This window comes from Indicator indicator, chromosome 14 (assembly GCF_027791375.1).
Source record: "Indicator indicator isolate 239-I01 chromosome 14, UM_Iind_1.1, whole genome shotgun sequence".
Taxonomy (NCBI): Eukaryota; Metazoa; Chordata; class Aves; order Piciformes; family Indicatoridae; genus Indicator; species Indicator indicator.
Window position 1 is genome coordinate 8942363 of NC_072023.1, and position 69400 is coordinate 9011762.

Consider the following 69400-nt stretch of genomic DNA (forward strand, 5'->3'; position numbering starts at 1 on the left):
TCCAGCACCTCCTGCCAGACAGTGAAGAGCGGGCATCACATCTGGCCGTCATCCTGGGCTTTTACAAGCCAGGGCTGGCACAGAGCTCAAGCCATGGACCAGGACCCTGGGGGTTGGGATCTGCCTCTCGAGCCAAATGCCTTCAAGCAAGGCTTAGATCTTCTTCCTGCTTCCTTCTGAAGGTTTCAGGCCTGCTCCCCATGGTGACCCATGAGAGATGTGCAGAGGGGCAGGGAATGTCTGTTTGAACTTGGTTGTCCTGAGAGGGGCCAGAGAGGAAGAGGTAACATCCTCCTAGGAACTAATCCCAGCGTTTTCATTTTAGGATGGGCTTAGCTTGCTGAGAGTTAGCAGCACTGGGCTCTGCAAGGGTGACTGAGAGAGCTGGAGGAGCTGCACCCATCTCCTGCAGGCACCAGCTCCAGTTCCCAACCTGGCATGGTTGCCTTTGGTTTTAGGAGGGAATGCCACAAAGCTTTGAAAAATAAGTGCCAGGAGATAAAGAGGGTTTTGAGTGCTGGCTGGAGGGCCAGGGCAGGATCGTGGTCCCTGCCCTGTCATTTCAGCTGGAGGCTCCCAGTCCCAGTGACTCTCCCACCTCTCCGAGGGCAACTCTGGCATCTTTGCCTTCTCAGACCTCGGGCTGCTGGCAAAGGACCACCACGACCTTTCCTCCCCGTCCCAGGCAGGCCTTCAGAGGCCCCTTTACACGCAGCCCGAGCGTCTGGAAGAAGGGGCCTCGTCTCCCTCCTCGGCTGCCACAGGAAATGCGGAGCCTGGAGGTCAGGGGCCAGCCGGCAGCTCCTCCCGTGGGGGCCAAGCAGCCCAGCGCTGCTGGGGTCTGTACTGAGCGGCGCCCGCTGGAGGGGAGGGGAGGGATGCAGAACTGTGGAAGGGGGAGGAGAGGGCCAGGCTTTTCCTGTTTATGTGACTACCAGACCCCCGAGAAAGGGAAAGGGCTTGGACAGCTCGTTGTTCTTGGGCAGGCTCCAGCTAGCATCTGTCTGTGGCTCTCTGCCTGGAGATTGCATCCCTGGGGCAGGGCATGACTTCTTCCCAGGGGAGATGGGCATCCAGCTCCTGGGGGGCTGGGATGATGTTTCTGGGGCTTGTGAAGGTCTGGTTTTGGCTTCCTAGGAAGTGAGGCATGGCTCCTGCTGCACCCCAGGCAAGGATTCCTCCCACGGTTGCCTCTGGCTTTGGCTGATGTTGATCTCTGCAGGACAGTCTGAAGGACGAACAGCTGCTTGGGCCAAGATGAGGATGTAGCTGGGTATATTGGCTTTGGGGACACGTGAATGGGGACCTCTGGGAATGCCAGGCATGGAGGAGTGCTTAGGGGAGGTTACAAATCACACAATGGCTCCAGCACAGATCCCATGCAGCAGGCAGAAGGGCTGCAAGACCTCCCACATATTATCTAGGGTCACATCCTGCAGGGCAGTTGGTATGGCCATGGTGGTATGCACAGAAGGAGATGAGGGCCAAGATGTTGTGCTCTTGCCTTCACCTCTGGCATGTAAGAGCTCTGGCTTAGGCCATATCTGTACTAAATTCAGCTCTGGTTTGTAGTCCTTGGCCCAAGCTGAATATGGGTTGAGGGGTGCTCTGTGCAGACCTACCTCTGATAGATGCCCTGAAGCACATCCATTAGATGGCATTTAATGGGAGCAGAGGAGAGTTATGGCCCTTTTGCTGGCCTGCAGGTCCACCTGTGCCTGGTTCAGTGCAGCAGTAGTCTCCCATCAGCTGGAGGATGAGAATAGCTGAGCCTAGCACAGGTCAGGGCAGTGGTGGAAGGAAATGGGCACATGTTGGTGGAGTCTAGCATCTTTGGAGTAGAAAGGCTTGGGAAGGCCTCAGCAGTCAGAAACAAGAAGTCCTGGCAGATCTGGGTGGAAGCAATATGCACAGCCCTTGGCTCCCCATATCCTTCCCTTTGTAAGGGCTCCAGCAAACCTTTTGGTCTTTGCCCAGTCACCTCCTGGTGGGTGTGTTGGGTGGTGGCGTGGTGCCACCCTATGGCACTATGGCAGTGTTACAAGTCTCAGTGGCACTTGGCTGTTCTTTGCTCTCTCCAGAGAGATTTTACCCAATTAGCATGAGCTCAGCTCTTTTCCCTGTCTAAGTCTTGGACAGATTTGCTGTCTGCTCACGGGGAAAATGTCTTGGCCTGGTCCTGGCCGACTAAAACCCCAGCAAAGTCTTTTCATGCCTCCCTCTCTTGCAGTTGCACTGCACTCCCTAGAGCAGTCGGGAATTCCTGCAGCTAGAAACCCAGCAGGCTGAGTTTTGTTGGCCAAACCTTAAACTTGGTGCACAGATGAAGCAAGATCTGTCCTCTGGGAGTTGCTGTTGGAGCTTTGATGGGTCACAGGCTGCAAAGCCCATGTGCCTTCCCAAGTATATCACCAGTCCTTGCCCTAAAAGCTCCAACTGTTGTAGCAGAAGGGATTTTGGGGAGTCTCAATTGATGTTATCTGTTGCTTTATGAAGTAAATTTGCTGGTAGGTCTAAAAGAGCAGCATCATCCTCCCTCAACACACAAACCCTGTCCCTTTCCCTGATATGACATGTTTAGTACCATGGATGTCATGGGACAGTATCACCCCCTTCTGCCTCTCCTCCATCAACATCTGGCCAGTCTCAGCCTGACAGTGACTAAGAGTTTTTGAGCCTCTGGCTGCCAAAGATCCTGAGGCATGCTTGTGTACCAGCTCAGGAGAGGAGCCACAAGGGACTTCGATCATCTCCCTGAGGAGAAAGGGAAGTTGGAAGTGGTATTCTCCTTCTATGCATTTCCTTTTCCTCCTGTTGAAGCTGCCCTGCAAATATCAGGCAGGGTTTGCCTTCTGGTTTGTCTTTGCTTGATTCTAAGCTAGTGCTTAGAGATGGTAGAAACATGCTTGGTCTGGGCAGCTGGGTAGCTTTGAGCAGAGGCTGCTGACTAACCTGTAGTCCAGTGGAATCTTCTTGGAGAAGACGTCTCTTGTCTAGGGAAACCTGGCATCCCACAAGGCTGGAGATGAGGAGGGAGCTCTGCTGGAGGGGGAATAGGAATGCTTTGTTTGTTTTGACTAGGTAAGTGTCCACAGAGATGCTAAAAGGGTTGGGAGACTAGGATGGGAAGGGCTTCTCGGTGACTGAGGAAGTCTAGGGGAGAACACAGGTGAGGTGGAGAGGAGAATGTACACCTGGGAGTGCAGAGGAACAGTTGTCTGTTACAAAGCCATCTAGACATATTGATTTCTGTTCTGCACAGTCCTGTTTTCTTTGTCTGACTTCTAACCCAGATTGATGACCCTGCTCATTTAACTCATTTATTTTCTTCTATTTGCAGGTCAGCCACTTGTTTTATTCAGCCAGTTTGGATCTGTGGCAGACCTCATGCCCTAAGGATCAGAAGTGAAACTTGGAGGAGGATAAATAGCCCATTTCCACTTGCTCCTAACACAGAAGATCTAGGACTGGTGAGAACAAAAGTGACAATGGAACCACGAGCATGGGATGTGACTGGAGCACTCGAGGATCCTGTAGGCTGGTAGGCAAGTAACAAGGTCTCAATTGAGTGTTTGCAGGATGCTCCTGGGGAGCATTGTTATTCTCTAGCCCTCTTTTCCAGAACGAAAAAAGGTTACAGTGTGGTCATAGTCTGATTAATGTTTCAAGTGTTGCTCTACATGCAAATCTACCCTAAAGTTATGTCCTGAGAGGTGGAAAACTACCTACTTCATATTTCTGATTGTTGTCTCAGTTTCAAAGGGGCTCTGTGCTGCTTGAGGTTGATGTGGTCACATTGACCTCTGGTGGCTGCAGCCTTAGCATGCAAGGAAAGCACTAAGGAGGAGTGGGTGGTTTTGGTAACTGGTTGCCTGCTACAATTAAAATGCAGTTGCGTTTGTTCCTCCTCTCATTGCCTCCCCCTCGTTGCCTTGCTTCTTGGAGAGTTACTTCGTTTCTGCCTGAAGCAGGTGTGGTCTCCGCCTTCTCTGGATGTACATCTTCAGTCCATGTGGTTCTCCTCCCTTAGAATCACATTGTTTGCTCACACACCAGTAATAAACAAAGGTGCATCTTCTGTTGGAGAGCTGAATTCACTCCCAGTTTCACACTTGGGGAGAGCAGATACTCTTCCCCTGAATTCACTGTAACCTCTGGACAGTGGGCAGTGTTTGGACCCGTCTTATGCCCTTATGCAGCGAAGGGCAGAATTTAATAGTCCCCTAGCAAAGCCTGAAGCAGAAGCAGACAGACAGATTGGATTCACACTGAGCATTGAGATGCACTCTTGTCAGGCATGTTTTCTGGAGAGGGAGTTAAAAAAGAAAGCTGGGACAAATCCCACAGGGTAATGCTTTAAGAATAAGGCAACTGCAAGCAAGGCTGAGGTGTGAGCCAAGCATGAGGTTTCCAGGCTCAGCCCTGCTGATGTTAAGTCCTTTTGCCAAGGGCAGTTGGGCAGCTTTGGAGCAAGGAATTCTATCTCAGTGACTTGAATTGTGTCAGCCTATTCAAATTCAGGTCTTCCTTGCCACCCTGCACACCTCCACACCCCAACAAGGACTGAGATGTGTTGCCAATACCTTACCAAAAGGCTTCCACACACTTTTGCCTCCTGTAGCTCCAGGCAATGGGTGTGTGCATGAGGGGGAGGAATGCTGAAGGAAATATTTGCTTGTTTTGCTATCTCTACACACACACACACACAAGCATTTCCTTCCTGCCACGAAGGCCACTTGTCCCTTTTTTTGGGGGGGTGGGGGCAGGGAGGGCTTGTTCCTCCTCTCTTTCTGCAGTCCTGACCACCATGAAGGGAGCAAACCACTGCCAGCATGCTGGGGCAGTGAATAGCATCAGAGAGATGAGCAGGTAGTCAAAGTCCTTGCAAAGGCTGTTAATATAAACACTGAGTATGATGAATGTCATAAGGACAAGAAAAGTTTTGGTTTGGTTTGTTTTGGTTTTTTTATTTTTTTTTTTTTCCCTGTGTGTGTGTTAAATAATCTGGTGTGAACCAGTGTGTGAGCTGACTCGATTAGCCTGGAGTTGGTAATTCTGTTTCACAGCCTCTTCGGTGTTGGCAGTATTTGTTTTTGTTCCACACAGGAACAAAAACTGCAGAGAGGGTGTTTTTTTGCAACACCAAATTGTGTTGGGACAGCTATTGCAGGGTGGAAGTTATTTGTAGGGGGGGTTAATTTCAAACTCTCTTCCTTGACCTGACTAGGGAGACCACCTTGGACCTTAGCAAACCTCCCTCCTAAAACTTCCTTGGAATCTGCAGATCTTTGCAAATGACTGGGCTGCCAGAAGAATGACATGTCTGGGAAAAAAGGACCAAGGAAGAAACACCTTGCTGAAGATGTTCTGACCAGCTCACATGATGAACACTGTGTAGGTAGGAGGTTTCAGGGCAGGTTTATAAGGCTTCCCAAAACACAGGGAAGGACTTCACAAAGAATCTAAGCTCACCATCTGTAACCACAGCGTGAGCTTTATGCTGGCAGCATTTTGGCCACATGATCAGGAATATAATTAGTTCCTTCCCCACCTCAGACCCTCCCAAAGCACTTTCTAGGAGGGGGCAAGTGGTGCAGTGCTGTGGTATTCCTGGCCCTGCTGCCTGCAGCAGCCCAGGCTTGTTTGCCTCTGAGGGATCCTGCTGACCTTTTGGTGCCTGTTGGTCAGACCCAACGCTGCAGGGTCCTGCAGAAGACTCAGCTGCCTGTGGACCATGAGTGCTAAGCCCTTTCACTGGGTGGTGGAAACAGCATGTGGTTCACTATTGCTGGCTTGTCATAGATTTCCTGTGTGAGTCGCTGGTGAGGATTGGAAAGTTTTACCAGTGTCACTATTTTGGTTAGGATCGAAAAAAAAACAACAAAAAAACCCAAAAACCAAAAAAACCCCAACAAAACCACCAAGCCCAACAAACAACCCAACACAAAAAACTCCACCTGAGCAACTCAGTGTCATTCCTGGTGTGAACTCAAGTGTGGCAGCACAAAACCAGCTGCTACTGGTAAAGCTGTTTTGGAAATGTAATACCTGGCTGTGAGCATGTGCGGTCTGGTGGGACCATGCATCTCAGATGAACTGAAGTTGTTTTGTGCAACCATAGCTTCCCTTTGAAAGGGTGAGCTCTTAATCTCTATACCTCCAAACCCTGGCCAAAACCCAGGGCTGGAACATATTCTTCCTCTCAGAAGCTGTTTGTCTGAACTGTTGGTATTGGCCACCCAGTCCAGAGCCTTCAGGGGTGGTCTGCTTTCTCCTGGGGTACCTGATTAAGCACAGAGACTCTCCATGGAGAGCAGGTGATGGTGCTTGACGTGGGATCTGCTCTGTCTGATGTCTACATGCTCTGAGTCACAAAACACCACAGGTCAGGGCGGGTAGAGGAAGAGGTTTCCTTGATATCAGCCTTGAGTTCGTCCTCTCTGGATGAATGAGAGAAACCAGGCTTTGTTTTGGAGCTTTTATTGTGACTTGTGAAGATCTTATCCTCTATCAAGCAGGAAATCTTTTCACTACAGAGAGAGAACTGGGTTGTTTGTGAGAGAGTAACTAGGAGGCAGAGATTGACATGGCCTGAGTCAGAACAGGTTCCCTGCAGGCAGCCTTGCTTGTACTTGCTTTTGATCACTCAACTGGACGTTTCTGGCTGGAGGTAAGGGCTGGAGACTGGAGCTGTGCCCTGCTGCTGCTGGTCCTGAGCCAGCATAAACCCATTGCAAGGCAGCTGTTCAGTGCTGGGCTTGTGAGGGAGGGCAAGGTGGCAGTTTGGACCCTTCACAGTGAGGTTGAGTCAGCAGCAAATTCATATACTTGGGGTATCAGCCATTGCCTGCTGGGACAGATGCCATGTGAGAGGAGGTGGTGTTTGCTGAAAGCTCTGCATGTGTGCCTGGTGTTTGCTCAATACCTGTGTGGATTTTTGTGACAAAAAGGCTATGGATGTGTGCTGCTCTTGGCATCACACCGACAGTCTCAATTCCCAGATAGTGGTTGTGCTTGATATTGAAAAGAGCATAGCAGCATGAGGAAAGGGTCTTGCTAAAGCCTCCCTTCCCTTAAACCACCTTGCTGAAGCCAGTGCAGGAGCCCTGTGGTGACCAGAGGAGATGCATCTGTCATTGTCCCTGGGGGAGAAACAAATGATGCTCATCTTGGGTGCAGCAGGAATCCTTTAGTGCAAGGTTCACTTATCTGAGGGAGGAGAGAAAGGTTTCTATGAAGAGGTCTAAAAGCCGCAGTGGTGGGATGCTGAGAACATCTGCCTTTGGGGAATGTGTTGCCAGGGGCAGAAAAAAGGTAGAGATCCTTCATGTTATGCCCTGTTGGGATGCACAATGCTCTGGGCTACCCTGTGGGATGACCCTGAGGCTGGGAGGAATCAGGTGAGCTGGCATTTCTTATGAGCTTGTTATCACCTTGGTAATCTCCTGTTCAGAGCCCACACTGTCTGTCCTGGCCGCTGAGGTCTGAGGTTTGACACAGTTGAGAGTGATGAAATGAGATGGAAATGGGGTTGCTAGAGAAAATGAAAAACACTTTAGTCTTGGAGGGGGCGGCATGTGATGTTAGGACTCAACCATGGTGTCCAAGTTCATCTCTCCAAGACCCACTGGGGTAGTCCCATTGGTATGCACAGGTCTGGGCAACTGAATACAGGGCAGGGTTGGAAGTTACCCTATATGGGCTCTTTTGGAATGCTGTGTGGACAGACAGATCCACTGCTGGGATTGCTGTGGCTACTTGGACCAGGGGAGGAGGAAGGCTGCTTGGTATCTGCCCCTGGCTTGGGAGACTCAGTGCTTGGTCAGACTGCCTGATGCAAGCCTCTGCATGCCCTGGGCTTCAGCTCAGTCACGCTGTGCTGGGATGCCTCCATGCCCAGCTCCACCCACAGACACTACTGAGGGCTAGGGGCCAAAATGAAACCTGTGATATCTTTTTGGCCTGAATCGGACTTCTTTCAACCATCCCCATTTTCTACGCTTTCTTGACACCCCCCCCCCCACCTCCTTCCCCCCTCCAGAACCAGCCCTTACACCTGAGGTAGCCAAGCTACCATTTCAGGAACTCTTCGACCAATAATGCTCCTGCCCACCCACCTCTTCTCTGCAGGGAGGGTTGGGGAGGCTGTGCCCTGCCGGGAGAGACGTCAGAGCCCCGCTGGTGGGCCAAGCCTGGCTCCTACTTCCCCCGCCGGCCGTGCAGAGGTGAAGCCGGGTGCGTTTCGGAAGGGAAGTCACTGGCGAGCCACATCCTTCCGGAGAGCAGCTCCAGCCTGGGGCTGGGGAGACAGGGGAGAAAGACGGGACACACGGAGAAAAACCCTTCCCCAACTTGCTCGGGTGAGAAGCAGCCGGAGGGTCTTCATAAACCGGGAGAGGCCGGGGTGAGGGGGTGGGGAGCCCATCCCCGTCCCGCTGCTGAGTGCCCCCGCGACCCTGGGGGCGGGCAGGGCAGGGCAGGGCTGGGCTCGGCTCGGCTCTGCATTGCCCAGGGGTTGCCGGTTCCCTCCCAGCCGGCTGGAGGAGGGAGGAAGGGAGGGAAGAGAGGGAGGGAAGGTGCAGTGGGGTGTGGAGAGCGCTTCAGACACACCTGCCGGGCGGCGAGACGGGCGGCGGCCGTGGTGCGGAGAGGGACGCAGCCCGCCTGCAGCGGGGATGGCCGGTAAGAAAGAACCGAGCCCCTGGCGGGGAGCTGGGAACGGGTGCTTCTTTCCGGCCCCTGAGGAGCCCATGGGAATGGCGCTGCCCCGCTGTGTCCCTTCTCCTGCTGCCGCCGCGCCTCTCGGCATCGGGGCGGTGGGCATGGGATGCGCACGGGCTTGGGAGGGGGAGATGATGGAGGGTGTTCTCTTCTTTCCCTCTTTGCCAGCCAGCTCCTCAGGGCTGACTCCCGGCTCGCCATTTGTCGAAGAGCGCCGCTGGGCTGGCCGAAAACTGGGGGAAGCGCTGCACCAGCCCTACCTGGAGGGGCCACGGCGGGCAGGAGGAGGGGTCCTGGTTACCAGACCCCTGCGCCCTCTTTCTGGCGAGCCTGCCTGCCGTCGCAACTTGCACTGCCGGCTTGGCCTTCTTGGAGAAGCACTTGGATTTAAAGGCATAAATCTGCCGCCGAGGAGCGGAGCTCAAAACAGTGCAACTTGCATGACCTGCTGTTGTTTCGTCCCTGCCCACTTGTGTCCCTGTGACAAGCGAGCCCGTCCCAAAGGAGAAAGAGCAGTTTCTACAAGAAACGCTGTTTGCTTTCTTTATTCAGCCTAGGACAATCCTGATCCGTATCGGTATTTAGGCTCCTAAGCCCTTTGGTGCTGGAAATCAGACACTGGAGTATCTTTTGTGGATTCAACAACGCTCTGTTATCAACTTCATCCAGCAGTCTCTGAGCCTCCCATATTTGTACTTGGAGGATTAACTTCTACACAGCTCTCTCAGCCATCCTCCTTGCTGTGCTAGTTGGCTGGCTGAAATTTCATGATATCATTCTCACCACAAAGAAAGAAAAAAAAAACCCAAAATCCAAAGAAAAGAAAAAAGAGTGGAAGATTTATTTCCCTCTGTCTTCATGCAACATGAACCTCTACCCCTGCCCCAGGTGATGTTTGGGTGGCTGGGGGAGGAAAGCCAGACTTGATGCCAGCCACCAGAGCAGCAGGCAATGGTACACACTGGGAAGGATGGATGCTTTCTGGGGCTCCGAAGATCTTTGCTGGGCTTTGCCTTGCCAGTGAGAAGGATACCTGCTGGCCTGTGAAGCAGATTTTTATTTCTCAAGTGAAAATGGATAACGGTGGTTGAGATGATGAACAGCTGGGAAGAGTTCCTTGCACATACCTGCTCCATCACAGCTTGTGGGACTTAATGGAGCGGGTTCACTGCTGCTCTAAGGGGTTTTGGTCCATTGACTTCAAGGGGTCCCTCTTGCTTTATTTGACTGACAGAGGGATTGCCTTCTTGCTATGTATTTGCAGGACTCCACATGTATGTGTGGAAGATAGATGGAAAATATGCTTCTATGACTTCCCTTTGGCTCCAGTACCTGTAGCCAAGGTGTTCCATGGGATGGTGCCTTTGAGAACTTCAGTTTGGTCACCAACACTTGGGGCATGCACAGGGCAAATGGATCCCCAGGGAAACCTACCCCATCCAACTGCACCATGAGAAACCATGTCCCAGGATGTGAAAACTCCTGGTTCTGGAAGTTTCCCATTCTCAGGGAAGGGGAAAAGAGAAGATGTGTGATGGTCAGAGGGGTTAAAGAGTGCTTTAGGGATGAAGATGACATCTTCCCTAGTCTTCCTACTTTATGCACCACTGCCTTCTGCCTCCTGCATATCTAAGGCCCTGGGTGGACACTCAAGGTCCTGCTGGACTGATTTGTATGTGAAATGGCTTCTGAAGCGTCTGAGTTCCATTTGTAAGACTACTGAATCATTTGCAGGATCAGACCTTGACTCACATTCTCCCATGCCCGTTCATGCCTTTTACCCTGTGCTTTTCCATCATTCCTCAGGCTTTCTCTTTTCTTGTATCCTCCTAGCCCTGGAGAATGCCTCTCTCCAATCCTGCAGCGCCTCGGAGCAGGAGGAGGAAGAAGACAGCGTCTGGGAGAAGATTGAGAGCGCACGGCACCAGCTGACCCGCTCCCTGAACCCAGCCAAGCTCACCCCATACCTGCGCCAGTGCCGCGTGATAGATGAGCAGGACGAGGAGGAGGTGCTGAATTCGTGCCGCTTCCCTTGCAAGAGCAACCAGACAGGTGGGAGAAAGGACAAGCCTGCACTTAGATGGGCCTGGTTGGTGTAGGACAGCCTGAATGCAGCGTGTGGTGGTGTGGCCTCCTCCCGCTGCAGTGCTAATCAGGCTTTGCTGTCCTCTGAGATGCTCTGATGTTCTCTGCAGCCAGACCTCCCTCTTCTCCTCTGTGAGCCTCCCGCTGGGTGCACACAGACAAGGGCAGCGCTCCCACTCCGTTCCTTCCTCCAGCCATTTCCATTCCTGCGGATGGAAGCAGAACTGGTGGAGATGCCATTTCATATCACAAAGCTGGGCTATGCTGTTTGCTTTCTGGTTTGCAGGTGATTCATCCTTGCTCTTTACCCCTTCTTCCAGGTTACCTGATGGACATCCTCCGGCGCCGTGGGAAGCGAGGCTATGAAGCCTTCCTGGAGTCCTTAGAGTTTTACTACCCAGAGCACTACACACGGTTGACAGGAAGGGAGCCAGCCCAGCGCTGCTCTATGATCCTGGGTAGGGGCAGGTGCTCTGTCCTCCCTTCAGCTGCTGCTTGAATGGCAAGGGCCAGAAATGATCTGTGTGCATGCATAAAACCTTGGGTTGTGTCACCTGTGTGCAAGGAGCTGTGTGTCAGTTTTGTGCTCGGGGCCTGACAGAGAGGGGTCCATATCTATCTGTGATGGGACCATGGTGTTGTAAGCCTGGGATGACGGGCTTCAAACCTGCAGGAGTGTTTGTCACCCCTTGATTGAAAACAGAGTGTTGGGTTGGTTTTTTTGCATGTTACTCCTGTCTTTGCAGCCAGGACCTGATTCTTCTTTGTGTGTCCCCAGATGAAGAAGGCCCTGAGGGACTAACTCAGTTCCTAATGATGGAAGTGAAGAAGGTGAGGGCTCAGCGGAAAGAGCACCTGCTGAAGGAACACCAGCTGCAGGTGAAAAACCAGGCGTTAGAGCAAGAGCAGGCCCGGCTGGAGCAGCGGCTGCAGGAGCTCCTGAAGGTGCAGGAGCGATGCCAGCGGCTGAGAGAGGAGTGGGACTCCAACAGCCTGGAGCTGCTGAGGCTGAAGGATGAGAACTACATGATGGCCATGCGCTATGCACAGCTCTGTGAGGAGAAGAACATGGCTGTTCTGCGGAGCAGGGACCTGCAGCTGGTGGTATGGCCCCAAGTAGAATGGGGGTGGGCAGTTCCCAACGGGGAACTGGGTGTTGGAGGTCTGAGGACTCAAATTGATGCAACCAGAAGTTGTTGATGGCAGGTGGGATGTGTGTCTCTGCTGTTGAGTGGGAGCATGCCCTGTGCAGAATAGTGCATCCAGGTCATAGCATCATAGAATGACTTGAGCTGGAAGGGACCTTAAAGGTCATCTAGTTCCAAGCCTCCTGCAATAGGCAGGGACACCTCCCACTAGATTAGGTTGCTTAAAGCCTCATCCAGCCTGGGCATGGGCATGACATGGGAGATAGATCTCCAGTTCCTACCACAGCTGGAGATACATCACTTAGAGGAGCCACAGTCAGTTCCTCAGAGTAGCTGTCAGGGTGATGCCTTCCCTGCACCTCTCAGCTTAGCCATTGGTATCATGAGATGCCCTGTCTGCTCCTGGACATGCTTGCTGCCCTGTGCTACCTGCTCTGCTGATGGGCAGCCGTGCTGTGTGCTGTGTCTGGGCACAGGTACATGCATCCCGCTCTGTCAAAGAGTGTGTTTGTGTTTGCTTCTTCCCAGGGCAAGGGCTTGCATTTCCCTTCTAATAAAGATGGTGGCTGTGCAGCCACCCACACACGGGGTGTTGGGTGCCTGTGTGTTGCCTGGAGCTGCCCAGCTCACCTTGACACTCATAGGGGTGTTTTGGCCCAGACTACATGCCCACCCAATCCCACACCTCTTTGTGTCTCTTGTGATGTTTGGGAGACTCATGCCCTGCATACCTGAAGGAATTTGTGACACTGCACTCCAGCTGCCAAGCTCTCACCTCCAGCAAACACATGACTATTTCCTGCCTGGGCAAGGATAGCCCTACCTTGAACTTATTAATAACTCAGTTTTCTCAGTGCTCTGCTGCCTCCTGGCATTCCCCCTCCAGTCTGGGCCTGGACCTCTCACTCAGCTCTGCAGTTAACTTCCATCCCTCATTCTGCTCTGCCAGTGCTGGGGTCTTTTCCTACATTTTATCCATTCCTGCCAATGCCAGCTCCCCTGGGCCTCATCTAAGCAGGGAGGTGAGTCACTTGTGGGTGACTGTGGGGTGAAGTAATCTCTCTGGAAGCAGGGTGGGCTACCAGGTCCCAGCCTGCCTTCCCCTCCTGACTCTAGGGTCCAGAAGTGACTTGTCCCAAAAATGCCATTCTAGGTCTTTTGGGCAGATCTGCAGTGCAAGTCCCTCCTTGGTAAGTTTGGCAGTGCAGCTTAGGGGTCAGTGGCTTTGAGAGGTTTGTCCTGCCTCATTTGCTCTCAAAGCCTTACCTGGCTGTGAAACTCTGGATCTCAGATCAAGCTCATCAGTCATTACAGGTCTGTGAAGACCTCTTTTACTCCTAAAAGTAACTGACCTCCCCTGTTTCTAGGGACATACTAGTGGAGGAGTGTGAGAGCAGGCCAGGGTATGATGATGCACCTGTGGTACCCTGCAGCCTCAATCATCTTGATTTTCAAACACTTTCCAGGTCAGAGGTGGCCTCCCTGCACTGAATAGTCTCCAGTGGATTTTTTCTGTTGCAAATTTGCTCCTCACCTGTGCTAGGAGCTTGGAAGCCTTTGAGATACTCACAGCTGCTTGCCCTGGCAGCACACCAGAGGTCCCTGGTCCGCTTGTGGTCAAGCCAGCTGCACTAGGGATGCCCCAAGATAGCAAGAAAGTTGTTGCACTGAGAGAGGATCCTGAGACTCAATGCACTTACGTAAGAGCATCTTCTTCCTTTGCCCTGCAGGGAACAGCTTATGTGCACAGCTGTGCTAACCCTGGCCTAATGGTAGGATACTCCTTTGCTGGTTGCTCATCCTTTGCTCTTCTCACCTTCACACCCTTTCTGTGCCCAGCATCCTCTCTGCTTCACTCTCCCACTAAGGCAGAACTGCAGGGCTGTGTGTGTCAGACTTTGTTTCTCCCCTGGGCTGCAGGTGGACCAGCTGAAATGCAAAGTGACCAGCCTAGAGGAGGAGTGCAGCCTGCTGCGGAAGCAGGCGTCTGTGCCGCCCCAGCGAGAGCCTGAGGAGAGAGGACACCCTGACACCGTGTCCGAGCTGTGGGCTGAGAACCAGCGGCTCACGGCGTCGCTGCAGGAGCTGCAGGGAAGGTTGCAGGTACCTGGTGAGATAGGGCAGGCTCCAGGTCACTTCCTTTCCTGGGACACCCTCAGTGCTGATGACATGGGCACTGGAAAGACAGGGAAGTCGCTGTCCCAGGCTGGCCTGTCCCTTCTGCTGAGCATGTTGCTTGACTGTGGTGGCTACCAGTGCTTCTGGGTCTGAGCAGTGATGGGTCCTTGTTTCCAGCTCTGTGACTCTTACCTGTCCTCACAAGCATGCCTTTGTGCTTGGGAGCGCTCAGTAGAGTAATGCAGGAGTGATAATGGTAGTCATGCCAGCCTGCCTGCTGCTGCCCTGGCCCAAGGCTCCCTCAGTGCTTGTGGTGCACTGATGGTACCCTCTTGCCTCCTAGAAGCCTGGTGAGGACGCAGTGCCAGGCTCTGAGCAGATCCTGCTGGACATCCTGGAGCACGACTGGAAGGAAGCCCAAGACGACCGACAGGATCTCTGCCAGAAACTCAACGACCTGCAAAATGAGCTGCAGTGGGCTGAAGAGCTGAGGGATAAGGTAGTATCCATTGCTGTCTCTCTCCCTGCACACCAAGCAGGGTCTGGAAGACAGGGGAGGGGGCTGGGAAGCCATAGCAGTCACTTCCAGTAGGGCTAATGCTTGCTTCTTGCTGTTGCCAGTACCTCCAGGAGGTGGAAGACCTGCAGCTGAAGTACCGGACGCTGCAGAAGGACTGTGATCTCTACAAGCATCGTATGAGCACAGTGCTGCTGCAGCTGGAGGAAATTGAAAAAGAGAGAGATCAGGTAAATTGCTTTCCTCCCTGACTCTCCACCTCCCAGCAGCAACATGGCTTTTGTCTCTGCTCTGGATACCCCCCTTCTTCCCTAGTGGCTCTTCATCCACACCAGGATGGGAGGTGGGGATTAGTAGTGCAGTTTTCTGCCTTTCTTCACGCTTAGCCTGGCTCCTTGCAGGCAATCCAGAGCCGTGATGGGGTGCAGCTCCAATACTCCCAGAGCCTGCTGGAGAAGGACCAGTACCGCAAACGCGTGCGGGCCTTGGAGGAGGAGAGGGATGAGCTGCTGAGCAAGCTGAGCCAGGCAGAAGGGCAGAACAGCTCACTGGAGGCACAGCTGCAGCGGTGCCAGGGCAGCCGCAGCCTCAGCAAGGTGAAGGTGGTTAGAAAGAAGGGGGAATGGAGAAGGCAAAGGTGTCAGGACTGATTTCTAGGGCATGCAACGGGATGATGAAGTCTCTTCTCTCCCAGATGTGCAGCTCTTCCCACTCTCTCTGCTCCAACCTCAGCAGCACCTGGAGCCTCATAGACAACCCTACCAGCTTCACAACTGGACTTGTGGACGTGCTCGGAGGTTCGGTTATCCCCTTCCCAGGGGATTCGGCCATTCAGAGCATGGTGAGCCTGTGACCATGAGAGGCTGACCCTCAGTGAAGGGCAGTGGGGACCCACACTACTCAGGAAGGGCACAGAGGCATTGGAGTGGATTCATGATGGGGCTATGACTTGGTGGAAGACTAGGCATGGGAATGTGGTGTTAGGTGGGAGCAGATCCCAGGCACAAAGCTTTGTGCTCTCAGCCTCTGACAAAGTGGTCAGTGCTCCACCAACCTGTGCATCACTCAGCTGAGTGGGAAAGAGAGGGAAGTGGAACTCCTTTCATCCCCTATGACACCCTAAAAAATCAGCAGCCTTGTGTAAGATGTTCTCCTCCCCAGAAGCTGTTTACCCCTGCTGAAGGAGAAATCTTAGCTCTCTCGAGTCCTGTAGCAGCACTGTATTGTTTCAAAGGGAGTCAGGCTCTTTCCTTTGACCCTTTGAACTCTCACCTTAGAGCACCCTAAAACGTGTGCAGTGCCATAGGTTACTCACACCTCTGGGTGTGCAGAGGCTGAAAGTGAGGTGTGAGGTAAAGGCTGGATGCTCCCTTCATCTGCTGCTACCCTCACAGCTTGTACATTGCAAAAAGATGCAGTGTCATCCATCTGTGTCCAGGCTCCCTGCTTGGGAAAACAAGGTCCCTCTGTGTGGATGGCTCCTGAAGAGGCATGTGTTGAGCTGTTTGCAACCTGGCAGAAGGGAGGGGAGAGGTGGTGCTGGGTGTTGGTGCTAGCAGGCATCTCTCGTTCACTCTGCCCAAGGAGGCGACTCGGGAAAGTGAGAAGGATATCAATCGCCTTTCCACCTTCCCCTTCCCCCCTTGCATCGGCTCCATCCTCCGCCGGCAGCGGGAAGAGAAGTGCATGCCCTACAAAAGGTGATTGCTGGCGTCTGCTTCAGTCTGGCTCTCCTCTGTGGGGGTTGTGGGGGCCAAGGAGAGCAGGCTGGCAGGGGATGAGAGGACCTGGAGCGGGGATTTGAAAGTAGGAAGGGTGGCCAGGAGCTGCGTGCTGATTGGGACGTTACTTCTGGGGGGTGGGAGAAGGCTGTGGTGATGGAATTGAGAATGGGATGTAAACAGGCTTTGGAAAAGATGCTCCCCCACAGCTTCTCTTTGTGTCTCCTTTGTAGCTTGTCCTGCGGCTCCTTCAGCAGCATTGAAGATGCAACAGGTACCAGTGTGGGGGCTTTTCTCAAAGGACTTAACTGAAAAGAGGAGGTGATTCTAGGAAAAAGGGTTGGACAGCTGATTCTCCCTCAGACCTTTGGTTTGTGCAGCTCCCTTTAGGGCTGTGTACTCACACATCCCCCCTGTGCCTTGCCAGTCACAGCAGTTGGGAAAGCTTGCATTTCCTCTGCAGGGCAGCTAGCTATTCACACCAGCTCTGTTTAATTCATGGAGAACTTGTGTTGGGGGAGTAGGTAACAGAAGGGAGAAATGCCTTTGCCCTGGGGTGTTACTGGATACTCCCTTCATCTGCTGCTATCTGGGTAATGGGTTGTAAATGTCCTGGAGTGGTGCTCCTGGTGCTGACAGGTCCTGTGGTGTGTGCTGGTGGCTGATTTCTAGGCATATCTGTGTGACCCTGGCTGCTGCTGCCTTCTGACCGAAATGATGATGTAGGAAGCAAAAATTTGCTTGTTCCCAGGAGACCTAGGAAAGCTTTCCAGGATGGTGACAATTCAGTCACCTCCCTGCAGCCTTAATTTCCTAGTCAGATGCTAGAAAATGCTTAGGAGGGTGTGACACAGACCCTTGGCCACCTTGAGAACATGAGCTCCCTGCAGTGCTCAGAGAAGTGATGTGCCCTCTCTCCCTCTTGCTCTCTTTCCTAGGCAGTGGCTTTGCTGGTGCCTCGCTTGGGGCCTTCTCCTCTTCTTCCAGCAGCACCTATGCCAGGGTGAAGTCAGAGATCTGCTTGTCTACTCTTGCCAGCCGTGAGGAGGTTACCAGGAGGTGACTGATACTCTCCCACCTAGGCACTCTGAGCTGACTGCTTGGGGGAATGTTTTGTGGTGCTGGGGGGCTACATGTGGGGAACTCTTCTGCCTCCCCCTCTTGCAGGCTTTTTCTTGCTAGTGTGAGAGGAGGGAAGATGCTGTAGTCCTAGAAGGACTCCAGTGTTTTGTGCTGTCCCATTTGTTATGGCAAGGGTGGGGATGTTACCCTGGGCAGGTCACACATCTGTCAGGATGAGGACAGGACTGTGGGAGCACAGCTTGGCTTTGGTGTTGGGGGTTGTAGGATATAAGGGGCTGTGAGGGTTCATGAGTATGTCCTGGTGATGGCTGTGAATCAGGAGCTCTGCACTGCAGAGCTCAGTACAATAAACATCCTGTAGTTGGACACAAAGAACTGGGGACTGATTCTTAGAAAAGGCAGCAGACTTCAGTTGCTGGACTTGGTATTTCTCCTTGACAGGTCACTGGTGGTACAGCTTACTAGCATGGGTCATCCCAGCAATGCCTCATCCCAGGAGAAGAGGCTTGGAGCAGACATATCCATCCTTGGAGGGAACAGGACAGGGATTTATGTCCAGTGGGTCAAGCCAGGCTCACAGGTTGAGGATGCAGGACTCAGGGAAGGGTGTCGACTCATTGAGGTGAGTCTGGGAACAGGTTCACTTTGTGGGTTTGTAAGGAGTGTGAAGTGACTCTTGGTGCAAGCTGACCTCTACCTATCTTGACATCCACCTCCATTTCTCATTTCCCAATACTGCTCCCTGCCTAGAGCTTTTTGTGCACAAACACCCATCCAGATCTCATGACACTCAAGTGTACCTGTGCATGTAAAAACACTGAAACCTTCTGAAGCACTTCCTTCGGCTGTGGGAGGGGAGAAACAACAGGAGTTGCACAATTAAGATGGCAGCATGGCTGTATGTCCCTGGACTTGTCTGTCACCTTGTAGTAATTCAGAGCAAACTGAATCCTGCATCCCACACATGCCCGCTGCAAAGCAATCAATTCTTGGAACAAGATTTCTCAGCCCTTTGTGACCCTCCTGAGATACAGAGAATATTTGCTCTGAAGAAAGCTCCTGGAAGCAGGGAAGGGCATTTGTTTTGGCAAGAATGACAGCCCTTGAAATACAGCTACACTACTTGAATAAATATTCCACCTGTACCTGAAGACAAACCAGCTCTCCTGCCCCTGCTCCCACACACCTTCATGCACACACACACACACACACACACACACACATGGTTGTGTTCACAGCAGGCCTGGCATCTGGGTGGTGGCTGGAAGCAGATATTTCAGAGGAAAAGGGAGGGGACCAAAGGCAGACTGAGGACGCCTTGTCCTCAGAGCTTTCCCTGGGCCTCTGAGATTTATGATTTCCCTTGCTCTCTAATGTTTATTGTGTAATCCTGATGGGTGAGGGAGCTGGGGGTGGATCCTGCTCTTGGTCTAATGCCATGGGGTCCTTGCTAGCTGAGGGTGCCATCGCTGAAAGAAGAGGTGCTGTCCCTGGAGAACTGCACACGGGAGGTCGCCTACCTGAGCCTGCTGCATTGGCATGAGCCTTCTAGTCTCGTCTTTCAGCTGGACTTGGAAGGTAGGACACTGGCAGATAGGTCTCCTCTGAGCCTGAGCTCCCTGCTTCTGTCTCCAGCACCTCCATCCGGCTCTGGAAGTAAATCTTGGTTATTCTCTTTCCTCTCCTCTTTGGTCCTAGGCCACCATGTCTGACACAGGGGTTGGCTGTAGCTCCAGTAGCTTTCCCTGTCTGGTGTGACTTGTGCATCCTCTGAGTTACAGGATGGAGGTACAGACCTTCTGTCTGTTTGCCTCCTCTGCACCCCTCCACCTCAATCCGTAGCATCACAGCTGTGCTGGGGACTTGACTATCTCATCAGTGACAGTTGTCTGTCTCCTTTGTCCCCACCGGTGACGATCTGTATCTCCTGCTCCAGGATACCAGCCTCTGCGGGAAGCCTTGGAAGAGGGGAAGAAGCTTTCTGGGGACTCGTTCTACGTGCGCACCAACCTGTCCCTCCTGGAGCCGTCGGACCCTTACGCGCTGTGTGTCAAGTGCAGGGAGATCCTCCACGTCACCGACACCATGCACAAGGGCCGGCTGGAGTGGTACTGCTCCCGTGTTGATCCCCTCACCATGAGGGACCTGGACAAGGGGACAGTACCCAACTACAGCAGGTAACCAGGGTGAGGAGGAAGGCAGGGGATGTCTGGGGTACCTGCCCCATTTATGTGTGGTGAGCATTCCCTAGGAGTCCCGAGGGGCCTTGACCAGCCTCTTGATAGTATGGGTTCACAGTATCACAGTACATTAGAGCTTGGAAGAGACCTTAAGAGGTCATCGAGTCCAAGCCCCTGCCAGAGCAGGATCGCTTTGGGTAGTCAGTGCAGGAATGCATCCAGGTGGGTTTTGAAATTCTCCAGAGAAGGAAACTCCACAACCTCTCTGGCCAGCCTGTTCCAGTGCTCCATCACCCTCACTGTAAAGAAATTTCTCCTCATGTTGAGGTGAAATTTTCTATGTTCAAGTCTGAACCTGTTGTTTCTAGTCTTATTATTGCGCATCACTGAAAAGAGCTTGGCCCCCTCCATTTGGCACCCATCCCTCAGATATTTATACACATTGATGAAATCCCCTCTCAGTCTTCTCTTCTCAAGACTAAACAGCCCCAGGGATCTCAGTCTCTCTGCGTAGGGGAGGTGCTCAAGTCCCCTAATCATCCTCGTGGCTCTAAGTCTCGCATGGGAAACCAGTGTGGTACTGTTTGTCCTTGATAATGGGAGGCTGAGTGAGGGCTTTGGTGTGCCTGTGCTTCAGTGGGTCTGTGGGCTTTGGCAAAGGGGGTCACTGGGGGCTCTAGAGTTGCTTGAGTGTCAGATCTCGGTCTTTTCAGGGCTCACCAGCTTTTGAAGATCCAGGAGAAGGGCCAAATGCCTGGGCAACAGAGGGGCCACAGGATTAATGTAAGCCAAAGAAGCCAACAATGAGAGCCATGTGTGTGTGCCTATGGCCACCCCACTGCCTCAGCACACATTCTCTCCCACTCTCTTGGTAAACCAACTGCTACAGAGATGGCAGCTGGGTTAGCAAGCAGAGCCGGGGCTGGTAGCCCAGGCAGTGTTACTGCTCTGTGGCTGCTTTCCTTCACCTCTCAGCTTCCCAGACTGAACCTGATGGGTGGCTGACTCAGTCCAATGCTTTTTGTGTGTGTGCTCTATCGTCTTTGCCAGTGATTTTTCTGCAGCCAGCTGACATGGTAGATGCTTTAAGTTTTATTGCCCTCGCTTTCTCTCCAGCTGAAGAAGCGGGCCTTGGATCAACTGCGCCTGGTGAAATCCAAACCACAGAGAAGCACAGAACAGCCTCAGCAGCAGCTGTGGCTGGACCCCTGCTCAGGTGAGCTGTTACCCCTGCATCAGTCCCATCATCCTCGGAAGACCCACTTGTGGGCACTGAAGAGACACTGGCATCTGGGATGCCTCAGCTTCTCTGTCTAGGATCCCTTTTTTAACTCTGCTAATGAGATTTTGGGAAGCTTGTGCATATTTAAAGCCCCTGATCCTTTTCCCTGGGCTTCTGGGGTTTCCCTTACTTCTATGGTTCTTGCAGTCATCTAACATTTTGTGGAGAATAAACTGGTGTGTAACTCAAGGGAGTTCCAGGAAATGTGCAGAGGGGGCTACAGCCAGGGTATCTACCAGTGAGTGTTGTAGCCAGGGTAGGATCTTGCTGGGACATAGGATGGTTGGTAGGTGCCTCTCAGTCAGGATGAGGGGACAGTACAGGAAGAATGGGATGGTCTGTGGGCTAGTGACAGGACTGGTCTGCCATGTTCTCACCTTTGGATTTCTCTTCTTCATTCCTGTCTTCCAGACCCGGACACAAACCTGAAGCCCTACAGCCTGGTGCGCCCTGTGGTGGTCAAGACACCACGTCCTGTGGTGCTGTCCCCTAGCTGCATTGCACTGAGGCTCATCAGGAACCTGCTGGACTTGCCCACTTCTCGCCTGGACTTCCATGTGTGCCTAGCAGGTAGGGAGCAATGAGTGGTTAACGTGTCCAGAGTAATTTCAGGAGCCTGTGGCTGAGTGAGGTAAGGTACACAAGTCTCCTACTTCTGAAGGCTGCTTTCCCATTTTACTTCCTGCTGCTGCTTACCCATACAGTGGGAAGCCAAGATGTTGCTCAGAGAGCTCACTCCTGTGAGGGCCTCGGTCAGCCCAGCTCAGGGAAGAGGTGCTGTTAGTCTTGGAAGTATGAGATGTGATCCTATCAGATTCTTGGAAAGCACATCAGGTGTTTCTTCAGTGGCTAAGTGTGGGGTCTCTCAGTCTTCCCAGACAATATCTATTGACAAGTCACCTTTCTGGGCTGAGTGTCTGCAAGATGTTCCCTCCTGTTTTTAACTGTGCCCTATCCCTTTGGCCTACAGGGAAGCCAGCTCTCCCTTCTGGCCTCCTGATGCATGGGGATCCTCTTTCTTCCTTTGAGAGTGTGGCAGTGGCTTTGCCTTGCTGCTCTGGGTGGCTTTTCCCAGAGATGAAGCCCCTTGGCTGAGGTGGGATCTGGAGGTTGACTTCATACCAGTTCTTCCTTCCCAGTCTTAGTGCTGTTGTCCTCCTGCCAGCAGCATGAGGCACAGCACTGCAGAGGTTGCTAGTCAAAGGGCTTTTTGTCCTGTGGGGAATTTTCCCAGGGGACAGCTTCTTTCCTCCTCCCTTCTACATCTCTCTCCTTTCCCCCTGTTTAAGAGTTCTCCCTTTGCCAGCTGCAGGACTGGCAAATGAATGGGTATGTTTGGTGGGGACGGTGCTGGCGGTAATGAAAGATCTTTAGCTTGCATGAAGAATGGCTCTGAAAATTTTGGCCACCGGTTCTTACTTGAGTGACTTTGGGCACATATCCTGTCCTACTGAGCCCTCTGCAGGGACCCCCTCACATTGCATGGGGACGTGCTTCGAATGTTGCTGCTTGCAAGTTACATGGAGAGCAAAAGCTCCATTGTCTGCTGTCAGTTTTGCCTGTTGTGATGGAAGAAGGTGATTTGGGAGACCTGAGCTCTTCACTGCCCTTATTTTTCTTTGGAGAGCTCTCTAGCCAGTGCAGAGCTAGTATGAGCCAGCTGATCTTCCACAGGAGCCTGCTGTCCCTAAAGTTAACAGATGGCTTTGCAAGACCCAGCTCCACTTGAGAAGTACCTCTACTACCAGGCAAAGGTAGCAGAGGATGCTTAGCCAGCCTGGAGCTTGGGAGAGTCGGAATGTGTGCTGGACTCAGTTCCAAACATGCCTTCTCCTAAAGAGGTTGCTTTATTTCTATCTTAAAGGGGTAGCAGCATCTAAAAGTTGTGTTAGGTTTCCTGCTTGTGTTCCAGTGGCAGTGTGGGCAGCTGCCTAGGGCAGCATGGTCAGCAGGTAAAGCATCACTGGGCTACAGAGCCTGAGGCTCCCAAGTGTGGTCTCTGTGTGTGGGCACTGTGTCATCTTCTGGGGCACCTGAAAGTCATTGCTTCAGCCAAGCCAGACCTTACTATCTTGTCAGTTCTGCCCCCAGTTCTCTGCCTCAGCACCAGCTGCCTGCTGCTCTCTCCTGCCTGGTATTTGCTTGGCATCTTGGCTGCTGTCCTACTTGTGAAGCAGGGGTATGTGGCTCAGGCTGCTAACAACGAAAGAAGGTTTAACTTCCTCCCACTGGTAAGATACACACTCCTCTTGCTTCCCCAGCCCTGCCACTCAGTGGAGCCATCTACAAGCCCATGCAACTCACAAACACTGCAGGAACCCGACCTGGCAAAACAAAGTGATGATTTTTCTGCCACGCTCTGTTACAGAGAGGGTGGGACAGTGTGGCAGGGGGCAGATAAGGGCTGTGAGCTGGTTTAGGGTGCTCTGCTGCTGCAACCTAAGCGCTGCTCTTGGCCTGCGAGGTGTCTTTAGCTGAGATCTGTTGCTTGTTCTGCACACAGAGAGCTGCAGGAGGTCCATGGCAGTGTGTAATGTTGTGTAATTGGACTTGCTGTCCAGAATCCATAAACACTGCAGTCGATAAGTGCCAGCATGGCAGCTGGCACGTGGGATCTGAGATAGGAAGTGCCTACAAGAAGGAGAAGGGGTTGATCTCTCCCTTTTCATTTCTCCTCTTGGCTTGCAGAGAAGCTGGCAGAAGGGGATCCCAGTTCAAGCCATGCTCAGGAGCATCCCGTGTCTAGAACTGCCCCACAGGACTGGAGGGAGAGCGAGCAGATCCGCATGATCCGGGAGGCAATGGAGAAGGTGCTGAGCTCTTTAGTGTTGGGAGAAGGGGCCAGAATGGGACACCCCGTTCAGACTGGAGGAGAGGGGAGGGGACAGCTGAGCTGGGGAAGGGAAAGGGTGGTATGGTGATAGAGAAGGAGCTGCTTACTCTATAATTTGGAAGGTGTTTTAGGTCCAGATGCTGTGGGGTTGTGGAGCAGCAGATAAGGACATTTCCAAGTTTCTGTTGAGCTCAATTGAAAGAAATGGCAATGGGGGATTTGTGGGGGAGGTGGTAGGAAGTGTCATATGCAGCACTGACCTCCCTGCTCTCGCATTTTCTATCTCTGCCAAAGCAGGAACAGCACTGATCAGGACAGACAGAGAAATGTGGGTCTGTGGGTTACAATGATGATAAAGGGGATGTAAAGATGGACTGTGGCTGAGCAAGGGCTCTGCTTGGCTTTTGGGTTGGGTTGGCGGTGATGAAGTGGCTGACCCTGCTCTTTAATCCTCCCCTTCCCTCTTGGCACTGTTCGTAAATCCCACATTTAATGGAATTACTATTGGAAAAGCAATGATATTTCACAGCATGGGGTTTGATTTAATGTAACTGTCAGGGGCTGGGGTTATTTTTTTCTCCATTTAAATCAGTAAATCTATTCAATTTCCCTTCCAGAATAAACACTGTCTGCTAGAGCTGGGAGTTCAGAGTGTGAGGGATCTAATTAGAAGTGAAATATACCCCATAGTTATCCATGTCGAGGTCACTGAGAAGAATGTTAGAGGACTCAGGTAAGCAAAGATGGAGGGGCAGAGGAACATGGATGAAGGGCATCACAGGAGGAGAGACAAACCCTTGTCTCTGTTCAGAGGGGAGAGACAAGGACTGGGGCAAGAGCACTGTGTGTTGGGGTTGGCTGTTGTGAGGAGAAAAGGACAGGAAAATTGGCTTTGTGCAAGAGAGTTCCTGGGTATTTTTGTCACCACTGTGCCCAAGGGTAATGCCTGCCCCTGTGTTTTCCCCAGGAGCTTACTGGGGAAGGTGGGCCAGCGGGACTCGGAAGTGCTGAAGCTGTGCCGCAGCGCGGAGCAGGGGCTCCATGCCCTGCCGTGCTCCTGGGCCCGTGTGGAGCCCCACGCCTGGAGCCATGCCCAGGAGCTGCCCAAGGTGGTTCGGGGATGCATCTTCCAGGAGCAAGCCCGCCCGCTGTGGATCGAGGAGAGCGGTGACTGAGCTGGGGGTAGCAGAGTGGGCACTGCCAGCTACCATCCCCAAGAGATGTTCTTGGAGGTCTCTACCTCCCAAGCTCCTCCAGGTAGCATTGTCCTTCCTCCCTGAGGGGATGCCAGCAGCAAAGGGCCCCAGGGCTAGGCTTTCTTGGCCACCAAGAGGCAGGGAGGAACATGTGCTGCCTCCCCTTCTGAGCTCTCTGTATTTTGTTGGAGAGACATCTTCCACCATCATGGTGGAAACCACCCTGGTGGGTTGTTCCCCATCCCCTTGGGCTGTCTCTGGTACCCAGATGGAGAATGCAGGGGAACTGTGTGAGCTCAAACTCTGTAGGGTTATAACTCACACATATTTAAAACCCTTCTCCCGTTGCCTCTGTCTCCCCTGCCCTGCAGCACTGTGTGCTCTGGGTCCCCCCTTCCCCTGTCTAGCTGGCCTCCAGGCCCTACGGTGCAGGGAGCATGGTTCAGGAGCCCAGTGCCCCACTGGAGTGACACTAAGCTTGCAACAAAGCCTCATTTTATAGGAGCTATACTTTTTATTGCTTGTAAATTATTAATAGAGCCTTCTATTGGCAAACCACATATAAAGGAGAATTAAATACCATTCATAATGGCAACGGGTGGCAGGCTATGGGTTTGTGTGTTACTGGGAAGGTTTGGGTGATGCATGATGGGGTATTTTTCTCCTCCTTTAGCTGAGAATCAACTACCCATCCCCCCAGAGGCTGCTTTTGCTGGTATTGGGCAACAAGAAGTGTGGGGAGCAGAGAGGCTGAACATGCCATGGACCAAGCCCTCTCCCATTTCGACTTGCCCCATTTTTCAGTCCCTTGCCTCTCCCCAGGGCCAGTGTTGGCCAGGTTGCTCTAGGAAAGACAGGGAAAAGCTCACTTGATGTGTCTGGCTGAGGTCTCTAGAGCTTCACATCCCTCTGTGTCCTGGTTACTGTAAAGTAGCAAGCCAGCTAGCTCATCCTCCTGGGGGACAAGTGAGACAGCCCAGCCACACTGCTGGGAGAGTGGGGGTAGTGCCCTTCCATACGAGTGCTGTTCTCACCCTGACATGGGGAAAACAGAGGGTTCAGACTCTGGCAGAGGGAGGATGGAGTATTTGGGTAGCAGCAGCTGTGCCTGCCCACCCTATCACAGTCTTGACTCCTAACCAATCACTGTTGTAAGTCCTGCAGTGGGAAAGGGGTGTGAGGATGCCCACGCCATAAAGAGATGGTGGTTGTGGTGGTAGGTGGTGGTTCCTGGGGCATGCAAAAAGAAAATGAAGTCTGTGGCTCTGGGAAGTGCTGCAGGGCACAAAAATAGACAGAGGGCTGAGCCCACTGACCCTGGGGTCAATGGGAGAAGAAGGGCAACCAGCCCCAGAGTCAGATCCTCTCTGTGACCTCCTTGCCCCTGCGATAAGAGCATTGCTAGTGCCATGAACTTCTGAAGCTCTGAGGGAAGATCAACTTGCTGCTCTTCCTGGGTCCCCTGTGAGGTGTTATTTCAGGCTCTAAACCAGTTGCCTGTGTCTTTTATAAGGACGAGAATGAAGGAGGGAGGAAAGGAAACAAAAAGATTTTAACCTGCAGTCACTAAAATGTAGAGCAAAGTCCCAGCTCTGCCCTGCAGCAATGCAACTCTCCCAAGGAAGGGGGAACTGGTGTAACACATGGCTCCAGATGAAAGCTCCCAAATGACACCCACTCCAGGGGATGCAGCCTGAGCATCCCCACACTGCCAGCCCCCTGGGAGGGTGCTTGCCCTGCAGGCAAACAAAGTGGGACTCTTGTTGAGCTGATGAGAAGTCCCAAAGCAAACTCCCATCCACTCTGGCATGGATTTGGAGATTAGACTTTTCATCTTTGCAGCAAAAAAAAAAGCAGTGCTTGAATACCCAGGGATAACACTCTGCAAGGCCCTCTCATTCAGCACTTTAAAACTTCTCCTGCTCCTGGCACTGGGAACCATCCTCAGCCGATGGCTTAGGCTGAGGGTAGTTGACTACAAGCCCCTTGGTTTTGGGTAGTCAGGTTGTGTTCCCAGCTTGGTGCTTCCTGGCCCTCCACAAATAAATGGATGACCCCTAGCACCAACCTGGACCATCAGTGTTATAAGCTGGGGGAAAGATAGGAAAAAGAAGGTTGCTGAGAGGCAGGTTGATGCTGCCCAAGTCTCCAGGTAGCAGTCAGCACTGCCTTATCTGCTTCCAGGCTTCTTCCAAGGCCCTCTCTTTATTGTCATGTTTCCCCTGAGGCTTTCAGTTAAAGCTTCTTGATTCTGTACACAGGTGAGAAGAGGGGCAGAGGGCTCCAAGGAAAACAGAAAGGACCAGCCTTGTTGCTCTGCACATCCTAGTCCACCTTCTTTGTACCTCTGGGAAAGTGGCTGCCTGCTCAGAGGAATGAGTCACGGGTTAGGTAACCAGCAGAATGCAATTAGCAGCCCTGGGCACCAATTATCAGCTGTAATGGCCTTATGCAAGCCCCTGTAACAAGTCACCAAGAGCAAAGATTTCTCCCTCCAGGCAAAACCTTGGCAAAGCTGCGTGTGTGTCACCCTGGGAAGTCATCAGCCCTTGTCTCCACTTTCCCAGCAGAGCTGCAGCAGCATGGGCTCTCTGTCCCCCACATTGAGGGTCAGCCAGCCCCACCCTGGGGCAGGACTGAGCACCAAATGGCCCCTCCCATCCTTGGCACCCCAGAAGAAAGAAACATCTCAGAGCTCAAGGAGCAGGCTGTACCCAGCTCTAGCATCAGCCATGTTCTGGTTTGTACATGGTTGAGTCTGACCTGTTCCACCTCCTGGCACCATGCTCTGTACAAGGTAGCTTTGAATCCTATTTGTTGGGGACATCACTAAGAACCCTTTGCCTGTGTCTGCCTTTCCCTCCAAGCTGATCAGCAGTTGGACTCAATGATTTTAGAACCTTTTCCAACCCAAATGATTCTATGATCTCCTAGACCAGATCTGGGAGGTGCTGCAGGATGGCTGGGAGCCATGGAATCTGCCTTTACAGCTGCCTGGGGCTGCTGGTGTGTGGCTGAAGCACTCAGAGAGGTTAATTTCTGGTTCAGGAGCAGTGGGCAGCTGTGGGAGCAATCCCAGTATTTAGTGCAGAGGCAGTGGATTGGTCATACCAGCCTCACATCCCTGCAGTCATGGGGGGCCTGAAGGTGAATGATTCTCTTCACCCCAGCCCCAAATCAGTCTAAGAAAGCACTCCTATTCAAAGGCATCTAAAAGCAAAACCTGCGGGGACCCTCTAAAGGGATATGGGAGATGCTCTGGAGATGTTCTCACTTCAGGGGAAGAGTCTTAGAGGCACAGAGAAATACAGGGGAGGAGAGAGGAGAAGTGGATTCAGTGGTTTCTTCCTTACTACAGAAAAAAACTTGTAGCTAGCCCCCCAGCACTGGGCTGGTTTGAAAATGGGCATTAGGCCTGGGGAAACTGAGCAGCTGGGTTTAGCCCTGCCCCAAGGCCTTCCCTTTTTGCCTGGAAAGTGCCTGTGTCTGGATACACGGTGGGAGTGTGGAACAGAGGGGCCCTGACCCCCTGTCCTAAGGTCTTATGTTGAGACATGCATCAGGGGAACCTTTGCCATATGGCACCATGTCCTCCCCACATTTCCCCTGGGTCCTCATCTTATTACTTTTTATTTTTATTTTTTGTGTGTGCTCAGATTGGATGCCCACAGCTTGCTGCTCCCTGAGGAGCCGCTCTGATTTCAGCAGCTTATGTAGAGCACTACCATCCTGCTGTCCCCACGCTTGCTACACAGGGAAGCTGGGGTGGGGGATGTGGATATCATCTCACTTCAGGACTGTCTGCCTCTCTCTAGCCCCTGGCTGCTCTGTAAAGTAGCCTAGAGGGAGCTTGAAGGGGACCTTCATAGCCATCCCCCCCATATCCAACTGAACAAGCAAGAGCATGAAGCATCCTATGGTGCTGACCCTAGAACTTCCCATCTGCGGTGGTCTTTGTCTTGGGATGGCCTTTCATGCCTGTTGATGGTCTCTAGTATCCCTGTCTCTGGAGAGTGCCTTCTCTGTGCAGGACTTGCTCAGCTACACTTGGTATGTTCTCTGTTATGGCCCTGGGCTGCCCCCCTGGCCTTGATTGTAACCAGAGGTTTGGGGTGAAGTTGGCATGAGAGATGTCCTGCCATGCCCAGCTGAGTGAGAGGGGTGGAGATGGTGGGGAAGGACCTGAAGTTACCACCTTGCTGCTGTGACTGTGGAAATCGAGTTCTCCATAGAGGGACAAGACACACCCCCTTCCTTGCCTGGAGAAGGGGAAAAGGAAGAAGCATCACCTTGGACAGCACAAGGAACAAGTTTCTGAGCTCAGCCCTGCTGCAAGGGGCAAGGATCTGGGTGGGCTGTAAACTCAGCAGTGGCACTGAGCCATAGAGGTGGCAGACTCTCCCTTGCACTCTGTGGTGCTGGTGTCCCTGTTCCTGTGAGTGTCACTGACTCTGCAGCTGCCTCGGCAGCAAACTGTCCTTGAGCGTCTGTGATGGGGATGTGAGACGGGGCAGGAGGAGCACGTGGCTGGAGGCAGAGGGAAAGAGACCTCCAAGAGTAGAGACCCAACAGTCTGTCTCACGGGTTGGTGAGATGGGTGTCAGGAGTGGGGGTCAGACACTAGTGTGAGACTCTGGGTCGTACAGGAGGGGCAACAAAGGGACACACAGTCCTGCTTCGGGGAGGCAGAACACGGTTGAAGGGTAGGGGCAGCAATCCAGAGCAGTATCCACAGGAAAAGTGTTGGGCTGGTGAATTCCGGGGGACACCTTGCTCTTCCCAACAACAGTACAGGACCCCGCACCCCAGAGCCCACGTGTCTGCCACCTTCCCTTTCCCTGCGCAGGGCTGAGCAGGGCTGTGGAGGTCGGGCTGCTCTGGGCTGTCACAGAGGAGCAGCGAAAGCAGTCGAGCAACAGGTTTGTCCTGCAGGATCAGCTGTTTGTCACCTCGCGGGTGTCCCGGCATGGCCATGCCCTGCTGAGGCAAACCGCTGCCAGACCCCCGACTCCATCCTCCACCCTCCATCCTCTTCCTCCCGCTGGGGCTGGTGCCCCGCCCCGTAGCCGGAGGCGGGACCGGGGCTGGGGCCGGGGCTGGCAGGGAGCTAAATCTAGCGGCACAGAGGGAGCAGGTGGCGAGGCAGCCCCGCGACACGCATGGCACCTGGCCCCTGCCCTGCAGCCCGGCGCCTGCTGCTCGCCTCCACCCCACGGCCCCTGGTTTGGAAGATGCGCGGTCTGGGGTCTGCTGGGGAACTGGTGCCTTTCGTCCACACTCCCCACCGGTGGCTCTGATCTCTTTTGCCACTCCCTCGACCCCCAGCTTGGGACTCTCGGCCTCTCTGCCAGGAGCGGGATGTGCATTTTCCTCCTGTGGCAGCCACCTGCCAGCCGCCTCGGAGTATTTTTCCATCATGTGTCCCTGCTTTGCTGGGCCACTGAGCCCTCCTAGGTTGTGACAATTCCCGCTCTGGTGTCCTCTGAGCCTGCTGTCTCTTTGGCTTTCTACTCTTCTCCCACCCCATTCCCTGGTCACATCCTGGTCAGACCTCATGCTTGGCTAGTCCTTCCTTTTTGGAAGCTTTGAGAAGAGTGCACAGCTTCACCTGGAGGTGCAGGCAGAGGTTGTCCTCGTTCAGTAGGACACTGGCTGCAGAGGTAACAGCTTGGCAGCCATGGGCCGCCGGCTCATCCATGGTCTCTCTGGAGCCATCATCTTCCTTGTCAGCATCACTCTCCTGTCCGTGCGGCACCGTGGGGCTTGGGAACCAGCCTGGTACCCAGTGCTCAGGGAGAAGCCAGAGCAACGCAGCTACAGGGGACTGAAGGACCTGCAAGTCCATCCTCCAGAAGGATACAGAAGTCAGGGAAGCCTGACGCTTGGGGACATCTTCATAGCTGTGAAGACAACCAAGAGATTTCACCAGAGCAGGATGGAGCTGCTCCTGGACACGTGGATATCCCAGACCAGAGAGCAGGTGAGCATGTGGGTTTGGACTAGAAAGAGAGCGTTTGGTAACAGGCCAGGGACAAGGTGTGGGTGGCAGAGGATAAAGACCAAAGGAAGGGGGGAAGCTGGGCATTGGAGTTCCACCCAGTTCTTTGCCTCCTTTCCCCTAATTCTCACTTCTATTCACATTGAAAGGGGAGTGCTATCCAGAAAAATGTGTCACCAGTAGCTGCTTCATGAGAAAGGCTGGCAGAGATAATGAAGAGCCTCTGTGAGTTCCTCCCGTGAAGGCTGGAAGGCTGAATGCTCACAGCATTACCTGTCCCTAACCTAAGCTTGATTCTTTCAGCTTGAGGTAGAAGGGATTTAATTTCTTTTTTTTTTAGCCAGTAACACCAGAGGCAGCAGCCTGCCTGGGCCACACCAGAATGAGAGGACAGACCATCCTGGGTCTGTATGAAATGGTGGTTTTCTACCTCCTAGTGCCATGAGTTTGCTAGAATTTGAGAGGAGTGCCTCCCTCTGACCTTCCATCAGGATGCCTGCATTGTACCTGGATACCCTTTGTCCCAGGACAGTCTGGAGCAGGGGACAGGAGAGTGAGGCAGGAGGACCTGGAAGACCTCCTGGAGTGCAGGAGAGGTGTTTACAACCCTGTTCAGTCCCCAGCACATCAGCACAATCCATGCTTTGGTTTCCTGGGCTGATACCCTCATGTGCATGATCTTGAAGAGATGTTTTGTGCAATACGGTTTTTTGTTTGTTTTTAAGTGAGAGTCTGATGTTTCCACCCTTTACTAAAGCAGAGTTTGGAGAGTTTCCTTCCTGTTAGAGGAACAGATGTGGGGCACCACGTTGGTGGTGCTGTGCAGCCTTGGCTTACTGGTGGGCAGAAGTAGTCCCCAGGGCTCGGGTACTTCTCTTCCTCCCTCGCAGAGCAGCTCCTCAAGAAAGAAGAAATCCTGTGGGTGCACCCAAAGGATGTTTTTTAGCCTCTGCCTCTGTGTGCTGGGTGCCTAGAAGACAAACTCAGGCCTGAGTGAGGCAGGGGGACGGAGGTGGAGGTATTGTGTAGGAGAGTGCTTGAAGCAGTGCAGGGTTTGCTGGGTAAGGTTGGGTTGCCACTTTGTGGTGCTGCAACTGTCTGGTCTGCTGCGGTCGTCACAGGAAGCCATGTCCTATTTTGAGCATGCTTCCTCTCCTCTCTGTGTATCCCTCTCAACATCTGAGATGCCCTGCTTCCTCCTCCAGATGCACTTCTCCTCTCTGCCAGACCTCAGCCCAGCAGCTCTTTGGAAAAACCAACCCCAACCCCGTGGCTGCACTGGGATTAAGATATTGTGGACAGGGCTTTTGGTGTGGGTTCTTAAGGAGCAGCTCCCCTCTCCCTCTTCATGGCTTTGACAAGCAGCTGCCTGGACATCCCACTGGTGACAGGAACCCTAGCTTCCCAGATTCATCTGACCCTCTCTGTTTGGCAGGCAAACAATGTCTAACCCCACAAAGAGGTGTTGAATTTTCCATGCTGCTGCCAGCCTCTAGGAAGGCTTCACATATTGGACAGGAGAATAGGAAGGAAGAGTAGAGCAGGAGTGTTCCTTGTTTTCAAACAGTGCTTTTTCATTGATATCACTTTTTTTGTTGCAAGTTCAGTCTTTTCCTCCCTGTTCCTCAATTTTCTATGTTTTTCTTCTGCTTTTTAAGCTAAACGGCCTTGGGAGCAGGGAAGTGGAGGTGGGGTGGGAGGTAGAGAGAAGTACATGAAAGTCAAAACCCTTTTTTTTTTTTTTTTTGAGTGTGTGTGTATATATATATATATACAGCTGATGGAGGGGTTTTAGGAGGTAGGGGAAAGGTTAGTTTTGAAAAATTGATAATAGAGAAACTTCACTTAGCAAGAAAAAGGAGAACTTGCAATTTCCAAAGGACGTTTGTTTGATGTGAGTCTGGGGACAGGGCACCAGATTTCCTACTTGTGAGCTTTTATAGAGAGACATAGGCTTTAAGAGCCAGTCTTGGAGAGCTCCATGTCTCAGAATCTCTGATGTGCAGAGACTGCCTACTCCTGGGGCTGGCACCACCATCTTGTTGTCTCACTTGCCCTTGCTCTCGGCTGGAGACAGATTCATGGGTCCTTCTCTGCAGGTGGGCAGCAGGGAAATTTTAGCAGCTGGCCATGCTGCTGATGCCCAGCCTGGTTTCAGAGCTGATTAGCTGCACAGTGTCCTCTCTGAGGAAGCAGCCCAGACCTCACAGGTCAGGCTTAGGTGATTGTAACAGGAGGCAGGAACATCTGTGGGGTTTATGGCTAGGACAGACTGTACGGGAGCCAAATTAAAAGTCCTCTATCTTGGACTCTGTCAAGGTAGACAATAAAAAAGAGCAATTTGCCCTGCAACTGCACTGTTTAAACAGGAGAGAACATATGCAGCTGGTGGGAGACAGGGAAGGGGAAGCAGGAGGTAGGCACTCTTCACTGGACCATGTTCTCTCTCTTGAGAACCGATCCACAGCAAACTTTCCATTAGAGCTTGATGTGGAAGGCAGTTCTGCAAAGAGGCCCTTTCCTCAGAAAGGGTTTCATCTGATAAGAAGTGCTGGGTTTGATAATTGTTTAGGCTGGATAGCATCTTGGAGTGGCTTACATTCCTGGCTCCAGTAGTTTTGATGGAGATAAGTCTAAGCTTCTGGTCTAAAATGGAATTTTGTTTGGTAACATAAACTGATTCTAGCACATCCCCTCCTTTCAGAAACCCAGACATCCAACCTACTGAAATGAGATGAATGGCCCAGCCTAAACTGGCTTTCACATTTTCAGAGCTATGAACACACTGTTGATTTTGAATCTGTTCTCCAGACAGGACACAGCAATATCTCTGCTGAGGTGTTTGCATTTTGGAGGGAGTGGCTTCCTAGAGCAGGGATACCCTGGGAGCCTGGGAGATCAGCATGGCCCTGGACTGTCAAATTCCAGATCTTTATTTCTGTTTTCTAGTTTTTCCTTGCTAGGCTACTTAGCCAATTTGGGGTGAGGAGGTCTCAAAAATCTAGTGTTCATCCATTGCATGGTCTCTAATGTTCATGGAGAGCTGTCAGGTAAAGCTGACACTAGTGGCTCTGTATCACTGTTTGCACTGCCCTCCAGAAGATGTCCCTTCCCTCCCAGACATCTTGACTCTAGAATGGAGAGATGCTTTCTGTGCTGCATCCCTCCTCAGGATCAGATCAGCTACCCCACAGCAGCATTGACAGCCTTCCTGGCCCAGTCTCAATCCACTGAAGCATTATGATGGGGAGATCCCATAAATGATTTGATGGAGAGCAGGAGGGTGGATACTATGGGAGGGCTGCTTCCATCTACCTCTTTTGCCATCAGGGACAAAAGTGACACCAAATGTTGTCTGCTCACACGTCCCTGCTTGCAGGTAGAGTAGGTCTGGCATGGCTAGAGAGACCTTCTGAATCTCTACCAGACTCCATTGGTATTGTCAATGGTGGGTAGTCTCTCCTTGAGGAAGACCTATGCAACTGGGCCAAATGGTCTGCAGGCAGATATTTAGCTGGGCCCTTCTCTTTCTCTCCCATTTCAGCCATCAGGTGTGGCTCTGCTGAGGGATGCATGGTGGTGATCACCTGGATGTTGGCAGCAGCTGCTGTTCCAGGTTGCCCACTTTCTGTGGCATGAGGGATGGAGCCTTGAGCTGCCTATGCTGTCGTGATCTTCAGGACAGAGCCAGGGCACACACTCCAGCATCTCTGGAGTACTGTAGCCAGGTGTGTCATGAAAATCAGAGTTTGTGAGAGTCAGAGAGATCAGATTTGCCTGGTGCCCACACTCAGAGTCCCTTCTTCCAGTTACTTTGGACAGTCTGCTCTTCCCTGTGGTGACAATGTTCCTTTATCATTGGGTTCCTACAGAAACATCTTGGGTACCTGCAAAAAAACATTTCCCTCCTTGAATCAAGAGTGAACTGGGAACCTCAGAATATTTTCACGAGTAGAAAACCTGGGGAAAGATGCAGATTCCTGTTTTAAATTAACCAGATATGATGTCTATTAGCCATGTGATTTCTAGTTGGGTTTAGATCTGTAAGCAAATAATTTCCAGCAACAACGCTGCAGAAAAAGTCAGAAAGTTTCCATATTTGTTTTGTTTTTCTTAAAGTGAAATATTTGTCATAGGGGAGATTTCTGGCTCTGACAGGCTGGCACAGGAAATCCTGTGCCACTGACAACCTCTGCCTTGCCTGAGGGTGGGGATCCGGTCCCCTGACCCAGAGCGACTCCTTTACCTGGCTCTTAGCTAATTGCTTCTTGTCCCGTGATCACCTTTAAAGTGGTTGCAATTAAGGGACTTTGCCGGGGAGCTGGGGCAGGAATGTGTGCATGACCCTTTGCTGCGGCTCAGCTGCTGTGGGTTCATTTGCCAAGTCTCTCTAGCTCACAAAACCATCCTGCTGTCTCTGCTTGAGCCAGGTGGGCTCTAAGGGTCCTTCATGCTCTTCTTTTCCTGAGCAGAACATTTCTCTTGACACGTCCTCCTGGTGGGCACATATCTCCCAAATGCTGGGTGGGTGTGGGGGGCTGTAGGGACTGTTGCCTCCTCATCAGAGCCTTTGGGATCAGTGTCAGCTCCTGGAGCTGTTGTCTGCCTGCCTTGTTCCCTTTGTGCCTGACCAGGTGCTGCACTTAACCAGCCTGTAGGCAGCTGGTGGAGACTGTTTACAGCTGACGACTCCTTTTTGATTTCATGAAAGCTCATTTTCTGCCTGAGGAAAGCTTTTCTCCACTAGCCCTGATCCCTGCCTGGCCCTGAGGAGGGGGAGATATGCCACATAATGGCATCGAGGAGGATTAGAGAGGCCTGGGGGTGGAGGAAGAGGAGGAGGAGGCGGGAAGCAGCAGGGGGCTGTGCAGACTTAACACTCAAACAGTTGTTCTCCTTCTAACCCAAGCATCACTCAGCCGCAGTGCTTTTGTTTTTCTACCACTGACACTTGAACCGGGGCTCCCTTAGCTCCTCTCTCAGTGTCATTGGTCCCTTTCTCCCTGCTCCCAAGGGGTGGAGCATGTGTGTGCTTGTCAATGAAGCCACACAAGCACTGAGGATTGTGCCATGTGGGAATGGAGAGCGTGACCATCCCTCTGCTCAGCTGCTGCCTGGCAGGGGAGCATGGCAGCAGCGAATGGACTGGGATGGCCATGGTGAGTGTGTCCACCGGCAGGGAGAAAGGGGTGGGTGGTCAGGAGGAGCACTAGCAACAGCCCTGAGAGTAACCTCCTCCTTTTTTTTTTTTTTCTCCAGACTTACATCTTCACTGATGAAGAAGATGATGCCCTGAAAAGGAGAATGGGTAATGGCCAGTCCTCTAACACCACATCCCCTCACCTTCAGCATCTGACCTCCTATGGCATTGGGAGGCATCCTGGCATGAAGGCTGGCTCTCCTATGCCGTGGCTGTCTCTTGAAGCACACCACTCACCAGATCTAGTGGGAGGACCCCAAGATGCAGTGGTGGTGATTTGGTTTAGTTGGTTTACCCCGGGGCATGCAGCCAAGTGGAGGCAGGGTGCTGTGTGCCTTAAAGCATCCATGGGTGGAAGCTACCCATGAGAGAGAGCCCTTCAGCCTCTGCACCCTGGCTGGCAATGGAAGTGGAATTGAGGTTGATAGGTGTCCTAGTCTTGGCCAATACTTGGCTTTCTCCAGACTTCATCTCCTGGTACAGGGGGAGGATGGAGCCCACATTATCATGGGCTCAGACACCTGTTTGGGGGGCCACAGGGAAGCTGGCTGTGAATAAACCCTGTCCCTCCTACCCAGGGGTCCTCCCCATGACTGCGTGAAGTGGGCCAGCCCTAAACCACATCTTTCTCTCTCCTGGCAGGAGATCATGCCATCTTCACCAACTGCTCTGCTGAGCACAGCCACCTGGCCCTCTCCTGCAAGATGGCAGCTGAGTTTGATGCCTTCCTGGCCAGCAGCCAGAGGTGAGCCAGGCCTGCTGTGTGGGGACCCCTGAGAGCAGGAGGCACCCTTCTTATTGCAAACCTCTTGTGTCTTCATTCCCATCTCTCCCTAGCTGGTTTTGCCACTTGGATGACGACAACTACCTGAACCCTCAGGCCCTTGTGAAGCTGTTGTCCTCCTACTCTGCAACATGGGAGCTCTACCTGGGGAAGCCCAGCCTGAACCGACCCATCCAGGCCTCCGAGATGCTGCCAAGCAACCAGACGGTACAGCCCACCCTGCTGGGCTGGGGGACACTGGGTTGGGTTTACTGCTTTGGCTCATTGGTCATAGATCCTTGCAGTGAAAAAGGTTTTCCTTATGTTCATGTGGAACCTCCTATCCTCCCCCTCTACTCTGCCCTGGTGAGACCTCACCTGGAATATTGTGTCCAGTTTTGGGTTCCCCAGTTCAAGAAGGACAGGGATCTGCTGGAGAGAGTCCAATGGAGGGCTATGAGGATGATTAAGGGACTGGAGTACTGCCTTATGAGGAGAGGCTGAGAGCCCTGGAGCTGTTTAGTCTGGAGAAGAGAAGACTGAGAGGGGATTTAATCAATGTCTATAAATATCTGAGGGCTGGGTGTCAAGAGGGAGGGGACAGGCTCTGCTCAGTGGCACCCTGTGAGAGGACAAGGGGTAATGGATGTAAACTACAGCACAGGAGGTTCCACTTCAACCTGAAGAGGAACTTCTTCACTTTCAGGGTCACAGAGCACTGGAATAGGCTGCCCAGAGAGGTTGTGGAGTCTCCTTCTCTGGAGACTTTCAAGTCTGGAACACATCCAGATGTGGATGTGTGTGACCTGTGCTAGATTCTATGGTCCTGCTCTGGCAGGGGAGTTGGACTCGATGATCTTCAGAGGTCCCTTCCAACCCCTAACATCCTGTGATTCTATGACCTACCCCAAGAAGAGACAGGTCCCAAGAGCAGCAGGCAACAGCTGAAAAGTTGCCAATCTTGTCTGAACATGGTTGCTGATGTTAATTCAATCCCATCTACCAAGGAGAAGAGTCCCACGTTGCTGCTGTGCCCTTGGGTACCTGTCTGTCAGGAGATAAACCTGCCTCGGGCAGCCCACCTGCTGCTGCCATCAGGAACTTGGATCCTCCTAATAGGAGGAGGTCAAAATCCATGCTGTACTCCTGGCAAGTTCTTCTCCTGGGCAGCAGCCAGGGCTCTGGGGTGACAGTAGGGCTGTGTTTATCTGGCATCAGAGATGAGTTTCCAGTATTCCTGTCTCAGGGAGTATGCTGTCACCTGAGCCCGTGCCACTGATTCTCTCTGCTGTTCTCTCCAGAAATCCGTGCGCTTCTGGTTTGCCACGGGAGGGGCTGGGTTCTGCATCAGCCGCAAGCTGGCAAGCAAGATGGTGCCGTGGGCCAGGTAAGCTGTGCAGCTGGTGAGTGTGGGAGCCTCTGGGGACGAGGAACATGGCCACACATTAATTCCTGGCAGCCTCAGGCCTGAATTTGTGTGTGTGGTGTTTGTGAGGGTGTAGAGTGCCACATGCTGGATCTACTACCTGATTAAGACGAGGCAAGAGCAGACACATCAGCAAGCATGGTGGTAGGATGACATACTGCCCTCTCCCCAGCTCCTTTCAGCTCTTGGTTATCACAGAATCACAGCACATTAGGGGTTAGAAAGGACCTTGAATGATCATCAAGTCCAGTCCCCTGCCAGGCCAGGATCGCCTAGAGCAGGTCACCCAGGAATGCGTTATCCTTACGGTCATGTGGAACCTCCTGTGCTCCAGCTTGTGCCCACTGCCCCTTGTCCTAGCACTGAACATCACTGAGCAGAGCCTGGTTCCAGCCTCCTGACACTTGTCCTTCACATATTTATAAACATGAATGAGGTCACCCCTCAGTCTCCTCCAAGATAAAGCGACCCAGCTCCCCCAGCCTTTGCTCACAAGGAAATTCCATTCCCTGTGCTCCCTCCCATCCCTTTCAGCTTCCTCTGATTCTTTTCCTAAGTGCTTTCCCTGTCTGCCCATCTCCTCTCCTCTTCATCTGCCTCTTTCCAACCTCCTGTAACTCCCTCCTGAGCTAATTTCCCATCCTCATTCCCCACTCTTCAGCTTGTTACAGTGGTTACCATCATTTGCTCATCTTGGTGCATGGAGAACAGAGATAAGGTGCTGTGTTATCCCAGTCTACAAGGTGATGATGTTTTCTATGATGCCCTAGGCTCTGTCACAGGCTATATGCACATACACTGACAGGCAATGGCTGTGCCAGCCTTAAACTGAGCTGTGTATACCCAGAAGACAGATCTGATCCACACCAGGTGGCTGATTTAGCTGAAGCCCATGATAGGTGTTTTATGGTAGATCCAGACAGGAGAATGTTCTGAGGTCTAGGGTAAAAGGAAAGTGTCCTGGATAGATAGCACCTAACCTGGCATAAAGTCTGCCATGACTGTTGAAAGTGCTTCCAACCCATGTGAACTAGCTGAGAGGTGTTACAGTAGACAGTGCTTCATGCTGTGTGGCTTCTCCCAGTTATAGGAGCCATGAAATTTGGTCTGCTCTGTCATCAAAGGATGGCCAGGATGTTACATTGCAGTGGAGCCGTAAATACCTTATTCAAGCTGCACAAGGCTGTCCTGTTTCTTCTTCCTCCTGGTTTTGGTCAAGTGGTCCCACTGATTGTTTTGTGCTGGCTGATCTGACCCTTCAGGGGTTCAGTGCATCTCACCAAACAGGTGGAAAAGTCACTTGGCAACAATCTGCCAGCTCTCTGCACCAGCTGACCGAGGAGCTGGCTGTGTATCAGGGACAGCACCCAACAGTCACTGGGACAGCGTGGCTGAGAGTGGTCAAAGAGCAAACACTACCCAACCCTTTGCAAGTGGAACTCGGGGATTTCTTGCCCAGTTCCAAGATTTACTCTGGTTTTCAGTGAAGTCCTTAATTTATCCCTCACCCAAGTGGATGTGTCTATATCCCTCCCCTCTCCTTTTCCTAACCCATGCAGCCCTACTCTTTTCCAGTGGCAGGAACTTCCTGAGTACCTCCGAGCTCATTCGCCTGCCGGACGACTGCACTGTGGGTTACATCATTGAGTGCAAAGTTGGTGGGCAGCTGCTCCCCAACATGCTCTTCCACTCCCACCTGGAGAACCTGCAGCTCATCCCCACCTCTCAGCTCACCCAGCAGGTGAGGAGGGGAGATGGAGCAAGATGGGGGTGTGTGAGGAAGGAGAAGTGGGAGGGAGCTTAAAGGTGCATTGCTCTGTTGGTGGCACCGATGTGGGTTGAATTAATTGTCTGCTCTTTTGGGGAGGCTTTCCTGACAAATCTTCTCTGAAATAAGGAGCAGATGTTGCCTGCAGCACAGGTGCCAGGCACCATACTCCTGGGGTCAGTGGTAGGGAGCACATAGAAGCGATGAGAGGCATCCCTGGGGGAATGTGGCACAAGGACAAGGGAAGGGGCTTTGACGTGGTACTCTGTCTGCCTTGTGTGGGGAGATAATCAGGTGTGAGGGGGCTTGGAGAGGCAAAGGGCTGGCATGGAAAGGAAGGCAGGAGACATGTGGAAGGCAGAGGCCAGGCCAGCAGAAAGGAAATCAGAGTGGGAATGAGTTCCTTGCCCTTGCACTCACCTCATTTTCCCTGATCCCTTCTCACTACCCTTCTTTGCAGGTCACCCTCAGCTATGGTGTCCTTGAGAACAAGCTCAATGTTATTGACCTCAGCGGCCCCTTCTCACCTCAAGAGGATCCCTCAAGGTATGGGGCATCAGTGCTCTTGGCATTGGGGTGGGGGGAGCCCTCAGACAATAGGCTGGGAGGAGGGGGCAGCCAAATGGAGTGCAGGAGGTCTAGGGTGAGGAACAGAAACCTTGCAGTCCCATGGCTTATTGGGTGAGAGGCACGCCAGCGTTAAGCTGTTTGTGAATGCTTATGAACCTTTGCAAACCTTTTTTGGATGAGTGAGAAGAAAGGGAATATGAAAACATTTCATCTGGACAATTTCTGAGCCAAAATCATTGCCATTTGTTTCACAGTGTGAAACTGAAGAAGCTAACCTTTTACCTCTGGGACTGGAACAAAAATGTTCTTTTAAACTCAGGAAAGGAAATTCTGCTTGCTTTTTCATTTTTTTTTTGTTTTGCTGAGAAAACTGAAGGGAAAAAAAAAGGTTCACTTCAGGCTGACTGCAAACAAAAGTGTTCTTTGATTTACTTTCTCTGCTTTCAGTGAACAAACCTAAAGTTGTTATTTGCAGAGTATGGGTAGGAAGCTCCTGGCTGGAGATAGAACGGGTGGGAAGTATCTAGATGATGAAAAGAGCATCAACAGAACCATGAGGAGGGGGATGGTGCCGTGCCCATCTCTCTGCCTGTGATTAGGGTGAGCTATGGGATTGGGCTACAGGGGCCAGAGCTGGATTCAGGTGTAACAGAGAGGCCTGGCAGCAGAAAAGATACCTTGAGGTGAACAACCAGTCCTGGAGCTCTGTAGTGCAGGGTGAGCACCTGAGGTGGGATGGGACATGAGGGAGAGGTCTTCCATTCTCCACCTGTGCACTGGTGTATAAACTGTCACCTGGCCTTCCTTTGCTCTCTCCCCAGCAGATTTCGATCACTCCACTGCCATCTCTATCCCAACACCTCCTGGTGCCTCCAGGCTGCTGGCTGGTGATGCCTGAGCCTCAGCTACAGTGGATTGTGGCGACATCCATTCACCTTTTGCATGTAGCAAAGAAAGAAGCTTGATGCTCCAAATTTCACCTTTTCTATGATGGTTTTGAGACTGTGTGATGGCTTTTTTTGGTCTTTGCTGAAAACTGGTGACACAGGACAAGAGTCAAGATCTGTCCCAAAGAGGCACGACATAGTCTCCCCATCTGTGCTGGGATACATGCAAGGGATGGGAGCAGGATGCCTTCCTGAGAAGATGAAAGACTGGGTAGTGACTGCTGGGCATCTGGCTAGAGATGGGGACCTGCTGCTGCTCCTTGCTGTGGATTCATCTTGATGGACCAGAAAGGTCTGGATAGGGGTAATCAATGCTCAGGTGAGGGTGGCTGACAATGTGTCGTGGCTTCAGGCTCTCTGAGCAGGCTGTCTGCCTCCATATCTGGCTGTGCTTTCCTCACCACCCATCCTTCCTACCATAGACCCTTGGCTGAGTCTGTCATCAGTCAGGGTCTATAGAAATGGAAAACGTGGATGGTTCTGTGCTGAATGAGTGCTGGAGAAGTGTAATCCTTGCACAACAGAGAGGAGATGGGCAGGAACTACAAAGAATCAGGAATTCCTTCTCTGCTCGGACAAAGGAGAGAGTGTGAACTGGGGGACCCAGGAGGAGACAGGCTGAGATGAGGATAGTTCCTGCTCTGAACACTGAAGGCTTGATCTTGTATGGTCCTGCATTATTCCTCTCTTTTTACCTTCTTGATATGGGGTCAGGATAATCTCTTGCTCTAATTACCAACCTGTCGTCTGAGATTAGACTCCAACTCCTACCTGGGAGAGAAGAGACATGAAGGATTAGAACTGGCTGAAAGAGAAGAGAAAGGAAGAGATGGAGAAGGAGCACTCAGGAGCAGATTAGAGGTTACAGCTTTATAATCTTTTCTGTGCCCCAACCGACAAAAAATATATTAAGCCATGAAGAAATGGAAACAGCAAGGCAAAGACCTTTTTGCTCAGCTTCCTTCCTTCAGATACTAAAAGCAGCTTTCTGCCTTCTTGGTGTCCTTGCTGGACACAACAGGGGAATGGAGCAGGCCCAAATAGGTTACAAGCTCTCTGAAATGTTTGTGGAGAGCCCTTTTCTGAGCATGAAGTCTGGACACCTCTGCTTGCTGGGGAAGGAACTTTGGCACCATTTTGTGCTTATACATCCAGTGAAACGGCTGGGGGAGAGCACCACAGGGAAAGCTGGAAGGCAAAAAAGGCTGTTTTCAATGGCAGGTGGTGCCACAAACAGGTATTTCACTTTAAACAGAGTTTCAAAACACACTACTGGGATCTGTGAAAGATTCCTGTAATCTCCAGATGAAAGGACAAATGCCCTTTCTCCAAAGAGCTTCTGAGCTTTGATGCTACTGCTGTGACTAAGCCTGCTGTTGGTGGGCTGGAAGAGCCAAGGGTGACTCTCACTGTGCCTCTACCATTTTGAGAACTGGCCACCCTGTCACCTCCTCCCACTCCCTGCCAAGCACTGGCATCTCCTACACAGCACACATGAGATTTAAAGGGAAGGTGCCAGAAAGACCTTCCCTCTCTATCACAGGGATTCTAGAAGTAAACAAGCACTTCAGCTGCAGGAGAAGCAGAGAGTGGGAGCCTGTAGAGCTCTTTTCCAGCCTGGCCATTCTTGCTGACATTTAATCAGCTCATGAGGCAGCACAGAGCCCTGCTCTTTTCTCTTGGACAACATGCCTTTGAACTGGAAATTCATCCTAAGCAGGGGCAGGGGCTAGCTGATGCCAGTGACCATTCCTTGGGTCGTGAAAAACGCGTGGCTCACACAGCTACGTGAAACTAGCAACAGTGCAGCTCAAAACAGAGACATCCTACTATGGGAAGCTAAGTGCAGCATAAAGAAGTCCTGCCCTACAGGGCAAATGTTTTGGTTTGGACTCAAGCAGAAGATGAAAAATTCTTCATGAGAAGAAATGAGAGTCTTCAAGAGAAATCTCCATTACCTGGGTATCTTCTTCCCCCCCCCTTCAGCCTTTCAGCTGTTGTTAACTGAGCCTTTGAATTAAAAGGCCAGTCCTGTCTGGAGATGTCCTGGTGACAGTAAAAGCAAAATGCAGTTCTTGTACCTGGAGAAGGAGGAGGAACTGGTACACAGCAGCTTCACTTCACTTTGGAGTCTCCCTCTCTGGAGATATTCAAGACCCACCTGGATGAGTTCCTGTGTGACCTGGTGTAAGTGATCCTGCTCTGGCAGAGGGGTTGGATTAGAAGATCTCTCAAGGTCCCTTCCAGCCCCTAACATTCTGTGATTCACCAGGGAAAAGCAAGGCAGAGAAACTGGAAGCCCATTTTGGATCCTGGCCTCAGCTGGTGTGAATTACCTGGTGCCTGGCTGAAGATCAGACATTAAATGGGTTGAGTCCTGGAGTGGCTGCACAGGGACTGATGTACGACCGGGCTTCGTTGCTGGAGCAGTTAAGTGCCACTTTGGTGGAAAATGTCTTATCTCATAAGGAAACTGAGAGCAGATGAGAAGATGTCTGGGGCAAGGTGTCTCTGGGGCTGTGGAGAAAGGAGTGACAGAAGAATCCTGTTATGCCTGTGACGACAGTGCACTGGGAAGAAAAGAGCTTCTCCCAGTCGACAAAAGGAACCAGAACAGAGAGACAGCTTAAGGGGACGTTCACCACATGAAATCTGATCAGTGTTAAAACCTGAGTTAAAATTAGTTTCAGGAATGGTTCCTGCCCCTGGGGGCTTGCTGTCAGATGTTGTGGTTTTTACGGACTCATTTTCCTAGTTGATTAAAATGTTCAGCTGCTTGGGAGAATGAGAACCAATCTCAGGTGAAACTTTTCAGCAGACTGTCTTTTTTTAATTCTCCTTCGTGGTTTTTCTCAGGTAACAGTTAAAGTTTTGGGAAAGGTTCCACTGGATCTATTAATATTTTTTTGTTCACTCTCTTTTTCTTTATTTATATCTCCCTTTCTCTGTCTCATGCTCCCTTTTCTCATTGCAGAAAAAAACCCAACACCTCTCCCAAGAAGGAAAAGGGATGGAGACATAGTCTTTATATTTTACTGGGGAAAATGGGGTCAAAGTCAAAGGTGTTGGCACGACCCTGGTGTTGTACAACATTAAGTGTAGCTCAAGGTTTCAAGTGCAGAGACCTCTGCCTGCCCAACACCATAGCAACCAACACTATTAATGATGGTTAAGCTGTACACTGAAGATTCAGAAAAAGGAGAAGGAGAGGAAAAAAAAAGCAGTTACAGTATTTGAATGTAAAGTATTAAGTGAGGCTTTCATGTTAACAATATCCTTTCTTCACTTTCCCCCTTAGCTGTGAAGAATTTTTATAAGGAACCCCCTATTTGACAGTGCAAAAAAATTGCTAATGACTACCCTTTCTTTAGGGGAAAAGAGGAGTTACTTGAAATAGGTGGGAAACTGCAGTTGTTGCTAAAGTCTTGAAGGGGAGAGAGAAGAATAGCAATGCTAGACAATTCTCCTGTCTCTGTTGCCAACTCCTCTTAACAGCTCTGCTTCCAAAAAAACCCAGATTTCTAAGCCACTGTGAGATTTACCCAACTTGTACCTTGATTGCAGCCTTCAGCTCTTTCCCCAGGCCTCTTGCTAAATATTCAGCCTTCAAAAGATGAGCAGTTTGTTAGACAGAAGCCAAAAGGTGAGAGATAGGAACAGACAGAGAGTGGGAGGAAAGAAACTACTATGTGGAGGAGAGCATGGGAATTTCAGCTGTCCATTGAAAGTGCTGTTTGGGAGATTCCCAGCAATGCCCAGCACTAGCAGGAAAGGGAATGCTGCCTGGAACCCCAGCTCTGGATGTTTTTTTGTGATTAGAACAATTGTAGCCCATCAGTACCACAGAGGATGCCTGCCCAGTATGTGAGTTACCTTGGAAGAGGTGGGATCAGGTTGGTTGGCCTCAAACCTCATTCTTTTTTTTTTTTTTTTTTTTTTTTTTTTAGCTGACACTCCAAATAGGTTCATGTCTTTTTATCTGACAATTATACTCAATTCCTTCCAGCAAATTTTTGCCTCTTAATTTGGATACTTCCTCTGCCCTTGCTTAAAATGCAGGCTCTTCAGACAGTCCAGGAATGGCATCAGCAGCTCTTTTCATTAATTTTCATTATTCATTATTTCATTATTTTATCTTCAGTCCCTGAAAAGCCCTGCAAGACAGCTTGCCTGCCCTTTTGCACCACAGGCCACAGGGCTGTGGCTCCTCCTCTGACCCCACCATTCTGGGTGGATGTGAAGGTGAAGAAGCCTGGGTGACTGCTCTGTTTGGTGACTGTTGGCATAGAGAGGGATGCACCATCCCTGTGTGCTTCCCTGAGGCACCTGCTAGCAGCTGGTGCCAGAGGTGGGGTCTCATAATAATTAGGACTTTCTTCTGTCCCAAATGCTGCTTGACTTATGACTGCACTGAGTGGATGCAAGTGTTGCTCTAGACATAAGCAAGGCCAGGAAGAAGAGCAGCATCACAAATACAGAAGTAACTGTGTCTCTTGTTACCAGCTGATGAAGGAATTTTTCCTCTAGACTTTCTGCCCAATTATGTGGGAGGTTAAAGGAGTGCAGGGCTGAGCTGTTGTTGCTCAGCTGGCTTTGCCTATTTAAGGCTGTTCCTTGACAGCCTGAGATTTTTGTCACTCCCTCTCTGATCGAGCCTGGACTTCAACAAAGCTGGAAACTCATCTCTCTCTCTCTGTTTAAACTGTTTGTGATTAATTACAGACCCCGAGAATGGGCTCCTTGCTATCTCTCATGTTTAAATTGCCTTCCAGGATTTTGCAAGGCTAAGGAGCCTCTTCAGATGTTACCTCTGACTGTGCTTCGGTCAAGCCTCCCTTGGTTTTGCTGGGAGCTGCATCTGATTCATAGCAAACTTTGAGAACAAATTCAACTGAATGCTTTGTACATGGATTTGCTGGGCCTGACCCTTCTGCTGCTGCTTGAGAAGAAGACAGTGTTGATTTTAGCAACACAGGGAAAAGAAGTGCAGCTAAACAGGGTGGTTGCATGGAGAAAGATGCTGCTGTTCTGAAGCCTTGCTTTCCCTATCCCACCCTCAAAAGTGGGGCACAGAGAGGATCTGCAGCTGGTGCCTTTGGCCATGATGTTATCATGTGGAAGATATGCCATGAAATATCCAGCAGTTGCACTGACAGAGAATCCAGCAGTCCCAGTTGTGAGCCAAGGCCAGCTTGTGCTTGGTGCTGGAGTGAGAGAAAAATGGAACATTTACAAGCAGAGACAAGGTGGGAAAAGAGAGGAGGACTTACAGGATAGATGAGATGGTATTGCCACATCCCAACAGGTGAAACAAGATGGCCTTTGGCACAGTGAAGGGCAGAGTTCAGGAGCAAAGATCCCTCTCCACCCAGAAATACCATGAAGCAACAGATCTGAAGGATGGGTGATATAAGCACATGGGAAAGGAGAGGTGAAGATGAAGAAAGTATTTTGGATAAGAGAAAGACCAAGGACAAAATCAACATTCTCTTCATGGCTGTATTGCTGTATTGGCTGTTGATGAATGCTGGCCTGAGGACCAGTACCTTGAGTCTTAAGGGTTCAACAAAAAGAAGGGAAAGCTGGAAAGCGAAAGGGAAGGACTCTTATTCCACTCACACACTCAGTGCTGACCTATGGCTTCTCACTCATGTCTACCCCAGTAGCAGAGGAGGAGAGGTGGAGTGTGAAAAAGACATCAGCCTTTGGTCTGTGTTGTCATCTGTATGGGGAGGCTGCATGCAACTTGGCTTTCATGAAGGCTTGAAGAAGCAGCAGGATGGATGTGCTGAAAAGACTCTGCCCCCTCCTCACTGCCCCACCTTTCCCACATTGCCATCAGCTTTGGCTGGAGAGAAGCTGACTGCAGAAGCTGCCTGAGCTCTCTCTAACTGTGGTAGTGTTTCCTCTAGTGTGCAGGGGACAGCACTCCACTCTGGGATCACAGGCAGACCTGTTTCCCAAAGGCATGGTGTAGACTGCAGACAGACAAGGTCTCAATGCAGCTGGTAGGGAGAGCAGGGCCTCTCCACAGCCCCCTCCTTTCCCCCGGCATTCAGCTAGTGTTGGACAGTGTCTGTTTTTAGCAGAAGTCGCAGATTCAACAGCTGAGCTGATTTTCCAAAGGGACATATAAAGCAAACAGCCTGCCATCTGCTCTATTGTCCTGGAATAGCGGCTCGGAGGGTGGAGGGAGAGGGAAGGAGGTGCAGGGAGAGGGTGGGAAGGAGAGGGAGCGGAAGGGAAGGCAGAAGAGAGAGGCGTGGAGGACATGGAAGGGGAGAGGAGGGTGAAAGTGAAGACTGGAGGGGCAGGGGGGTCGTGGCAGGGGTGGGGAGGGGGGGGGGGGGGGGGGGAGGCAGAGTAAAGGAGAGCTGTGTGAAAGTAGAGATGTGGTGAGGGGAGAGGACCAGAGGCAGGTATGGAGGCAAACAAGACTCGCATGGGATCATGCTGTTTGGATCCCTGCCAGCACTGCAAGCCACAGGGGCAGGCACCTCCATCACCCCTGTCCCTGCTGAGCCAGAGCCTGACTGCAGAAGAAACAAACTGGACTTAGTGACCTGGATATCACTCCCCTTCCACCCACACAGCCCTGCCTGCCTGTCCTACACCCCCCCACCCTCCCCATCCTGGCTTTTATTGAGTGCCGCAGGGCAGGGATTGAACTCCAGGTTTGGCAGCAGAGTAAATAACAGCAACATTGGCCTCTCTGTCCCAGTGTGGGAGGAGGGTTGGTTTTAATCAAAGGTAAATAACAGTCAGTATTCTCTGACCCTTAATCCAATTTCCTAGAGCTGGAGAATAATGTTCCAGCTTGGACACGTGGTGCAGGCCCACGGGAGAGGGGTGGCTACTCAGCCAGCTGCTGGGCACGGCACAGCCAAGGTAGGCAGAACTGGGGATAACACCACAAGGCAGGTAATTCATCCTGGCTAGCCTAGGACTGTGCTGTACTGACTCTTTCTTGTGGATTTTCTTTGCTCCAGTCATCCCAGAAGATGACTTGCTGGCAGGCATCACCCCCCCCTGCTTTGCTGACAGGAGAGTTGGGACCCAGCTGATGCCCCACAACTGCACCCCTGAAGGACGTTTTGCCTTCCATGGTGACCTGGTGATTATGAAGTTGTGCTTGCTGTTAAATGGTCATGGCAGGAATCACTCTGTGTTCCTGCTACATGTTCAGTGTGAGCAAGGTTTTAGTGTTGGAAAGAACGTTTGTTTAGTCTGGTAATACAAGAGTCTGTGATTGGAGAGTTTGCACTTTGACTTTGTCACATATTAGAATCACAGAGAGTTCAAGAGGTGGCTATTGAGTTCTCAGGAGGTTATCTAGTCCTGCAGCAGGACCAGCCATCTTAGACCCCTTCTGTCAGATGTTTTTCCAACACTCTTCAGACATGTTGTTCTAGTCCAGACCACTGATGCTAGATTAGACAGAGAGGTTGCACTTGCACCAGGCTAATCTTGGAAGGACAGGCTTCTTCTGCAACTCTGTGCCAACATTGATTTGTAGATGCCCATGAAGCAGCTCTGTCAGGCTGTCTTTCTTCTGCTTTCTCCTCTGTGGGGCAGCTGATTTGCAATTCTCTGGAACAAAAACAGCCTGGTGAGGCCAGGACATGTTTGTGAAGAGGCAGAGGAGTGCACTTCCCTTCCAGTCCTTTAATCTTGCAAAACGACCTGGCAGTCCACAGCAGGGGCTTGAGCTGCTGTGGAGGCAGAGCACCTGTCCACCCTGTGGGTGGACCATGATTTTAAGACCACATTTCAGATTAAGCCTTTTGTAAGCCTCAAGGCCACGGAGAGAAACCTCCTGACCAGAAGCTGCCTGGTGGTGAACGTGGCTCAGCACACAGAGCAGCTTGTATGACTGCCAGTTCCTGGTCATACAGTCTGGGTACATCAGGTCCAGGTGGGATATCCAAGTCCATCTTGCCATCTCAATCTCTCTTTTTCCTCTGTGGATACCCAGATCCTTGCAAAGACCTATACAGGCAGGTCAGAAATGCAGAGCCAGAGATGTTTTACATTCATTCAGCTCTCCAGCCTTGGCCATGTGATTTACTACCAGTCATCCAGTCCTGCCCTTAGAGAGTCCGGGAGAGAAAGAAGGGGAAATATCTGTTGCATCTGTGTGTTTCTTTTCCCTCTGCTCAGCTCACTCCAGGAAGCACACTGACGTCTTTTGTAACTATTTGAAGTCGCATGAATGCTTCCTGCCCTCTGTGCAGGGGAGGGGTCAGGAGGACGTGGGGGTCTGCGGGGTTTGAAACTGGGAGACGTCAGTCTCTGATCAGCACCATGGACAGGGACGGACCCTGTCTGCTCCTGCCTCGGCTCCCTCTGCCTTCCTCTGCCGTTCTTTGCCTTCTCCTGCCTTTCTTCGCCTTGCCCTTGCCCCCGTCCTTGCCCTTGCCCCGTCCTTGCCCTTGCCCCGTCCTTGCCCTTGCCCCGTCCTTGCCTTCCCCTCTCCCCTTCCCCTCTCCCCTTCCCCTCTCCCCTTCCCCTCTCCCCTTCCCCTCTCCCCTTCCCCTCTCCCCTTCCCCTCTCCCCTTCCCCTCTCCCCTTCCCCTCTCCCCTTCCCCTCTCCCCTTCCCCTCTCCCCTTCCCCTCTCCCCTTCCCCTCTCCCCTTCCCCTCATCTTGGTTCAGGCTTGCAGGCTGCCTCCTGGTATGGCACAACCCTGCTTTGGCGTGCAGACTGTACAAGCCCCATTTTTGCTGCTGCTTAAGAACAAATACACAGTGCTGTGGCTCTGTACGCAGCTGCTCTGAAGCTGTGGCTTAGATCTGGGTTATTTTTTGCAGATAAATCCTCTTTTCTATCAGATTTGACATCAGGCAATCCCTCCAGATCCCTCCTTTTTTTTCCTGTCTGATTTTCCTCTTCTCTTCCCTGTGTTCTCTTTCCTTGCATCTGTGCTCTTCCCTCCATATGCCTCCCTCCCCTTTTCTGTCCCTATAGCCAGCTCTCTGTGAATATAATTTCATCTGCTCACTTTCTGCTGCTCTGCATCTTCACATTACTCTTCGTGTCTCAGCTGCCCTCAAATGTATGTATTTTACTGCTTTCCTTTTTGTGTCTCCTTTTCTCCTTCCCTCTCCTTGTTGTTTCTCTGTGGTCATTTTCACAGAGAGCCCTCTTTGCCCTGGAATTCTGCATGTTGAGCTCAGGTGCAGAATATGTGCTGTGTTTTTTGGGGACCTTGCTTCTGAAGCTAGGTATCCCCTGCAGGGTACTTAACTGTTTTATGCATTGCCCCTTGACTTCCAGCTGATCTGAGGAGGAACTTCTAGGGTGGTGGAGACAGAAAGCAATCACAGGGAAAGAATTAAAGCTACAAGCAGTCTGGGAGACAGTTGGAGTCACTGGCTGATGGATGGATTGATTGGGTAGGGCTCTGATAAAAAACAGTTCCTATGCCTCAGACTTTGTTGTCTGTTTCCCTCATGTTCTGTGTCCATGCAGATCAACCAGCCTAGGAATGTGGCAGAATGCTGTAGAGACCTGGAGGGAAAGAAGAAGCTTGCAGAGAATGGTAGTCAGGACTTGTTACAGGAATCCAGTGCAAGTTTCTCTCTCTGCAATCTTCTCCTCAGAGTCCAGTCTGAGTGGCACAAGAATCATCCTTGACTTCCCCCTGGGAGCTTTGCAGATTCTGAGATGTCCCTGAAGTAGTTTTCCAATATTGCTGCAGGACACCAGTAATGTGCATTGAATTTGGTAGAAGTTGGTACCTAGCAGGCAAGACAGGAGGCTGAGGGCTTCAGTGTTGCTTGAAAATGGTCCAGTTTGGGATAAAGGGATCTTGGTTTCAGTTGCTGAAAATCCTTTTAATTTACAGGAGCCCAGGGAACTCCTAGCCTGATACCACTTTAGTTGTGACTTAGCTAGGGGGCCATGGAGAATGGGATCCATGACAACACTTTAGGCTTCTGAATTTGAGTGGTGAAGAGAAGGGAAAGTCCTGACTGTCTTTCACTTGTTTTGGTGCCTTTTAAAATGGGAGCCCTTGTGGCAGTGACAAACTCAACCACAGGTGAATGGACTGCAGCATTGGAGACTGAGTAGGTGGGTCTGGGAAAACAGCAGTTGTGATCAACTGTGGTTGCTCAACAAGACACAGCATGGCACCCAGAAGAGCTTACTATCTGTTTGGAAGAGGCAGTGGAGTTTGTGTCAAGCTGGAGCTGTTGTCTGTAAAGTGACATTTAAGTTTTCACTAGACAAAGCCTTGCTGGCCTGTGATTCTTGCAGCACTTTGGGTTAATAGGAGCAGAGGCTGGCTCCACATTGTCTGTGGCTCGACATTTAGATGACAGTCAGATGGGGAGACAGGGCAGTGGTTGCAGCAATGCTTAATGAAAAGCTGAGGGAGATGAAAGTAAAGTTTTTGCTCCACTTTGGACACTTACCAGCTTACTTTTTACATTACTCTAATGAAGGCCAGGGAAGGATGATAGCCACTGGTAGCTCCCTCCCTGGCAGACAGCTGCCATGCTCAGCATTTCAAGACCAAAAGCAGTCCCAGTGAGGGTACCTGCACTATGTATTTGTCTCATGCTGAAGTCTTTTGATGGACTGCATGTCTAAGCAATTTCAATGTCTTCTTCCAGTGCAGGACAGAGTGCTGTTCCACTTGCTGAGGCTGCAGGACACCTTTGTTTGCTCCTTTAAAAAAAAAAAAACCAAACCTCCTTTCTCTGCATATTTTTTTCCCTTTCACTGTTTTGTGATATTTACAAAAGGCAGTTCTTGGAAGTGCTCTCAGGGCTCAGCTGCCTACCCATGACACGTGGGAGGAAGTTTCTCCTCAGAGACTCTCCTGCAGGACTCATCTGGGACTCTTTCCTGCTCTATCAGGATCTCTGGTACTGGGATGTCCAGCACCTCTCTGCATCTCTCTCTCATAGGCCCCCAAACACCTCGACACAGTACCCCCTTCTCAAACTCCCTGGATATTCCAGTTTCCATCAGCTCTTTACAAGTACCGATCGCCTTGAACAGTCACCAGCCTTGGTGTTCAGCATTTCTGCAGCTCTTCAGCTTGGAAGGAGCTCAAAGGGAGCATTGCTAATTAGCTCACATCTTATCTGTCAGGTCAGTGATATCCCTGCTTGAATGACTTAGATGCCAAAGAACAAAGTGACCAGCTCCACACAGGGACTTGAACTCCTTGGATTGTAATCCCGTTCTCTCCTCTGTTGATAGCAATAGAAGGTCACCTCTGTAGCTCTAAAGCCTACAGAGAGTGTGTCAGGTTTTCTGCTGGTGTAAAGCAGCATAGACTCACAGGAACTTAAGACCCCTGCTCTGTGTGCATGGTCCTGGGAGATTGCTTAGCACAACCTGGGAATCCACCCTGGGTGTTCTGTGTTCAGGCAGAACGATCCCAGCCTTCCCTACCAGTTTCAACATGGCAGACTGGGATAATCAAAACATGAGGAGATACCTAGGAGAGCTCTGGAGGAAAATTTAGAGTGAAGAATGATGGCCTGCACATCCCAGTGTGATGGAGGTTGCCAGCCACCCAGAGCAGGTGAGTGGCTAGGATGTTTTGTCCCAGCTCTATGGAGACTCCTTCAAAGTGGCCAATCCATCTTTTCCTATCACAGGGTCAACCAGCTGAACCTCCCAAAGCCTAAAGGGAGAGAGTGTGCTTCTCCTCAGCCACTTTCACCATACCTCTGATTTTCTTGCCTATTGAGCAGGGGATGGACTTTTCTTCTCACAGAATTAAGCACATATCCCAAAAGCCCCTGGGAGTCCCTGCCACATCCCCACAGTAACAGTAATCATGAGAGTGATGCCTGCACTCTCATACTCCCCCACAACTGCAGAGCAAAATGCTGCCTTGCAGTTGTTTCTGTCCCAGCTTCCCCATCGTGGGGGCTCCTCTGGGGCTGTGACCCAGCCACGACAGGCCTGTGGTGCTGGTGGGCTGGCTTGTATTGCTGCTGGAGCAGTGCCCACCATGGCTGGGCTGGCAAAGCCTGGCAGGGGCAAGCTGAGACCAAACTTTCCAGGGATACTGGAGGTGTGCAAGGCTTGGACGATCCAAATAGTCCGGGAGTGGGGCCAGCAGAGGGCACTCCGATACCACCACTCACCCACCGGGCTGAGCCCTCGGGTGAGCCCCAAAGCCCTACAGCCCTCCTCTGCTTTGCCCTGGGTGTAGGAGGCAACAGGGATCGAGAGCAGCAGCCACCAGCTGTGCTTTCTTCACTTCTGGAAAGACAAAATGAGTGAGGAGGCTGCAGGGGGAGAGATGTCCCAGGAATCTCCCTGCCATCCGTGTCTGCTTCCATCAGTTTGTGCCGGTCCCACCGCATGGACATGGATGGTGGATACAGTGCACAGAGCCCAGGCTTTTCCTCTCTGAGGCAACAATGAGTGCAGCATGGCTTGCAGCACAGGGCAGCTGAGGGAAGGCACTGCCTTTCACTCCTTGAAAGGACTGCTGAGCCTCAGGTTCAATAGCAAGACTTGTCTGTCCCCTTCCCTGGCTGCCTGTCCTGGGGTGTCCCTGTCACTCAGAGAGATCATCTCTCTCCAGTCATCTCCACTTTGCAGACAGCCAGCAGGAGTGTCACCAGGACTGACTTGCAAGTGGAAGATGGTCAAGGCTGCTCCCTTGGCAGATGAGAAGACTGCCCTTAATGGAGCAGACAGCAGCCATTTCAGCCCTGCTGCTCATGGCATGGAGTGGCCATGGCGAGGGAGAGGGGTTTGGTGAAGCCCTGTTGGGTTGAGACATTCTTTTGGGAGATATCTAGAAGCAGGCTCTTGGAGAAGAGTTTTGCAAAGGCCACAGTGCAGCAAAACCTCTGAGAAGACTTGCTGGCAACCCCTGCAGGAAGCCAAGGATCACTGCAGTGAGCCTTCTCCTATCTCCTTAACACCTGGAAGCTCTTTTCAAACAGCTCCAGGAGTGCTGCAGGCCGGTGCAGGAGGGAGTGCTTGTGCTGTGCTCACGGCAAAGGGAGCAGAACAATGCCTCACAGACAGCACTGGGCTGCAGCCACAAAATCAGGGGGGCCTTAACTGGCCTCCTTGTTTCTGCCTGAGCTCTGGACACCTTCCCCGTCACAAAATAGTATGATAGCTACAGGGGAAACCAGGATTCCCTGGAACTCTTGTGCAGGGGAATGTTCCTGCCTTCTCTGCAGAGATGGCAGGAGCAGAGAACCTTCAAACGTGCTCTGAGAGCCTGAGCGCCTTGTGGTTTTGCAGCAATAAATCTGGAGCAGCTATAAATCTGGAGCAGCTGGCTTAAGTTCCTCCAGGGTTCAGAAGAAAACACATCCAGCCCACTCATGTTTTGTTTGCCCACTCACTGTGTTTCTAATTGGAATGTTTGTAGCCTGGGAAATTGCTGCTTAGACTACAGTACCCACAGTCCTTCGCTAGCGGCTCAGCATAGCCTCTTAGGGCAAAGCAAAACCCAGACCTCTGAACTAAGTTTTTCCTTACCTGACCCATGCAGGCAAGCTGGAGGGCTCCAGTCAAGCCTGGCCTACCAGCAAGTGCACTTACTTGGTGAGATCAGTGAGTGAGAAACATGGCTGTGATTCCCTGCTTTCTCCTAAAGGCAATTTCCAGACCCTGGTCCTAGCAAGCAGGGTCTCTTGAGTCTATTTCTCCTCCATTTCTACAAGCCCCATGCAGAACTTTTTTTTTTTTTTTTTTTTTTTTTTTTTTTTTTGTCTAAATGAACCCTGAAGTCCAGTTTGGGAGAGATCACAAGGCAGAAACAACAAGCATAATGAACCATATTTAAAATGATATTTTTTTCCCCCTGCCTTTGGAGTTTGGTTAATTTATAATCTATAAAAGTCTCTGCATAATTGTATCTTGATTAAAATGGTATAATTAGGCGCTCTGGATCTCTCTCCCCTTTCCCTAAGATTATTTCTGTCTAATTGCTTTAATCTGTGTTTTCATGCACCCACTAGAAAATCAAAGCATGCTCCCATGAGGACACGGGTGAGAGTGAATAAAGCTGACGACTCATTAAGTGCAGCAGAGAGAGGAAACTGCATCTAAATCACCACTATATTAACGAGGTAAAATGAAAAAAAAAAATCAAAATGAATCAATAACAAAGAGAGAGAGGATTTAAAAAGAGAAAAACCACAACAAACCAACCTGACACAAATTTTAATATTAATTAACAATCTATGGAATAGCAAAATATCTGCTGTTCAAGCCAGCTTCCCCCTTGTTGATGGAGAGCAAAAGGTCTGGGACTTTTAGCTCTCCAAATCTAGGGGTGTTCTGTGGAAGGGGCAACTTTTGCTGCACACAGCGCTGGTAAGGACAGAATAAAGTTCTGAAGGACCTAGGTAAGAAGGATGTCAGTCCAATCCAGCCACACTTGGCCTGGCTTGGAGTGAGAAATGGATCAGATTCCAGGATGACCAACACCTGGACTCAAGCAGAAGACACTGGCAGGCTGACTGCATTGCTAGGGAAGTTTAACAAGGCTCTCAAGAGTTGATCAAGTCCATCCCGTGCCCTAAGACCAGAGCAGCTTCACTTCTCCCTTCCAGGTGACTTTCTGTCTTACTATCAGTGATGTGCAGGCTACAGACTCTCAGATAGCCCCAGGAACCTCCAAGCAAGTCACTTGTTTCCATCCAAGTCAGAAATCAGGAAACCAAGAGCTTTTTTTTAAAAGCTTCTGGCTATGTGCATGGTTTATGAACATCTACTATAGTCTCCTGAGGAGAAGACCAAGGCAGTGCTGTCCTCTGGTATCTCATTGCAGACAGCCAGTTGCTATTTGCCTGTCTTAGGTGCAAATTCTCACACATTGCAGTGTGGGGAGGCTGATTTTTACCCCAAATGTGATTGGCAAAGTTTGTCACCAAGCTGTACTCAGCAGTGTATATTTTCAGCAGTGGTGAGCAGCCCAGGCAGGACGCTCTGGTCTGGGATCTGGAGCTTTGCACTGTGTGGCACAGAGGTGATCCATGGCAGGGTTGGTGATGCAGCTGCTCAGAGCATGAGTGAGCACCATGATTTCACCTCCAGTCATCAGTGATGATATGACATGCATGTAACCCATCCATTCCCTCCTCATCAGTGGGGGATGTTAGGGAAATGTGCATTCAAGTGGGGTCCTGTAAAGGTCCCTAGCCAGTCATCTTGGGCAAAAATTGGTCAGCCTCTGTCTCCACATGACCTTCATACTCATTATTGTGCTCTGGTTCATTTTTTTCTTGCTGTGGATAGAGAGATTTTGCAAAGTGAAGGCAAGAGGTGTGTGAATGTGGCAAGGAAAGCCAGGAAGAGCATCACTTGACCAATGAATAAGAGCTGTTGTCTCAGCAGAACGCTTGTCCTAGCTGCATTCCCTGGACCCTGGCTGCAGGGCAGGCCTTGAACCTTTGCCCTGACTGAAAGAACACTTTGCCCCTGCTCCATCAAGTGACCAAGTGAGGGCAGGGTTCAGGGCCCGTGTTTAAATGCTCTGCTGGGTCATTGCTTGATAGTAGGGCTTGGCTCCCCAGAGTTTCCCTGTCAGCAGCATCCCACGAAAGGGCAAGAAGAGGCTCGATGGTCGTGTCATCGATGGTCACGTCAGCATGGCAGCTGACAGGATAATACTGAAAGAGAAAGAAGGACCAGCTGCTTGCAGCCCTTGAGTTCAAGAAGGGCCTAATCTAATTAAGTGGAGACCACTATCACATTACCAGCTCTCTTTTAACACAGCCATTGAAAGTGGTTTGGTGTATTTATAGCAGGAGAGTTAGGGAGGGCTTTTCTCTCTTGAGGTTCTGCTTGTGTGTAAGGGAGAGATGTAAAAATCTGATCCCAGCTAGTCTCTTCCTGTGCCTAGGAAGGAAGTGTCTGTCTGGGTTGCTTCTGATCTAGCCCTGAGCCAGCAGTACAGAAGCTTCCTCTTGGGATTAAGCTTTTCTTAAAGTAAATGTATCTTGCACAGATATCTGAGGTCAGTCGACAACCTTGAAAGGGCAAGAGGAGAGGTTAGAAATCAGCAGCTGTGTTCTGCTGAACTTTGATGGGAGTGGGATGGGCCTGTCAGTGGTGCTTAGAGAGTGCATGGAGAGGCTCCCACAGCCTGGCCTGAGTTGCTGATTGATGGAGTACCCCCAGTTTGTCTTGCCTTGATTAGTGTCTCTGGCAGCCTGGAGCCCTCTCTGTTACTCTCTCCATAATTCCATCTCTGGGGGAGCTCCTGTGTGGCAGGATCTGTGTCAAATGACACACACCCCCCCCCATGATGGAAGGAGGGATGAGGTGGGGAAATGCTTGTTAGGAGCTGTTTCCATGCCTGACAACAGCAATAATCCTTAGCCCTTTATCTAAAGCTTTTACAAATGTTAATTCATTAACCTCTCACAATCACCCTCTGAGGTGAGGATTATTATCCACAGGGTTGGACAGATGGGGGAAGCTGAGATGTGGAGCACCCAGCCTGAGGCTGTGGGACAAGGCACTCAGTGCCACCAGGTCCTCCCTTGTGCTCCAAGACCTTGTCTTTTGTCTCCTGGTGAGGAGTGGGCTGCCTTCTTCAGGTCATCCTGCCTCTGACAAGAAGAGGAATTCTTGGCAATGTTTGCTGTTCTTCTCTGACTCTGAAAGAGCCTTTCAATAAGAATTGGGTCCTCTGTACAACCACAGACTGTCACCACGGGAGGGCTTGACCTGCATCACACAGAGGCCATGGCACTGCCCTTTTCTCCAGGTGCTGAGACCCCCCAGCGTGTTTCTGTATCTGTCAGGTCATTGCTTGTAAGCACAGAGGAAAAAGGAAGGAGGGGAGAGAGACAGAGAAAGGGAACAAGGCAGAAGGCTTAGAAAAAAGAGACCCATCTCTCTTTCAGCTGGGATTTCTTCTACTCTTAATGACGTGTCTCATTCCCTTTGCCAAAGATTAAAACCCAAGAGATTAAAAGATTATACAAAGTGGATGAGATGGACTTTGCTGTCACCCTCCCTCTTGCTGGGACAGACCTCTGGGAAACCTCTCTTTCCTGCTTTTCCCATCTTCCTTCTCCTCCCTTCCCCTCCCACCCCTTGATCTTTACAGATCAAAAGGCCCTTGCCTTCTGACAGTTTGAGCCATTCTGGCCATCTTCAAGGCCACTCTCTGATCCTTGCTCAGGGGTAGGTGCAGAGAGAAAGGGTATGTGTAAGCCTGGGGGAGCCACTGACATAATGTCCTAGCTGTCCATCTTTAGTAACTCTAGCATTTCTCCTCTGAGAAACCCTCATTCCTCAGGCAGTCTGTTGTTGGAGAGCTCTGTGACAAGGCAAGAAAAAGTCTCCAAGGCATCCTGAACCCATTGCAACGAAGATACCACCCGTGGTGATGTGAAGGGAAGAAGGCTGGAGCAGACCAAAGTGGTGATGGGTTCCTTTGGTTATTCCTCCTGATGATGGGCAGATGCACAAAGTGGTGCACAAGGGAGAGTTCCCCTGAGTAGACCTTCAGCTCTGATGGGGATTTTTCAGCACCAAGTCTGATAAAGCAGAGATTTGGTCCTGTTCATTCCAGAGGTGTCAGGAGTGTGGAGAGGAACATGTTGCACTTTGGGTTGCACTCTGTTCTCTGCTCTTCTCTTGAATACAAAATTTTCCAGACTGTCTTCTGCTAATGGGGTCTTTGAAGGCTTGAACTGTCTCACTGTAGTGTGAGACCAGGACTAGAAAACCCAATGCCTCTCTGCCCTTTGATTTTGCTACCCCCTCCTTGCTTCACTTCACTGCTGCTTTTTTTGATGGCACAATAACCATGAGAGTTACTACTGAGCCTGCCTCCCCCTGGGCAATGTCCACAATATCCACAGCCATAAGAGGGAAGATGGTTGATTCCATGCTGGAGGAGCTACCTAATCCCAGGAGAACTTCCTAGCTGTGGCATACTCAGAGACCTCTCAACCAGATGGAGACAGCAGCATACAGCCCTTGTACCCTTCTCTAGATCCACAGCTATTAGGGGAGAACCTGGAAGCACTTCCATCCTGGAGGCTGTAAGCAGGTAAATGTCCAGTGCACTCATACATGCACTCCAGTGCACTCCAAACGTGCTGTTCCTTGTAATGAAAAATGGGCCCCATTCCACTTGGCAAAGACTGAGGCACCAGCATAACACTGCAGGAACCATCCACACTATGTAGCACTTATGCAGCACTTGCCATCTCCCATGGCCATTGCAATGTGCAGCTACCCATGCAGAAGGAGCCTCATGTCTTTATTCCTGACAGCTGTCAGTCCCTGGAAAACAATCTCTTCCCTCCCTCCTCCCAGAGTCCCAAAGCCAGACTGGGAGGCTGGGAGCACACGAGCAAGGAAGGAAATCTGCCAACTTTTGTCTTTCTCCCTCTCTCTCTTTCTTTAGCTGCCTGTGAGGGAAGTTGCAGGAAAATAATGAAATAAAAGCCAAGGCCCAGAGAAAGCTGATTCATCCACAGCCCAGGGCCAGCGGCCGGCTCCAAGCAGAGCTGTAAAATCAATCTGTCACTGCTCACCGCAGTATAGATCAGTGAAGAGATTCTGACTGCAGAGAGGGCAGAGCCCAGCCTCCTCCTGGGGCTCGCTTCCCCGGCCCTGGGACCTGGTTGTGCCCCTGGGGGAGATGGGCAGGGGAAAAGGCAGAGAGGGAGAAGAGCTGATCCATCACCTCTGAGAGCTGGAAACACTCCCAGAGAGACTCTCTTCCCTGGCAGCAAGCACTGAAGGCAGCACAAGCAGACTGCATGGCTGCCTTCCCTGCCTGACTCTTCCCTCCTTGGGCAGGCAAATGGCACAAGGACCAAGTGATGGGGAGAGAGTGAGAATGGCGTCTGCACTCCCAGCCCCTGCTCCCTTGATGTACTGTCCACATTGAACGTTACCTCTAGTATTCTCTGGTTTGGTCACAGAGGGTTAAAAAAAAAAATCACTTTTATCATCACCTCTGTGACTCCCAGATTCTGGGATATTCTGGGACTTAATAGCTCCCTGGCATATGTTGGAATAACACCAGGGAATTGTTCTAATAAGGTCAGCTCCCGTGTTCATCCCTGTAACAGCATCTCCAGTCTTACAGGATGTAGCCAGCACAGCAGCAGCTGAGAAGCAAGGTGCAAAACAAGGTGGTTCTCAGAGCTGTTTCCATCCCTGTTAAGCAGGCAGAGAGGTTAGACCTGGCTGGAGGGTGGTGGTCTCAGGGACATTGTCACAAAAGTATTAGATGATTCTTCTTCTGCAGTGCTGGACACGGAGAATGAGGCACCTCTGCAGCTGACTTAAAGTATCTGTGACGTCCTTAGGAGGTTTTTTAATTGGTGAAAGTTTTTTGGTTGCTGTTTCCTTCCCCCCCCTCCCCCCCCCCCCCCCTTACTTATGAAGTAACAAACAACAGAATCTTTCTAGGGCTTTTGACAAGGTCAGAGACTCTGCAAAATAAACATGAAGATGAGCTCCTGTATCCTCTGAATGATTATCTGCAATGGGACAAATAAGCAGTAGGAGCCTGGCTCTGAATCAAATTGAGCACCCAAATGTCCCACACTGCTGAGGATGTGGTGCTTGCTTCTGCTTGTTCTGTTCTACTGGATTTAAGTGCTCTTCCCGGGTCAGCAGTAGCATAAATAAGTAATATTTGACCACCACGAGCCCTGGCAGCACAAGGATCCTTTCCTAGCACTTCTGAATCCAGAACAGATCTGTGCCAGCAGAAGAGCCTCTGAGAGTCTCATCCCAAACAGACTGCAAGATGATCCTGGAGGAACTCAAACAGGAGCAAATCCTGCATTTGTTTGGAGATGGAAACCTTTTCTCCTACTTTAACACCCTCCAAGATTAGATAGTGTCTCTCCTTGGAAGAGGTAGAAAAAGATGGAAGTGAGTCTCTGTTCCTTGAGCTTTTAGCTTCAAAAGAGTGTGGAGGGAAAACCCCATGGTCATAACCCCCAAAGTGATAAAGGCAAGGAAACTAGAGTTTGTAGTTGCCAAGACAACCTTCCTTCTCTTCTCACCCCAGGCTGAGTGAGTGAGTTTGGCATTTAATCCACTGGGAACAGCCATCTACAGATGGTCCAGGAAACATCCAGAAGTGTCTTCAGAGCTGCTCATCTCCTGTCTGTCTGAGGAGTGTGTGTGTGTGTCTGTGTGTTTTTGCCCACTTGAGTTTGCAGGTTTGAAGTAAAAGAGGGCAGAACAAGCTTCTTATATGTCATTTTTGACAGGGCTCACGACCTTGTGTGTTTGTACTTGATGGACCAACTTGTTTCCTTGTGCCATCTAGGTGTTGTGTGAGGTATCTGGGGCAAGTTTTGTAGATGGATCCTTCACACTTGTTGCCTTTGTTTTGAGGGAAGCAGCTGATTCCCTTAAGGCAACTGATTATTTGCCCCTCTGGGTACAGTGGTAGTGGGTTTAGTGTCCTGTCCTTGAGGCTGTTGTATGTGTGTGAGACAGGCTGGGGCAATCCTGTACTTGCTGGGTTTGGATTTCTGGGAGATGATTTCTCTCCCAACAGAGAGAAAAATGTGCAGGAGGGTCAAAGGAGTTCACCACTCCCCTATATATCTGCAGATGTGAGACAGGTGAGGTAATTACACTATTCTGTACTTACACAACAACTAGCAGGATGGGGAGGTAGGCCAGAGGTGAGCTTCTTTTAGGACAAGAGGAAATGGCTTCAAGTTGCACCAGGGGAGGTTTAGATTGGATATTAGAAGAACCTTGTTCACTGAAAGGGTTCTCAAACACTGGAATAGGCTCCCTGTGGAGGTGGTTGAATCCCCACCCCTAGAGGTGTCTAAAAGATGCATAAACGTGGTGCTAAGGGACATGGTTTAGCACCAGACTTGGTAGTAAGATAATGGCTGGACTCAATGATCTTGAAGGTCTTCTCCAACTGAAATGATTCTACGACTGTATGATTCTTTAGATATATCTGGACATCATGATATAATGCATTTAATTATGGCATTGCCTGCAGTGGGGGAGGGAGTGTGGCAGAGTAATTCCACTGCAGTTTTTGGACTGAATGAAGAAAGTCATCAGTTTCCCATCAGAGGTTACCTGTGTTTGCCAGTCTGTACCTGTGTGTGAATAGGTGCAGGGGGTAGGGTTAGGTGTCTGTTTTCCCAGAAGCTGTTGTAAATGTGTTGATATTTATGCTGAAGGGAACATCTTCACCCAGCATGTGTGTACATTTGTGTGAGGCAGGGGTGCCTGTTTAGCTGCAAGTGGAGGTTTCAGAGCATTTCCATTGTCCTTACAACCCCTGTGTGTGCCCACATAAAGGACACAGGCAGGTGACATAAGAACATGTGGGTGTGAATTGGTCATGAGTAAATGTAGGTGCTGGGGCAGGTATCTAACATCAGAGGGGCCAGGGGCCAGAACAGCCTCTGAGCAGGGAGCAAATAGTCTCATAGTGCTAGGATGGACCTCAAGACATTTCTGAGCAAGACGATATGATGTGGTTGCCTGGAACAGCAGGAGACTGGATTGCACATCCAGGAAGCCAGCTCCCATCCAGTGTCCTACATTCCTAAGTTTCTTTGCAGCTGTTGCATGCCTGTGTGTGTCCAGGCCAGGGAGTCCCTCCACGGTTGTGGTGAGTGTGAGGCATTCATCGTGTCCCATCAGTTGTGGTCTGTGTGTCTGTATGGCTGCATGGGGATTATTTAAGTCTAGCTGTGATGTATGTTTGTGTTTTCTACCAGGGGGCTGGGGAGTAACTTCTTCAGGGTCACCCTGTGTTTGGTAAGGTAGATTCCTAGCAGATATTTCCCCGTGACCAGCTCCCCAGCACCTGGTGCACATGGATGTTTGTTTCTGACTGTAGGCAGGATCTCCATCAGTGCTGGCATGTGTGGGTTTGAGCACAGGGAGGTGGAAGGTCTCATAGTAAATTGTTGTGTGTACATGAGGGTGTGTGGTTGTGGGAGATTCCTGAGGAGCTGTTGCATTTCTGTGCGTGGTGATTTGAGGAGGTATATGAAGATGGTCTCCCCAGAGGGATCACATACATGAAAGATTTCCCCCACCTCCTGTTGCATTTACAGGTGTCTGTTTTCTTGGAAAATACCACAGGGGCACGTATCAAGGAGTAGTTTCCCATGGCTGTAGCACATACCTGTGCCAGCAGGTGTTAGGTGTCACATACCTATGTGTGTGCATGTAGCTCCTCAGGAGCTGTTGCTTTGTACCTGTATCATTCCTAGCAGCTGTAGTATTTTCATGAGGGTGAGTTGATTCTGAGCTGTAGCCTCTGTGTGTGTGTGATTCCCGAACAGCTGTTGCTTACATGTGCTCCTGGGAAGCTGTTGTATGTTGTGTGTAGCTCTCCGGCAGCTGTGTAAGGGAATTGTGTGCGTGTGCAGTTCCCCAGCAGCTGTTGCATGCGTGCTCATGTCTACGGTGGAGGCCCACCCCTTTCTGCCTGCACTGGAGCGGTGGCTGTGCAGGCGAGGAGAGCTCGGAGCTGGCTCCATGGGAGAGGGACCTTCACTTGCCACAGCCTTCCCAGCTGGGAGAAGCAGTGCCGGCTCTGGTCCCACAGCCCTATCAGCCGAGCCAGGGCCGAATTAATCACTCGCGTTTTAAATGCCAATACAGCCCTTTCTGCCGTCTTCCCCCAGTGATGCGGATGCGGCGAAGGCAGCAAATCCTCCGGCTGTGTGTGCCCTCCCCGGACTGCTGCTCCCTCCCTGCCTGTCGTGCTCGCCTGTGTGCCAGGATGGGAGAGCTGCTTAGGTGCAGCCGGGAATGAGACAGCTGTGGGGCAGGGGACAGCATAGCTCCAAGGGGTGACACAAGGTGGGGGATACCACCCCCTCTTCCCTTCCCCCCCCCCCAATCCAGAGGGCTGCAAGTTGCTGAAGACAGGGGGCTTTTGTGCCTCTACTTCGTCTCTTGTCATGCCCCATTTGGAAGCTGGGAGCAATCGCCCCTCCAGGAGCAGGTACGTGTGCGTGTGCGTGACACGTTCGTGTGTGCAGTCCTTGTGCCGCTGCCTCGCCGTGTCCTCCGCTCTCTCTTGGCGTCCGTGTCGCCTCTTGGAGAAGCGGCTGAGATTGGAGGGGGAGGACTGAGGTTGGGGAGAAGGGCAGGATGGATGGATTGCCTTTCTTCAGCCCGTGCATGCGCTCCCTGGGGGGTGGATGTCTCTGATCTGAGGATGAAGGCAAGGGGTGAGTGCAAGGGAGATGGGGAAGTAGCTGGGGCTGGAGACGGGGTGGAGTGGGGGTGGGGGGGAGATAATGCCCACATGGGGTGATGGGAGGGAGAGAGGCTTGGAGATAGGTCTCCCTTTCAGTGTGTGTGTATGTGTGTGTGTGCACTTGCTTAGGATCAGGATGCTGAATGGGTCCAGGACTTGCTGCATGTAGCTGGGTTTGACTCTTCTGCTTCTATTCAGACCCTGCAAGAGGAAGGGATGCATAGGTATATGTGTGTGTATACATATAAATGTACAGGAATAGCTATAGGTACATGTAGATAACCCCACAGATACATGCACGTGCATCTGTTATAGATACAGACATATATGTATATTAGCTGCAGTTATGGGAGGGAAGAGCAGGCAGCCTCATCCCACAGCCCCCTGCTCCCTACCTGTTTGCAAACTTTGTTGGGGAGCCTTTTGCAGACAGGGGTGCATGTGTCTGTGTGTGTGTGAACTCTCCTGGTTTGGATGCAGGGGTGTGAGTAAATCTCTGCTCTGCTTTTACACTGCTCTGCTAGGAGGCTGACTGGCTGCAGAAAAGTCATTGCGTGGTGTCTGTCGGGTGTGGGTGTGTGTGTGGTGGTGGTGGGAGCTGGGTATTTATGTAGGGGCCCAGGACAGCTACTCAAAAGCTTATGCATGTGTGTAAGCATTGTTTGCTGGGTGTCTGTGTGCCCATTTTTTCCACCAGAGAAAGCATGCCCACGTTTTTATGCATAAGGATCCTCCTGCTTTGGGGCATGGGATGGGGGGGGAGGAGAAGCTGAATGAATGAATGGGAGCAAGAGGAGGGGGAGGAGGAGGCGTGGGGGTGGGGGAGAGAGATGAACAGACGCATCCTATTCTCATCCCAGGACGGGCAGGAGTGCACAGCTGCTGCTATTCCCGTTCCAGAGCTTGAATTTGGCCGGGGGAAGGCAGCATAAATCTGCTAATGCTGCAGCAGGCAGCACATTTGGGAGCTGCCCTCTCATGTGTGTGCTGGTGTGGCTCCCGCCCGCCTCTGTATGCATGCATGGGAGCACCTGTGTGTGCACTGCATGTGTGTGTCCATGTGTGGCTGTGCACAAACAATGTGCTTGCAAACATCCTTGCAAGCACCCAGGGAAGGAGTCGTCGGCGGTGGGGAGGAGAGCGCTGCTCGTCGTGCGCTGCGGGTGCGTGCATCTTGCGGCCGTGCACAGCCCTCGGTCCGCTGGCACCCACTCCGGGCTCACACAAGTATCTGCTGCTGGGGGCTGGTGTGTGCACACAAAGTGGGTGCACATGTGCAGGCCAGACTTAGGAGCTGCTCCCCTTCCTTTTCTCCTAAAGGCTGGAGAGCACAACCTCTCTTCCCACCCTGAGGTAGGGAACTATAAACGGAGCTATGGAGCAGAGACAGGATCGCTGAGATTGGAGCAGGGCTAAAGATTATGTAGGGGGGTGAGAGGGCTGGGGAGGAGGGGGTTTGTCCATGTCCCTGAAGGTTGCCTAGGGGACTGGGGAGCCTGGCTGCATTGCATGCTGTGAGCCAAGGAATTTGTCGTGCACTGGGAGGTGGGAGGGTAGAGGGAGTGTGTGTGATACGGGAGAGCTGAGGTGAGGGAGAGAAAGGGGGCTGTGCTGGGATATGAAGGGATTCCTGGCGAATTGCATCCTGCCCCTCCAGTCCCCATAAATACTGCCCTCCTGGGTCCCAGGAAGCGCAGCCTGGCAGCATCACTAATGTAATATTCAGAGGAAGCTTCATTTGCATGGAGCATGCATTATTAATCTATTTAAATACAGCCCCCCCTTTCCGCCTCCCCCGTGCAGGCCCTGCCAGTAGCAGTGAGGAAGCTGCAGGGAGCGGAGGGGTGCCGATGCAGTGCCTGAGGTGATAAACAGCCACTGTAATCCCACTGATTTCCCCAGCCTAGAAACCTTTCCCTCTACAGTTCCCTCCGAGCCAGCCACACTCCTTACCCCACTATTTGCCTTGGGGAGGTGTTTGCCTTGCAGGGCATCCACCCCACAAGCATGCAGGTTTGTTGGTATGAAGCGAGCTGCCTTCCTTGCTCTTCCCCTGTCAAAAACTATGACACCAGGGGAAGAACTGTGGATGCATGGCCTTTTCCTCTCTTCACCCAGCTCCAGGCAAAGTAGGTATTTGGGAATGTGCTGTCTGATCCGCTGCACTGGTGCAAAGCTGAGCCGTGGAGCAGAAGCCGCTTGGAGGGTAGAGAGGGCGTTTGGGAAAGGGGAGCATACGGAGGTGTAGTTTTTTGCTGGGGGGACGCTTGTGGTTAAAATCAGAAAGGTAAAAACCACAGGCAGAGGGAGAAGGCAGGAGGGAGGCTGGCGTAGCTGTGATGGTGTTCATGATGTTTGTTCCTAACCTGGGTCATGTCAGAAGCCAGATGCAGCTCCAGGCAGAGTGCAGCTGCCTCATCTGACCCTGTTTGAGAGTGGTGGAGAGCACTGTTCACCTGGGAAAAAAGCTAGTGGTCACATCAGGGCCTGTTGAAACCACCCAGTGCTGTCAGCAGCTGTGTCAGAAAATATCAGTACATTTGCTGAGAGTGAGAGACCTGGATTGCTCTCTCCCTCACCCCAAATACTGTGGTTTTTCCCTTGGTGCCCTGAAGTGTTGACCTGGTCTAAGTGCTTCGTGTGAGGGAGGGTAAAGGACATGCAGGGAGCACTGCTGCCCTCATGCTCTTGTGAGTTGATGAAAGGCATTCTGCTCTGGGAAGAGGGGTATGATGTCCCCAAAACACTCTTGCAGCCCTCACCCATGCCTGTGCACCAGCACAGGACATGAGCAGCTTAGGCACAGAGTGAATGAGCTCCAGGACAACATCTCCTTTTCTGGGAACAGAGGAGCTCTTGCTTTTCTCCCTCATGGAGGAACGGAGCTGTTCTGAACAGTGAGGGATCCCAGGCTGCAGGCAGGTATGGAGGAAACTGGAGCTTGCCTGGTAGCACTGCAGCTTCTACTGGTGGGGATTGTCCAGGCTGGTCCTGATGCTGAGTTACAGTGGGTGCTTGAGCTTTCTTTGAGGTTCTGTAGGGGCAGAGCTCAATGTGTCCTGATGCTTTTCTGTGTGGGAAAGAGGAGTGAAGGAGGACATGGAGTTGTGACAATGAAGGGAGGCAGGCTGAACGTACAGGAGCAACCTCCCATGCTGGGGCTGGGGAGAGAAGTCCTGGGTTTGGTCTAGAAGGGGACAGAGCAAATCTTAGGGAGCAGACCAAAGGGCTGTGACCCACCTCCATCCCTTTCTCTCTGCTGGACCAGAATGGATTTCCTGCAGCTGTGAACCACATGAAAGCTGTATTTAAAGCCACAGATGAGTCAAGCCTGGCACTTGGGAGGTGACAGTGACTGTAGGGCTGCTGTTGTCTTTGCTTCAGTGGCAAGATGGTCTGACAGCTTTGCTTAAGCAGAGCTGCACTTGTGTCCTGGCTTTCCTGTGCTCCTTAGCTGGTGTTACTTTTGTGGCTTGCTTTGGTGTTTCGTGACCTCCACTTTAAGGGATTATTGTGGTTCTTTGGGTCTCCTGGGAGCTGAGGGGTACCTAAGCCATTGCCTGAGGTGAACCACTTTCCTCACAAACAGGACTGACCAGATAATTTTCTGTCACTGAGGAGAAATGACCTCATTTGCTCAACACTCATAAGCCAAGAGGAAACCCAGTTCCAGCTGACCAGCTGAGGTACAGAAGGAGGGAAAGGCAGGTGTCACTCTTTCCATGGCATTGTAAGGGATGGGAAACAAGATGGGAGCCAGATTGAGGTGAATGACTTCATGGGTTTGGTCTCTAGATGCTGCCTCTTGCAGGGACACTTGAAGGTTTCCAGGCAGTTTGGGTAGACACAGTGGCTACATGGCACCTTATAAAATGGAACAAGCTGTGGAAATAAGCACAGCATCAAAATCCCATAGGAGAGTTTGTCCTGCTGGTGAATGTGAGGTCCATCCATGCTCCTGTGCTGATGCATTGGGGCCATCCCTCCCCATCTACTCAGGGACTACATCTCCAGCTTTTCAGCCCTTAGGTGTAGAATTTTGTTCCAGAGGAGAAAGTTCTTCACAGAGAGAGTTGTTAGCCCTTGGAATGTGCTGCCCAGGGAGGTGGTGGAGTGGCCATCCCTGGAGGTGTTCAAGAGGGGACTGGACGTGGCACTTGGGTGACATGGTTTAGTGGTCATGAGGTCTTTGGTGACAGGTTGGACTTTGATGATCCTTGAGGACTTTTCCAACCTTATTGATCCTGTGATTCTGTGATTCTGTAATGCTTTGAGGAGCTGATGGTGAACATGAATTTCACAGAGCTGAGAAGATGTGCCTGGGGACTATGAACTCATGGTCTTTCCTACACAGAGACACCTGTACACAAGATTAAGACTTGTCTGGTTTTGGTAAGATGTGGAGGAAGGACTGTTTGCAAGAATCAGGGTTCTTTTGACTCCTGTGGGTATCAGTCTGCCAGCCGAGAGATGGAGCAAATACTGTTGTGAGGATGCATCATCAGTAGCATGACTTGGGAAGAGGGTCACAAAGTAGCAGAAGGTATCCCTAGCTCTGCCACCGCTGGCTTGTGGGGAAGGCCCTTCCTTCCCCTCTATACAGTCCAGCACTCACTTCACTTCTGAGTGGCTTGGATGATAAACTAATCA

The 69400-nt window shown here is 51.3% G+C and overlaps 2 protein-coding genes across 2 annotated transcripts; both read left to right on the forward strand.

The window, feature by feature from the left end:
• The first annotated feature begins 8675 nt into the window (after window positions 1–8675).
• On the forward strand, window positions 8676–24863 carry CARD10 (caspase recruitment domain family member 10). The gene is made up of 21 exons (XM_054386826.1): window positions 8676–9114; window positions 10528–10773; window positions 11127–11264; window positions 11585–11910; window positions 13875–14057; window positions 14416–14571; window positions 14694–14819; window positions 14991–15185; window positions 15284–15430; window positions 16174–16289; window positions 16544–16584; window positions 17249–17369; window positions 17835–18015; window positions 18848–18971; window positions 19330–19570; window positions 20287–20356; window positions 20690–20789; window positions 21267–21425; window positions 23544–23665; window positions 24306–24421; window positions 24656–24863. The coding sequence occupies exons 1-21, from the start codon at window positions 8676–8678 to the stop codon at window positions 24861–24863; spliced, it is 3555 nt and encodes a 1184-aa protein (XP_054242801.1).
• Window positions 24864–30561: 5698 nt separating this feature from the next.
• MFNG (MFNG O-fucosylpeptide 3-beta-N-acetylglucosaminyltransferase) lies at window positions 30562–41500 on the forward strand. The gene is made up of 8 exons (XM_054386402.1): window positions 30562–30864; window positions 36142–36190; window positions 36725–36827; window positions 36920–37073; window positions 38147–38232; window positions 39847–40012; window positions 40500–40585; window positions 41434–41500. Exons 1-8 carry the CDS (start codon window positions 30562–30564, stop codon window positions 41498–41500), a joined length of 1014 nt encoding a protein of 337 aa, XP_054242377.1.
• Window positions 41501–69400: the final 27900 nt, after the last annotated feature.

Bases quoted from the DNA above. Each gene is read 5' to 3' on its own strand.
- MFNG (XM_054386402.1), top strand. From the start codon at position 30,562: ATGGGCCGCCGGCTCATCCATGGTCTCTCTGGAGCCATCATCTTCCTT. The intron at 40,013-40,499 runs GTGAGGAGGGGA...CCTTCTTTGCAG, and splicing joins CCTCTCAGCTCACCCAGCAG to GTCACCCTCAGCTATGGTGT. The intron at 40,586-41,433 runs GTATGGGGCATC...TCTCCCCAGCAG, and splicing joins CCTCAAGAGGATCCCTCAAG to ATTTCGATCACTCCACTGCC.
- CARD10 (XM_054386826.1), top strand. From the start codon at position 8,676: ATGGCCGGTAAGAAAGAACCGAGCCCCTGGCGGGGAGCTGGGAACGGG. The intron at 11,265-11,584 runs GTAGGGGCAGGT...GTGTGTCCCCAG, and splicing joins GCGCTGCTCTATGATCCTGG to ATGAAGAAGGCCCTGAGGGA. The intron at 18,016-18,847 runs GTGAGTCTGGGA...GGTCCTTGCTAG, and splicing joins AAGGGTGTCGACTCATTGAG to CTGAGGGTGCCATCGCTGAA.